The 71,536-nt window shown below is 46.7% G+C and overlaps 4 protein-coding genes across 4 annotated transcripts; 3 read left to right on the top strand and 1 right to left on the bottom strand.

The window, feature by feature from the left end:
- Nucleotides 1–24,581: 24,581 nt before the first annotated feature.
- On the bottom strand, nucleotides 24,582–58,215 carry LOC309443851 (olfactory receptor 12D1-like; the record flags this gene model as incomplete). The annotated part of the gene is made up of 2 exons (XM_082061123.1): nucleotides 24,582–25,070; nucleotides 57,763–58,215. The coding sequence occupies 2 exons, from the start codon at nucleotides 58,213–58,215 to the stop codon at nucleotides 24,582–24,584; spliced, it is 942 nt and encodes a 313-aa protein (XP_081917249.1).
- Nucleotides 33,715–35,605, top strand: LOC309443813 (olfactory receptor 10A7-like; the record flags this gene model as incomplete). Its single annotated transcript, XM_082061086.1, has 2 exons — nucleotides 33,715–33,782; nucleotides 34,618–35,605. The coding sequence occupies 2 exons, from the start codon at nucleotides 33,715–33,717 to the stop codon at nucleotides 35,603–35,605; spliced, it is 1,056 nt and encodes a 351-aa protein (XP_081917212.1).
- A 4,209-nt stretch (nucleotides 58,216–62,424) lies between the features above and the next one.
- On the top strand, nucleotides 62,425–64,288 carry LOC309443850 (olfactory receptor 10A7-like; the record flags this gene model as incomplete). Its single annotated transcript, XM_082061122.1, has 2 exons — nucleotides 62,425–62,458; nucleotides 63,309–64,288. 2 exons carry the CDS (start codon nucleotides 62,425–62,427, stop codon nucleotides 64,286–64,288), a joined length of 1,014 nt encoding a protein of 337 aa, XP_081917248.1.
- Nucleotides 64,289–69,005: 4,717 nt separating this feature from the next.
- Nucleotides 69,006–69,872, top strand: LOC309443934 (olfactory receptor 12D1-like; the record flags this gene model as incomplete). The annotated part of the gene is made up of 1 exon (XM_082061298.1): nucleotides 69,006–69,872. One exon carries the CDS (start codon nucleotides 69,006–69,008, stop codon nucleotides 69,870–69,872), a length of 867 nt encoding a protein of 288 aa, XP_081917424.1.
- Between the last annotated feature and the right edge of the window lie 1,664 nt (nucleotides 69,873–71,536).

Genomic DNA, 71,536 nt, shown 5'->3' with positions numbered 1-71,536 from the left:
GCCCTAAGCTGAGATGCGATGTTTGTTGTACATGCCAGCAAGATCAAATTCAAGCCCTTTCTAGACATGGACCTCCAAAAGGAGATGGAGGGCCGTGAAGTGTATCTGCAGAGAGAAATGAGGATAAGAAAGACAGACTGAAGTTGGGGTTCTGTGTTGTCTCTATGCTCTGTGTTTCAGCTTTACCTCGTTCACCGAGAGATGTCTTGCTTCAGACCCTGTATCCCACCACCTTGTGGTTCCTCTGGCCCAACCCCACTTGCAAGCAGCTGCAGTGAGCCCTGTGTCGCCCGCTGTGGTGACTCGACGGTGGCCATCGAGGTCTCCCCGGTGGTGGTGACCCTGCCGGGCCCCATCCTCACTTCTTTCCCTCAGAACACAGTTGTGGGATCCTCTCTGTCAGCTGCTGTTGGGAGCTCCCTCAGCACTGGGGGGGTTCCCATCTCTTCTGGGGGCTCCCTTGGTCTGGGGGGGTCAGGGCTGTGTCTGCCTCCCCCCCGCTGCCGTCTGAACTGCTGAACTTGGTGCATCATCCCTTCTGGAGCAGGAGGAATGATGGGGACTGCACAGCAGGAGTGTGGCCAGGCCTTGCAGACGGGCTGGGTGTCCTCATGCCAGCTGGCAGGAGGGACCTGTGCCCACGGCTCCTGGCTGCACGTCAGGCCTCGCTGTGCCTCCTCTGGCTCTGCTTTGCTCTGAGCTCCTTGAGAAAGGGCTCGTTCTCTTCTGCTTTGCTGAACCTCCTGGTGCTGGGGGAGGGTGCTGGAGTTAGGGACTGCTCTTGCTGGGCTGGGATTGCCAGCAGGTGGAGCAGAATGGGGAAAGGCAAGTGCTTTGTGTGGAGCTTGTTCCTGGCAAATGGGCTGTTCTCTGTGTCCCCCTGAACCCTGCAGACGTGTTTCTTGGTCTTTGTTCTGTGCCACTGCTTTTGCTCCTTTTCATTAAAGACTTTGTGCAGCATAGCTGGAGACTGACGGTGTTTATTCTCCTCCTCCCTCACGTAGCCATCTGCTCTGCAAGGAAGAGCGTTGACTTCTCTCCTGATCTTACCACTATTGTGGCAAGAGATCCCTGAACTGATACCAGAGACCCCAGAAAACACTCAGACATTGAGCATGAATCTATAACCTGGTGATCACGGCTCTGCGGGACCAGTTCCCAATTGTTTGTTGTGGATTCATAGTTACATACAGATTGACATTAACATACAGATATTTGACTTAACTTTCCATCCTCTCAATTGCTGTTTACAAACTTAGTATGAAAACCAATCATCTCAATTCTCCCTTTTATTTGTGTTTTGGAATAAACTCCAGGGGATGAGTTTAAAAGTGTAAAAGAGTGTAAAAGAGAAACGAAGGGTTTTTCAGATCTAGACGGAAGCAGTGTGACTGCAAGGTGGGGTTAGACTGGGCATTTCAATGGGGAACATAGCATGCGCAATCATGATACCCTCTTCATAAGTCCACCTTCTTGTAGCGTTGGAGATGCCAGAATTGGCATCGGTAAATACTGTGCTAACACAAGCCCACATACACTGACAGCACAGAAAAGGAAGTTGGGTTTTTTTCTTTAAGCAAGCCTGGAATCCAAACTCGACAAGCTTTGTCCTCCAACCACACTCTACAGTTTTATATCTGGGTTTATGAAGCACCGTCTGTCCATAGACCACCACCTAGATGTTGTCAATTTTCATCTGTCCCCCACCATCGCAGGATGCTTTCCTTGCCAGGTGCAACCAATCATAGCAGCAGGTGCAGGTCTGTGCCAGACCAAACATGCCTGTCTCCTGGCCCCTGTACCAGCCTGGCGTCTTCCCAGCATACTGAAAATACCAGTCCCAGTGTCAAGAGTTCAGGGAGGCGGTGGGATTAGTTTGAAGCAGAAGAGGCTGCCTGCAGAACACATAGGACACCCGTCCTGGAGCCAGGCTGAAGAGACATTTGTCAGCGTTGTTCAGGCTCAAAGCTGGGTCAGCTGCTTGAAAGGCAGCTCTGCTCACCATTACACCACCTGTGGGCTGTTCTGTCACCTGCTCCTCCAGATGAGAGAATCCTCAGCCTCCTGCTCATCCAGATCAGAGCTTCATCAGCTTCCTGCTCCTCCAGATCAGAGCCTGGCTCTGTCCTGCTCCTCCATTGAGCAGGCTGACCATCCTCCACCTGCCAGCCCCCACCAGACACTTTCTCAAGCCTCTCCTCTTGGTCACTCTCTCAACTGCAACCACCTCCCACATGTGTTCAGTGTGCAGACAGGCACTGCTATGTGGACCACTTCAGCACTGATTCCCAAATGCACGGCTAGAACTGAAGCGTGACCGTGAAGCTCCCAAGGAGCCTGGTGTCATTGCACGGGGCATGCGAGGAGCAGGTAGTTGTGGCCGAGTGGTGAAGGCGATGGACTAGAAATCCATTGGGGTTTCCCCGCGCAGGTTCGAATCCTGCCAACTACGGACTGCAGTTCCCTTTTGGGCTGCTGGCAACTGACCATTCTGCAGCTGTGGGACTCAGCTCCACACTGGACCTGCTGCCCAGGGAGACAGTCATACCCCCTTGCCTAAAGCACCTGTCCTCCTTCCCCACAGAACCTCATGCCAGCACTCACAAAGTGCTCCTTGCTTTAGGTGTCATGACCTCCGTGGTGTGACAGGTCGTACCTGGCATCCTGGGGGAATTCTGCCTGACACATCCCAGCCTTTGCACACATAGGCAGCTTTCCTAGGAGCTTTCCATATTGGTCCAAAAATAGATGGGGGCGGGGGTGGGTTTCTCCTGTCTCCTCCTCTTCTGGGAAACACACAGAAGTGCAAAAGAGGATGCGGTGTGGCTGTGGCATCAGGATACCCTCACTTTCCATTACAGACCCTGATGTGTGGATAGAAAAGAGCTGGAGAATTCCCAGATGGCTTCTTTCAGATGCATGCAAGTTGCTCCCAACAGAGCAGCAGTAGAGGAGGGGCTTCAGGTGGCCTGCCTGGGTGGGTTTTTGAAAGGAAAGTGAAACCCTGAGGGGCCCGTGCAGAGAGGGCCCAGAGAAAGAGAGAAAATCCCATTGCTGGTGCGTGGTCTGTTCCGCACAGCCATGACAGTGAGGGTGGTGGAAGCAGCACAGGCCAAATGGAAGCTCAGGGAGGTTGGCAGCATTGATGAAGAAGGAAAGGGGCAGTAGAAGAGCAATCTGGAGCTGAGCCAGGGACCTCTTGGTCTGCAGTCAACTGCTCTCCCCTGAGCAAGAGCTCCTGCAGCAGGCAGGCTGCAGCTGCTCTCTCCATGCTCCCATCCACACACACATCCTAACCCTTTCCATCCTGCTTTTACATTTGTCTGCTCTACCTGGTTGCTGGGTGCTCTTGTCTATGGATGGAAGAGGCAATGAGCAAAATCCTGCCCAAAAGTTGCAGGTCTCAGTACTGCCACCCTGTCCCTTGCAGTGTACTTCAAAGTGGTGAAGTGCAGCAGCAGTAGGCACAATTGCAACCAGCTGCGTTGGTGGTATAGTGGTGAGCATAGCTGCCTTCCAAGCAGTTGACCCGGGTTCGATTCCCGGCCAACGCAAGCAGGTTTTTCTTTCGCTGGGAGCCAGAGCGTTTGGCAGCCGCTCAGATGCTCCTTGTCAAAGCCACAGAGCCCGGCTCCTCCTGCTGCCCACGGCAGCTCTGCCTCCACACCTCCATGTCGCCCAATCCAGGGGGCAAGGGAGAAATTCCCAGCCATGCTGCTGCATCCCAGCAGAACGGCCCCATGTCCTGTCTGCAGGCTGGGCTCAGGAGCAAGGAGACAGGGATTTTTGGTCTGACCCAGAGCTCGACCTGCTGCTCCTGGTTGCACCAGGAAATGGGCCATTCTCTGTGTCCCCCCCATACCCTGCAGACGTGTTTCTTGGTCTCTGTTCTGTGCCACTGCATTTGCTCCATCTCATTAAAGACTTTGTGCAGCATAGCTGGAGACTCATGGTGGTCGGGCTCCTCCTCTGTCTGTTGTTCAGCTCCCCTGCAAGAAAGAGGGAGAACCTACTCTTTCCCATGTCAATGCCTTTGACCCCATTCAAGAACGGTGTCAGGGTGGATGGAATTCACTGATATGACACCAGAACAGCAAAAATAAGCAAGCATGCAAGAGAATGGAAGAAAAGTGTCAGAGAAATTCATTTCACAAGAAGCAGCTTGCAGTTCCTTCAGGAATATCCAGCTACTCCAGCATGGGTGCTCCGGATTCCAAGAGTATTGCAGATGGGTCAGTGCTGTGGTGGCACCTGAAAACAGCTGTGTGCAGCAAACAGAGACAGAGAAAGCCACATGTGCTGGAGGCAATTGCATTGGTGTTTCCCAGACTAGGGGAAAGCAGGCTTGTCCTCCTCCCCAGCTGCAAAGCCCTGAAGGTCCCCTCTTGTGTCTGGGAGACTGGGGACTGAGCTGCCTGGTGGGAAGGGAGAAACAGCAGTGTCCCCAGGACATCCCCTGCCTGCTGGGGTGAACTCTGAGCTGTGCTCTGCTGCTCCACAGTCCCCTCTGCTGAGGGTGTAGGACAGCCCTGGGAAGCCCTGGGTGTCCAGAGGGCAGGAGGGCAGCAGTGCAGGGAGCACCTGGTGAACGCTGCAAGGGAGAGGCAGTGTCTGGTGGGGCTGGAACGAGGCCAAAAGCAAGTAGCAGAGGATGGTTTCGATCCATCGACCTCTGGGTTATGGGCCCAGCACGCTCCCGCTGCGCCACTCTGCTCCCCCCAGCAGCTCTGCAGGGACCTCCCCAGCCCTGCCTGGTGCTGCCTGGACCTGCCAGCACCAGCACTGCTGCTTAGGCCTCCTGCCCTCCTCTTCCCTGCACCTATCTCTAGGCAGGAACAAGCTCTCCCTGGAAACATCTGTGCCTCCACACTAGGGCTGGCAAGGACAAGGGCCTTGTGTTGTACTTCTCCCCACATATCCTTCCTTTAACCCCTCTTCAGGAGCTGATTTTTGACTACCCGACCTGGCTCTACAGGTGCTGTATGGGATGTTCTCATCCACTGAGAGGAGTTTGCGTTTGGCTTTTCAGATCACATTGACCTTGAGGTCAAAGCTCTTACTCCTAGGCACTGTTGCCTCCTATAACCAAGTTGTATAGCAGTTGGGGCCATGTTTTTCATACTGGCTTGCAGGACCTTGCCCAGCCAATGCTGTGTTGCACTGTCGCGCAGCTCCCACCTTGTCCTCCCTCCTGGCACAGCCCTGCACTTGCTGCTCCCTGACACTGTGCAGGTAGCCAGGGAGTCAGAGGAACCTGTGCTCTCCATGCCTTCAGCTGCTCTTTCACAACACTGTTGGGTGTGGAGGTGGCTCCCAGTCACACCAGGGCAGGGCTGGCAAAGCTGGACTGGGTGGTAGCCAGTCTTAGATGCTGCAAGGTGTCCCAGGAATGCTCTGGACAGGGTGAATTGGTAGAACCTGTTGGGGAGGATGAGGGACAGAGTGGCAATGCTGACACCTGCAACTTTTGGGCATGTTTTTGATCATTACTTCTTCCATCCATTGACAAGAGCACCCAGCAACCAGGTAGAGCAGACAAATGTAAAAGCAGGATGGAGAGGGTTGGGGTGTGTCTGTGGATGGGAGCATGGAGAGAGCAGCTGCAGCCTGCCTGCTGCAGGAGCTCTTGCTCAGGGGAGAGCAGTTGACTGCAGACCAAGAGGTCCCTGGCTCAGCTCCAGATTGCTCTTCTACTGCCCCTTTCCTTCTTCATCAATGCTGCCAACCTCCCTGAGCTTCCATTTGGCCTGTGCTGCTTCCACCACCCTCACTGTCATGGCTGTGCGGAACAGACCACGCACCAGCAATGGGATTTTCTCTCTTTCTCTGGGCCCTCTCTGCACGGGCCCCTCAGGGTTTCACTTTCCTTTCAAAAACCCACCCAGGCAGGCCACCTGAAGCCCTTCCTCTACTGCTGCTCTGTTGGGAGCAACTTGCATGCATCTGAAAGAAGCCATCTGGGAATTCTCCAGCTCTTTTCTATCCACACATCAGAGTCTGTAATGGAAAGTGAGGGTATCCTGATGTGACAGCTACACCGCATCTTCTTTTGCACTTCTGTGTGTTTCCCAGAAGAGGAGGAGACAGGAGAAACCCACCCCCGCCCCCATCTATTTTTGGACCAATATGGAAAGCTCCTAGGAAAGCTGCCTATGTGTGCAAAGGCTGGGATGTGTCAGGCAGAATTCCCCCAGGATGCCAGGTACGACCTGTCACACCAGTGAGGTCGTGACACCTAAAGTAAGGAGCACTTTTTGAGTGCTGACGTGATCTCAGAACCATGAGGTGTCTTCTCTTCTTTAAAAGCAATGAGGGTCATGGTGTGCAGGTTCTCTTTGTAGATGAGCTGCTGTAGTTTCAGGTGTAGGGAAGACAGCCAGTGGGGCTGTGCTGCTGGGGATGTCAGGTGAGATGAGGCTGTAAGGTTCTGTTGAAGAACCCACAACAGTGGAGCCCTTTTCATGGCTCCTGCTCAGCACTGGCCCTTTCCCTTCCCCCAGCTTGTCTAGCTTAACAATGGGAGCAGGATTTCCTCTTCATCCCAGAGGTTCTGTGGGGAAGGAGGACAGGTGCTGTAGGCAAGGGGGTATGACTGTCTCCCTGGGCAGCAGGTCCAGTGTGGAGCTGAGTCCCACAGCTGCAGAATGGTCAGTTGCCGGCAGCCCAAAAGGGAACTGCAGCCCGTAGTTGGCAGGATTCGAACCTGCGCGGGGAAACCCCAATGGATTTCTAGTCCATCGCCTTCACCACTCGGCCACAACTACCTGCTCCAGCCCTCTCTGCCTCACTCCTCGTATGCCCTGTGCAATGACACCTGGCTCCCTGGGGGCTCCAGGGCCAGGTTTCACTCCAAGCCCTGCATTTGGGACCTCCACTGAGCAGGACAGGCGGCAGGCTTCCAGAGGCCTCGACAGCTGTCACCACAGGGGCTAGGGCTGCACATCCCAGTGCCTTCTGGCATATCCTGCCATTGATAAAAGGAGCAAAAGTCTTTTGGAAACCCAGCTTGGCATAATGGAACAACACTAGGCCTAATGTAACAAGTCCAGGTATAATGTAACAGGAACTTTAAAGAGAATTGAGTAGCTGTAGAGAGTGGACATGAGGTAAAGCCCTTCGTTTGCAAGGTGAGCAAGTGGAATGTTCCACTAGATGAAGAAGAGCTATGTGGTATTTTCTGTGTAGCAGAACAAAACGACAATCTGTGTGTGTGTGTGTGTGTGTGTGTGTGTGTGTGTGTGTGTGTGTGTGTGTGTGTGTGTGTGTTCAAGAAATTGGGTCAAAAAGTGGACATGTGTAATTTAAGGGGTACCAGGATGCGAAGACTATGGGGGGCCACTAGAGACCCCTGATGTCGACTCTTGGATACCAAAAAAGGACTTCCAACATATGGCTTGATTATGTAAATAATCTATGTTTAATATATTAGCTTAGCATTAGAAACAAATAAATATGCAATTAATATGTGCAATTAATACCAGGAGGAGTGAGTCCTGCACGCGAGCTCGATTAGAGGAACGATCCTTGGAGCATTGGGTGCACTGCAATAAAAATACCTGATTTTTAACACTTTAAAACAGTGTTAAGGAGTATTTTGCTGAGTTTTCTGTACCACCATGATCATGCTGATTTCACATCCCAGATGGCATCTTGGCTGCTTCCAGGGAAGAAGGGTAGGCAACTTTGTGGAGACAACCAGGGCTGGTGTTAGTTATAGGGTAGCATATTAGATCCCACAATCCTTCTCAAATTTAAATCCTCTCCTCGCCTCTTCACGTGTCTCTTTCTCCTCATGTCCTCTCCTCGGCCATTAATCTCTCACCCTCTACTCATAGCACAACTGCTCCAGGCCCCTGATAATCTTTTTGTTCTCCTCTGGAGCCACTCAAGTAGGTCCGTAACTCAAGGTGGGGTCTCACAAAAGCAAAGTAAAGTGGAGTAGAGGGCAACAATCACCTCCATTGACCTTCTGGTCACACTGCTGCTGACACAGCCCACGATACAACTGGCTTTCTGGACGTCAAGAACACAATGGCAGCTTCTGTCTGTTTTTTTCATCCACCACTGCCAAGTCCTTCTCTGCAGGACCGCCTCAAACCCATCATGGACCAGCCCGTGTCCATGTTTGGGATTGCGCTGACCCAGGGTCAGGACCTTGCACTTGGCCTTGTTGAACTTAATAATCCTTGCACACCCCACCACTCTAGCCTGTCAAGGTCCCTCTGCATGGCATCACTCAGATTGGTGTCACCTGCAATCTCACTTGAGGGTGCACTCATTCCCATTGTACATTTCCCCAACAAAGATGTTAAAATATACCGATTCAAATATGGACCTCTGAGGGACACCATTTGTCACTGGTCTCCACCCGGACGTCAAGACATTGACCACAACTCTGTGAGTGTGACCATCCTAAAAATTCCTTATACAACGAGTGGTCCACATCTCAAATCCATGTTTTTCAATTTCAGAGACAGGATGCTGTGTTGGGCAGTATTAAATGTTGTGCACAAAGTGAAGGAGCATATGCAGTAGCACAGAACAGAGACCAAGAAACACATCTGCAGGGTTCAGGGCAACACAGAGAACAGCCCATTTCCCAAGGACAAGCTCGAAACACAAAGTGCTTGCCTTTCCCCATTCTGCTCCACCTGCTGGCAATCCCAGCTCAGCAAGAGCAGTCCCTAACTCCAGCACCCTCCCCAGCACCAGGAGGTTCAGCAAAGCAGAAGAGAACGAGCCCTTTCTCAAGGAGCTCAGAGCAAAGCAGAGCCAGAGGAGGCACAGCGAGGCCTGACGTGCAGCCAGGAGCCGTGGGCACAGGTCCCTCCTGCCAGCTGGCATGAGGACACCCAGCCCGTCTGCAAGGCCTGGCCACACTCCTGCTGTGCAGTCCCCGTCATTATTCCTGCTCCAGAAGGAATGATGCACCAGGTTCAGCAGTTCAGACGGCAGCGGGGGGGAAGCAGACACAGCCCTGACCCCAGCAGACCAAGGGAGCCCCCAGAAGAGATGGGAACCCCCCCAGTGCTGAGGGAGCTCCCAACAGCAGCTGACAGAGAGGATCCCACAACTGTGTTCTGAGGGAAAGAAGTGAGGATGGGGCCCGGTAGGGTCACCACCACCGAGGCAGCTTCAATGGCCAACGTCGAGTCACCACAACGAGCAACACAGGGCTCACTGCAGCTGCTTGCAAGTGGGGTTGGGCCAGGGGAACCACAAGGTGGTGGGATACAGGGTCTGAAGCAAGACATCTCCAGGGAGGGACACAAAGCTGAAATACAGAGCACAGAGGCAACACGGAACCCCAACTTCAGTTTGTCTTTCTTGTCCTCATTTCTCTCTGCAGATACACTTTAATGCCCTCCATCTCCATTTGGAGTTCCATGACATGGAAGGGCCTGAAATTGATCTTGCTGACAGGTACAACAGGTGTGACATCTCCGCTTAGAGCTAGATTTGAATGCCTAGGACCAAAGAAGTGCCTAACTGATTGCTGATGTCACAAGGACCTCCTCATGCATTACCCAGTGCAAAAGCCCAGATGAAGGTTGATGCAACTAGTCCAGCACAAACAGGCTGCGTGGAACAAGTGGCTCAGAAATGAGCTCTTGAGAACACACAGTGTGCACAGAGCTGCCATGGCCCTCACTGTGCTCTCTGAGTTGCATGGTCCAGAAAGGCTGAACCACTTTTGAGACAGGACCCAGCTCAGTGGATTTAAAGCCCCTGTGGAGAGCCTGATCATACCCCATCTCCAGAACAACCAGTGCTGCATGGAAGGAGGCACTGGATGCACTTGGCCATTTGGTTAGAGACCATCTGTCTAAAGCAGAAATTCTGCTGAACAGACCTCCCTGCAGCTGAGCCCCATTCATCCTCTTGTGCTTGAAAGAATCCCCCTCTTTCCAGCTCTCCCCAGCCAGCCCCATCAAAAGGGAAAGAGGTGACAGCCCTTCAACAGTTCTATTGCAGGGTCAAGATGAGGCAGCTCAAGGATCCACTTGAGTAGCCACCATGACAGCAGTTCAGCCCATGGGGAGAGATGGAGTGCACAGAGGCTTACCTCGTTCCTGGAGTAAAGGGAGGCAAGAGAGGAGGATGCAGAGCCTGGAGCAGCGCAGGCTTTTATGCTGTGTCCTAGTGCTCTGTGGGTCCACAAACACTCCTTACTCATGAAGCATCTGGTCACCTAGTAGTTATTGCATTCCAAAGTTTTTGTGGTGATTATCCCCTTACCTCTTTACCTGAAATTTCCTACTCCTTAGGGCTGCTCCTAATCCCATCATGGATCAGCTTGTACCCATTTTTTTGAATTCCACTGACCCAGGTGCAGGACCTTACACTTGGCCTTCTTGAATTTTGTGTCAGTTACACAACCCTTCTCTCTATTCTTTCAACGTCCCTCTGGATCACATCCCTTCTCTCCAGTGTGCCAAGCACATCACTCAACTTGGTTTCATCATGAAACTCACTGTGGATCCCACTGTCCATGTCCCCGACAAATATGTTGAGTAATACAAGTACCAACACAAACCCCTGAGTGACATAACTCATCACGGGTCTCCAGCTGGACTTCTAGACATTGATGGCAACTCTTTGAGTGTGACCACCCAGACAATTCCTTATATAATGAGTGGTCCACCTGTGAAATCCATGCCTCTCCATTATAGAATCAAGGATGTTGTGTGGGACAGTAATAAATGTTCCAGACAAGTAGATGACCTCGAACACTCTTCTGTTATCCACTGATGCTGAAATGTGGGTTTGGTATGGTGGTTTTTTGTGTGTTTGGTTTGTTTCTTCAGTTTTTTTTGTTCTTATGTCGTTATTAAAAAATATTTATTTTTTCATTTCAACTATTATTATTATTGATATTTCATTCTTGCAGCCCATGTATTTGCATTCTTTGAACTATGTATCATGGCTAAAGCATGTGTGGTTAAGATGGAGTAAAAAAGTTGTTTAGTGCCTCCACTCTATGTCATCTCCATGTCAGCTATAGCCAGGTATCCCCTTTCACTCATCAGGGGAGTACAGTTTATTTCATCTTCCCTTGTTGTCCTATGTACCTGAAGAAACCCAATTTGTAATTTTTCATGTCCCTCATGAAGATAGTGTCCTTGGCTTCCTGATCCCCTCCTTGCAGTCCTTGGCTTTTTCCATATAATCTGCTCAGAATCTGTCAAGCAGTGCCTCTCCTCTGGATGAACTCTCCATCACTGGTAACAATAAGTTGTCCTCAATAGATTGAGTAGTTTCCTGGACTGCTTGCAGTTTGCTGTGCTGCTTTGGCACCAGATGTCTGGGTGGCTGAAGATCTCTATCAGGATGAGGGCCTTGTGAGTGTAATACTTTCTCCAGTGGGTCACCATAGACACACAGGAGAGAGCAGGAAGGTTCAAGTCTGCATAGACGCACTTCTCCAGAGATGTGGCAAAGCTCAGTGTCAGAGAAGGATCATTGTGGGCTGGAGGGAAGTCACTTGCAATAAGGACTGAGGAGCACAAGGTCCTCAAATATGCTTATCAGGCTCTGCCACAGCCAGTTTATTCTTCCCATGAGCCCAGGGAACAAAGGCAGATTCATAATGATGAAGGGCAGACCAAGGGGTGAGGCAGGTCTCTTTCAAGTAACCTCTCCATGGGATCTTCACAGCTATGTCCCTTGATGACTGGCCCAGGCCTTCATGTTTCTTCCAACCAGGGGTCCGGGTTCAGCTTCAGAAGTGGAGAACCTGCTGGAAACAAGCATATCAGCACATAAGAGGATGATCAAAGACATGCCCACGTTCATCCCTGAAAGAGATTCACGTCCAAATTGTCCTGTTTTGCTCAGTAATTTCATCCCGGAGGCTAGAGGCCTGCATGGCCTGATTTTAAGGAGAGATGAAGGGCAAGAAGCCAAAAACTCATGGCCTTCTTTCTTGGTCACAGATGGGGTGACCCATTCCATACATTTCAGACTACAAAGGAACATTGGATCAGTTTCACAGGGCACCTGCGAGTCATCATGACGTGGAAGAGTTGGGAAAAACCCTGAGCTCCTGGCAAATGTGAGTCACCATGCTGTGGACTCCAGTGGACAAAGTGCCCCAGCCTCAGGCATGTCAGAGAAACCAGCATCATAGCCTCATTCCTCTGAAAGTTCTGCTTTCCTCAAAGGCATTTCCACACCTTTTAGCATCATTCCTGAATCAGCTGGTACTTCTATGCAGCCTTGTGTTGCTGCTGTTTTCAAGGCATTTCCATTCGTTTGCTGTTCAAGGGCTCTTGAGACTCCATGCTCTTCCAAATAATGATAGTTAGAAGGGACCTGAGGTGGTCCTCTTGGGCAATCTCCTGCTCTGAGCAGACAAAGCTTCCCACTTACCTCAGGAAGCTCTGGGCCTTGTCCTGTTGACTTCTGAACTCTGCCACCATTGGAGAAGTCACTGTCTCTAGGACAGCACATCCAGGGCTGCACTGTGCCCCTTGCGGGCCACCAGGAGATGGCAGTGAGGGTGCCAGTGCTGTTTAGCAGTTACAGAGAAAGGTCTGGGGAGAGGAGATGAATAGATTTTTTCATGTCGTCAGTATAATGACACCTCAGGGATGGCCACTTCTCTTTCTCCTTCTCAGTCTGGTTGTTTCATCCCACTTCTGAAACCCACCGATATCTAGGTTTGATCTGAATGAACCAAGAGACATGAATGTGATCCATGAGGACCATGACTGCTGGATGTGTGAATGCCACCTTGTCCGCAATTCACTTTCATGTCATTGAACAGAAGCCCCTTCTGGGCAGAAGGTGTGACCGGAAGAAGAGGGAAAGTCTGTAGAAGCAGAACTTTCACTGTAAATCCTGGAAGGAGTCTTCACTCCTAATCCTTCTATTTACTTCCCATCCGCTGTCAGACCTCACCCCATAAACCTGGAATGTTCTGGAGAGAAGTACCGGCAAAAGACCAGGCAGAACGTGAAGGCTGGAGCACGTGGTGTATAGGGTAAGGCTCGGGCCACTGGGGTTGTGGAGTCTAGTGAAGATGAGCAAGGTGGGGAGCAGGAGATGAATGTAACTGCAAAATGGTAGGAGGTCAGAGGCTGTTATCAGGGAATTTGGTCTGCTCGGAGCAGTTCATTGGAGCAGAGGACCTCCAGACACCCATTCCAACTGTTGTAATTCTCAGGTATGCTGAATCAAAGAATCATTTTGGTTGGAAGAGAATCTCAGGATAATCAAGTCAGCTGTTAACACTGTCACATGAGTCCTTGAGCAGCCAGCAAAAGTTCATGCCTTGGAACACAGCAACAGGTCAAGATACGTAGAAGGACCAGTGGTTTCATGAGGCTATTAGCTGTGGTATCGCTGGTGCACCTGAGGCCAGGACAACATGTCCACTAAAATTCACAGCAGGGTGGCTCACCCTTTCCAGGAGTTCAAGGTTTTTCCCAGTGCTCTGGAAGGCTGATCAAATGTCGCTTTGTAGTCTGAAATGCATGCAATGGGCCATGCCATTCCTAACACACAAAAAATGACCATGAGCTTTTGGCTCCCTGCCCTGCACCTGTCCTCATAAGCAGGCCATGCAAGCCTTTGGGCTCTGGGGTTCCCTTGTGGGGCAGAACATGTCCATTTGAGTCTGGGTCTCTTTCAGAAAAGGACAACGGCACTTCTTTGATCAGAAAACCTGGATGTGGTAGAGCCTGGTGAATGTGAACAAGGTCCTCATGGCTGTCACTCCAGACCACAAGGGACTTCCCTCGAGCCCACAACAGGCTTTCATTGTTGTTCAGCTTTCCCACATCTCTTTAGAGGTGCATCTGTTATCCCGTATGAGATTGCACAGTCTTGATGTTCTGTTACAACTTACCTATAGTGTTCTTTGTGTCTACAATGACCTGTGGGGAGGAATGTCTCTAAGGGTTAAACAGTGTGTCTGCACGGACTACACTGGAGAGTTGACTTGAGGTGTCCTTTGAAGCTGAACTTCACCATGACTGGTGGTTGTGCTCACCATTAAGAAGGCAATGTGACAATCCGTATCACAAAAAAAAATCCTAAACGATCTACCTGAGTACTAGCCTTAGACCTCAGACGTAATTTGCCTTATGAAGCTGGGACACAGATTAATTACTTTGGTGTCCAGCAGTATGTAACAGGAACACAGTATTTGGGATAAAAAGAACAAGTAATTAACCACCAGTGAGGACTCATCAAGTGACAGCTACTATAAATTTAGATGCTTCATGAGTGAGGAATGTTTGTGGCCCCACAGAGCACTAGGACACAACATAAAAGCCTGCACTGCTCCAGGCTCTGCATCCTCCTCTCTTGCCTCCCTTTCCTCCAGGAACGAGGTAAGCCTCTGTGCACTCCATCTCTCCCTGTGGGCTGAACTGCTGTCATGGTGGCTACTCAGGTGGATCCTTGGGCTGCCTCAGCTTGACCCTGCAATAGAACTGCAGAAGGGCTGCCACCTCTTTCCCTTTTAAAGGGGCTGGTTGGGGAGAGCTGAGAAGAGGGAGGTTCTATCAAGCATAAGGGGATGAATGGGGCTCAGCTGCAGGGAGGTCTGCTCAGCAGAATTTCTGCTTTAGACTGATGGTCTCTAACCAAATGGTCAAGTGCATCCAGTGCCTCCTTCCATGCAGCACTGGTTGTTCTGGAGATGGGGTATGATCAGGCTCTCCACAGGGGCTTTAAATCCACTGAGCTGGGTCCTGTCTCAAAAGTGGTTCAGCCTTTCTGGACCATGCAACTCAGAGAGCACCATGACGGCCATGGCAACTCTATGCACGCTGTGTGTTCTCCAGAGCTCATTTCTGAGACACTTGTTCCACACAGCCTATTTGTGCTGTAATAGTTGCATCAACCTTCATCTCTGTTATGTCACTAGGTAATACATGAGGAGGTCCTTGTGACATCAGCAATCAGTTAGGCACTTCTTTGGTCCTAGGCATTCAAATCTAGCTCTAAGCTGAGATGTCACGTCTATTGTACATGCCAGCAAGATCAATTTCAGGCCCTTCTAGATACGGACCTCCAAATGGAGATGGAGGGGACTCAAGTGTATCTGCAGAGAGAAATGAGGACAAGAAAGACTGAAATTGGGGTTCTGTGTTGTCTCTGTGCTCTGTGTTTCAGCTTTACCTCCCTCACCGAGAGATGTCTTGCTTCAGACCCTGTATCCCACCACCTTGTGGTTCCTCTGGCCCAACCCCACTTGCAAGCAGCTGCAGTGAGCCCTGTGTCGCCCGCTGTGGTGACTCGACGGTGGCCATTGAGGCCTCTCCAGTGGTGTTGACCCTGCCAGGCCCCATCCTCACTTCTTTCCCTCAGAACACAGTTGTGGGATCCTCTCTGTCAGCTGCTGTTGGGAGCTCCCTCAGCACTGGGGGGGTTCCCATCTCTTCTGGGGGCTCCCTTGGTCTGGGGGGGTCAGGGCTGTGCCTGCCTCCCCCCCGCTGCCGTCTGAACTGCTGAACCTGGTGCATCGTCCCTTCTGGAGCAGGAAGAATGACGGGGACTGCACAGCAGGAGTGTGGCCAGGCCTTGCAGATGGGCTGGGTGTCCTCATGCCAGCTGGCAGGAGGGACCTGTGCCCATGGCTCCTGGTTGCACGTCAGGCCTCGCTGTGCCTCCTCTGGATCTGCTTTGCTCTGAGCTCCTTGAGAAAGGGCTCGTTCTCTTCTGCTTTGCTGAACCTCCTGGTGCTGGGGGAGGGTGCTGGAGTTAGGGACTGCTCTTGCTGGGCTGGGATTGCCAGCAGGTGGAGCAGAATGGGGAAAGGCAAGCACTTTGTGTTTCCAGCTTGTCCTTGGGAAATGGGTTGTCTCTGTCTCTCCCTGAACCCTGCAGATGTGTTTCTTGGTCTTTGTTCTGTGCCGCTGCATTTGCTCCTTCTCATTAAAGACTTTGTGCAGCACTGATGCAGTATCATTGTGGTTTGTTCTCTTTCTACCTTACACTTTCATCTGCTCTGCAAGGAAGAGCATTGGCTTCTCTCCTTAACACTAGTTGTGGATAACAGTCACTAGGCTGATACTAGAGTACCAAAAATAAGCAAACGGGTGAGAGAAAAATGAAAAAGCTTCAGGGAAATGAAGTGTGAGTCTTTAACCTCCTTATCAAGCCTTTTGATTACTCTCAGGGTAAGTCTTGACTGCGGCACTGAAAGCATTCAAGAGCTGATCTCATGTCTTCTGCCAGTGTACCCAGTGCATCTTGCTCACGTGCTCAGGAAGAAGCGACTTATCACTGACTGCCCTGAGTACCTCCTGGCACAGAACAGAAACCTGTTGATAAACAGTGCTGAGATGACAATGCTTCCTGCAGTGACAGGAAAAAACAGACATGTTCTCAGATGAGTTGTGCAGGGCATCTTCAGAATCAGGTGGGGAGAATTTGCCTTTCTGAGCCTGAATCTCAGCTTGAGTCCTGGCATTTGGAAGCCAGGTTTATTCCTTCTTTCCTTTTGCTGATTCACCTTGCTAGTCACTGGTGTTTTGGAGGAAAAAGGCACATAAGGTGCTCAGCAGCAAACCAAGGCCTCCTGCACACAAGCAGGTACCCAAGAACAAAGGAATATCCAGTGTGTCTGTTTAATCTTCCAGATGACCCATTTCTGTCCTCGGTGCTGCTTCAGGAAACCCACTCAGCAGTCATTGCTTCTCCAGGTGCATGAGTATTGTAGCAGGTGCACGTCTTCCCCTGACTGAATGCTATTGCTTCTGCTTTCTCTCTCTTGCTCCTACCTGCTCCCAGTAGCAAGTGGAAATGTTTCTGCAAGGTGTCCTTCCTCTGTAATAGGAGACCCTGATGTATGTATGCCAGGTGCCCTTACAGGGACTCCACTGGTGTCATCATGTGGCTGATTGCCATTTCTGCACAGCTAGAGGATCTATCAGCCCTGCCACAGGGACACTGAGGTGATTAAGGATTCTGCTCTTTTGCCATACAATGACAGGGTGGGAGAGCTGGGGTTGGGTAGCTGGGGGAACAGAAGGCTGAGGGGGCACCTTATGTATTTCTCCATACAGCTGGGGTGGGAGGATGGAGAGGCAGAGTAATAAGAAAGAGCTTTTATCAAACATGCCCAGTGAGAGGGCAAGAAGCAATGGACAGAGGTGGAAATAAAGGAAATGTCACACATACAAACTGTGTTTTTCTGTGAGGGTGGTCAAAGACCAGTGTTCATATTGACCACATGTGAATGTCAATACAGGTCTTGTGACAGGTCTTCTCCACTGTTTTTTGCAAACTTCATATGAAGAACAGCCATTGTGATTCTCTCCTTCATTGCTGTTGTGGGAATAAACTCCAGGGGACGGGAATGGACTGGAAAGGAGGAAAGTGTTGGCCATCATGATCCTGCTCTTTGTAACTGCATCTTCTTGTAGCACTGCTCATCACAGAATCATAGAATGTCCTGAATTGGAAGGGATGACAGAATGGGAGTCTGAAAACACTGTGCCAACCTAAAGCCTCCATACCTTTTCTTTTTTTTTTTTGCTTTGAGCAACCCTGTAAGCATAGACTTGAGAAGCTTCACATTCTTGAGGTGAAGAGTCTAGTTGTGAGAGACTCCTTGTGTTTCCCTTGGCTCACGGGCTATAAGTTGCAAGAGAAATGAGGTGTCTCAGTTTTTAATTAACAAGAACATTGTTACAGCCAATTCTAGTAAACTTCAGGAGGTCTCTGGACAAGGTAGGTCAGTGGCTCTGCACAGGTGCTGGGGACATAGGGTCTCCAAGATACACAGTCTTGATGGTTAAACAGAGTATTTCAAACCAAGTTACAGTGCATACCAGGATCTGTTGTCAGGAAAAGTGCTGTAGATGAAATAACATCATGCTCTGAACACAGGCCTTGTACATAGCAGCATACCCTCTGAAAGGAATGCAATCCCACAGCTGACCAGACAGCTGAAGACATCTCTGAAGAGATGGAAAAGATGGAGGACAAATTCACTCCAGCGTGACTATGAGACATTGTATAAAGAACAGTCATCCTCCCACTGTGCTCTCAAATGGCAAACCTGATTTCATGAAATACAGCACATGCCTTGACCCCACCGTGGCATTCCTGATCCTCATCTTTACCCTGACATAGCATCATGCTTTTCTTGCCAGGTGCAACCAGCAGCAGCAGGTTGAGCTCTGGGTCAGTCCAAAAATCCCTGTCTCCTTTCTCCTGAGCCCAGCCTAGAGCCATCTCAGCAGGAAGAATACACTGGTCTCAGTGGGTGTTGTCCAAGTCATACAGACCCTGATGCTGTACCAGCATTTCTCACTAATCCTCATCTGGGACCCCTCGGAAAGAAAGTGGGGAGCACCAGGGATGGAGAGTCTGCCCAGGAAAAGCAGCTGTGTCATGGCAGGGAACAAAGGACCAGAGTAGAGGCTATTACCTGTGACCCTGCATTACAGAGACAGGACAGCACCTGCCTCTGTGCTACTGTGATCACCCCCTGGCTGCACAGCGGAGCTTCCCGGACATGGGGCTGTTCTGCTGGGATGAAGCAACAGGGCTGAGACTTTCCCCTTGCCCCCTGGATTGGGCGACAGAGCTGCCGTGGGCAGCAGGAGGAGCCGGGCTCTGTGGCTTTGACAAGGAGCATCTGAGCGGCTGCCAAACGCTCTGGCTCCCAGCGAAAGAAAAACCTGCTTGCGTTGGCCGGGAATCGAACCCGGGTCAACTGCTTGGAAGGCAGCTATGCTCACCACTATACCACCAACGCAGCTGGTTGCAATTGTGCCTACTGCTGCTCCACTTCACCACTGTCCTCCTCTCACTCCTAACAATCTGCACAGTCAGAGGGGAAGAATCTTGCCACACACATGGAAGACCAGTAACAGATACGGGATGAGAAAGCTTCCAGGTGAAGGTAAATGCAGGGACATGGCTCAGCAAAAACTGCTGTGGGAAAAACAGACTCGACTTGGGGGAAAACAACAAAAACACAAACATAAACCAGCACCTTTCCTCCCCTCTATGCAGGCTCAACTTAACTACTTCACTCCAGACTCCTCTACTCACCCAAAGGGCACAGGGGGTGTGCATTTTCCCTCTGCTCTTTCTGACACTTTTTTTTCTTCCTCCTCTCTCTGTGTAACATTTTCTACCTTTTCTGGATTATGTTTTCATAGGGGCCACAAACATTGCCGATGACTCAACAATGTCCTATTAGGTTAGCTGTGGAAATGGAACCAGCTGTGTGCAGCACAGGGCAGCATCTTATGTCTTCTCACAGAGGTCACCCCACAGCAGCCCCTCTCCCTTCCACCACCAACCCCCAACCACACAGAGCCAATACAGTGCCCATTGGGAAGAGCTGCTCAGCCCTGCTCCTGGATGGACCTACAGGTGGGCACAAAGCAAAAAGACTATGACAGAGAAAGCTGCGGGTGCTGAAGGCAATTGCATAGTTGTGCCCCAGACTAGGGGAAAGCAGGCTTGTCCTCCTCCCCAGATGCAGAGCCCTGGAGGTCCCCTTTTGTGTCTGGGAAGGTGGGGACTGAGCTGCCTGGTGGGAAGGGAGAAACAGCAGTGTCCCCAGGACATCCCCTGCCTGCTGGGGAGCACTCCGTGCTGTGTTCTGCCTGCTGGTCCACAGCCTCCTCTGCCTTGCTGATGGGCACTTTGAAGTGGTGCCTGCAGAGAAAGCAAAGGAGAAGGTGTCAGTGGCAGAGAGAGGGGGCTCAGGCTGTGGGACAGCCCTGGGTGTCCAGAGGGCAGGAGGGCAGCAGTGCAGGGAGCACCTGGTGAACGCTGCAAGGGAGAGGCAGTGTCTGGTGGGGCTGGAACGAGGCCAAAAGCAAGTAGCAGAGGATGGTTTCGATCCATCGACCTCTGGGTTATGGGCCCAGCACGCTTCCGCTGCGCCACTCTGCTCCCCCCCAGCAGCTCTGCAGGGACCTCCCCAGCCCTGCCTGATGCTGCCTGGGCCTGCCAGCACCTGTGCTCCACAGGCTGGGGGGAGAACACCCCAAAAGGGGCAGCTCCCCGCTGACACCCCTGTTCACCCCCCAAAACAACCAGAAAACACCCCAAAAGGGGCCGCCCACCCCCCAGCGCTGCCTTGAGTACCTCAAGGACTTCGGCTCCAGAATCCACAGGCTGGGGGGAGAACACCCCGAAAGGGGCCGCTCCCCCGCTCACCCCCTCGTTCCCCCCTAAAAAACACCCCAAAACACCTGCCCTTCCTCCTGTCTCTTCTCTGCATGCACTTTTCCAACATGTTGAGTTCTGCATTAATGTTCTACAAGATTTTGGACCTTTGCCAGGGACATCTGGTTCACTCTAAACTCCCTGATGTGGGTCACATTTGAAGTGAGACTGCCACATTATTTGGTCCTGCTCTGGGTACAATTCAGTTCTGGGGTCAATGTGGTTTGTCCTCACACCTCTGAGATGGCTGAATCCCCTTCTAAGACTGTTTTGTCCTACCCTCTGGGATAGTTTGGCCCTCCTGTGGGATTGGTTTAATGCTCTTGGTACCGTATAAGTGATCTTTTGAAAGCATTTATGCTGTTTTATTATTGATAATTTTGCTTCACTAGCAATAACTTTGTAATAATATATATATTATTGTACAATATTATCTATTTGTTCCTGCTATTATTTTTGCTGTTATCAGTTGTTGCTGTTATTGTTGCATTATTAATGATTGCAGCTATACTATTGTTTGCTGATAGTAATTTGTACTAGATTGTATTTTGTATTTGCCTTATTAATCATCGGTATACTTGCTAGTGGTCATTTTTGTAGTGTTTGTGTTAATCTATAATAAAGCAGAGAAATTCTGAGGATAAAGCCCCCATGTCCTTTTGTATTATGGAAGCCTACAAGCACAGTCACATTCTGTACTCAGCCACAGGCCAGATAACCCTTTAGGTCATGACAACATGAACAGCTCAATGACACCTGCAGCTAAAGCGCATGCAGAACCACTTTCACCATATTAGTTCCTGATTCTACAGGCTGTGAATTCAGACACCCAAGTCTCCTTCTGTTGGATCTGGCTTGCTCCTGTCTTTGTTCTCCCTCCTTATTTCCTTTATTAGATACAAGAAAAGAAGCAATAGCAATTATTGGACCTTCTACTGGGCTGGATTCACAGCACCCATCCTGCTCCTGCCCCATGCACAAAATCTGTACAGGTCTTGTAAGAGAGATTATTAATATTATTGTTGGTTGAATACCATCATTCTGACCTATACTGCCTGCCTCAAAATGGCATGACAAGCACACAGGAAGCCTTTGTTATCTATCTGCAACTCTGATAATATGATTGCATTTGTTTTGTTTTCTAGTGCTGAAACTACCAGGCCACAGAACTCTTAGAATTATGTAAAAACATGAGAGAAGTGTTTAACATGGCAAGGGAGGGGAAAAAAAAAAAAAAAAAAAAAAAGCAATGCGGTCCTGGAATCATCTATCCAGAGAACAGATATTTCAGGGAACAGTCTGAAGTCTTGCTGGCAAGGTCTGTTTGTAGAATTATGCTCCTCTGTACAATAAGCAGTCACAGTCTGCTCTAAACAATCAGACATTCACTGAAGTCTGTGGAACATAAAAGTGCTTAAAGATACTTAAAGACATTTCTGATTTCTCCTCCACATACGGCTTCAAGGATAACAAGAAAAAACAAAAATCTGGAGGTGTCTCATAAGATGAGACAAATAAGTAACTGATTGTCTTATTTTCATGTGACAAAGCTCAAATTTTGGTGTCCTTCAGCCTTGCTTGTGAACTCCCTCAGGTCTCAGTCTTGTAAGTTCTTGCACACAATGTCCATGATTTTATTTTGGAGAGATACATTGCACATATTCATACCAGACATAAACGAGGAGACAGGTTGGATTGGTGATTATTTTTACAGATGCTAAATCCTCATTCCTTTTTTTTGTGTGTGTGTGTGTGTATATTTAAATTACATTTTGATAAATAAGCTTATACTGCATTTGTATTTGAGCAAAACAGTGAACTTCAAAGAGCAAACATTTACTGTTAATGTTAATGTGGTGGTGAAACGAGCTTCATAATTCAACAGTAAAAATTTTTATTGAGATTTAAGTGTCAAATACATTTCTCTAGAAGTTTTGGACTTTGCAGGGTCCTGATGCTCCACTAATCACTCCTTTCTCCCTTGTTAGCTTTTCTCTTAATTTTTACCCATAAGGACTAAACTCGTTCATTATCCCCCCCCTAGACAGAGTTCAATACATTGGAGTTGCTCTCTCACATAAAGTGCAACTCCTCCACCTCACCTTGCTAGCCCATCTTTCCAAAAAGTACAGAGCCTTCTGTGACAATATTCCAGTCATATGAGCTGTCCCACCATGCCTCCATAATAGCAATGAGATAACTGCCCTGCAATGGCACATAGATCTCTAATTCTTCCTATTTTTTCCCCATGCTATGCATGTTGGTGCACAGGCACTTCAGACAAGTACCCGAGCATGTTTTCCCATGAGGGATGCAGAAGGATCCACAATAGCCATACATACCCTTGAGGTGGTTGGCCTTCTGGTTCTCATCTTGGGAGGCAGCTAAGGAATATTTGTCGCGGCTGTGCTTGGCCTGGCTTATTCCCCAGTTGGATGTGATGGCGTGAGCATCACCACTTTGGACCCCGCCCCACAAGTCCTTCAGTGTAAAGCCTGCTTCACCAAGTTGGCCAGCCTACTGCCAAAGATTCCCTTCCCTCTTCTAGACAGCTGGATTCCATCCCTCCCTAGCAGATTCTAGTCATAAAAGAAGGTCCCATTGACATAACAGCCAAAACCCTCACGACGGCACCAGACTCGAAGCCAGAATTTAATGTGCATTATGGGTCTATTTCTGGATTCCCTCTTTCATTCAACTGGTAGAATGGAGGAAAAGATGACTTGGGCACCAATATTTTTCCCTTTCACCTCCAGGGCTAATAAGGAAGCAGTAGAAGCTCTTGTTGCCATCAATGTCCTTTGTTGCTCTGAACTCTACCTGAGCTTTGGCTTTCCTAACTCAATGACTAAATTCCTGGAAAGTGCTTCTAAATCCCTGCTATGTAATTTCTAAATCCCTGATTTGTTTCCATCTCCTGTGTGCTGCCTCTCAAGTGGCAACAAGCTCTTACACTGAGGTATTTGTACCCTGATGGAAATTAGATGCTTAGCTAGGTATAACCGTGGGTTTCTTCAGAGCCTGTTGCCAGCATTCAAGAGTCTGTTCACATCTTACATTGCTACCTTGCATGTTCCACAGGATTGCAACATATGAAACAGGATTCCTGTGTCTTTCTAGAACATCGAGTGGAGAACACAGAAATCTCTCATATGATGCCTAGAGACACCTTTTCATAGGAAGCCAAGTCACATTTGTGCTCTTACAGCTACTATTGTTTTAAATGCCTCACTATCCCATGCTTAATGCTATTGTGTGGACCTGAATTGTCAAGCTGGAAAGGATAAAATCTTCCTACAGTCTCTAGAGTGCCAATGCATGGTACTACCTGCAGAAATTGCACCTGTAGCCAGGAGTTTCACTCCGTTCTCTACATCTAGGCCATTATGCGGACAGGTCAGAGTACACCTTTATTCTGTTCTCATTAATCCAAAAGGAAGACACAGCAGTTCTTTGCATAACTCCATATGGAACTGCAGTCCAGGCTAAGACTGAAGGTGCTGCATATCTGTGTAAAGACACACAGCACCTCAAAATTAAACACTTATAAACTGCTGCACCCCACATTAATGTTGGGATCTGGTGCCCAAGTATAAGTAGATATCTAGTGCTCTTAGAACCGTCCTTAATGCAAAAGCATGAAGTGTGACAAAGGACCTGCAAAAAATGTGTTCAGTTCTGGATTCACTGGCAAAGTCAGGGTACAATACTCGAGGACATTTAACATGTCTGTAGTAGTCCATGTAAATACCAGTTGTTTAATCATTCACTGTACTTCAGATCTGGAAAAGTAGCCAGGCACATAAAAATGTTTAAGTATGTAAATGTAGGCAAGATAAGCCATGCTACTAAAGCTCATGGAGGTGAAGCTCCCATCCATTTTTATGTTTAAATTTTACATCCAGGTTCATGAGTAAGGTTCCCCTTCTACTTAATGGAAAGAAACACATCCCTCCAGTGGGCTGACTCAAGTCAAATGTTGACAATATCATGCTCAAGTTATGCCCACCAAAATGTACCACATGCTAACTCTCTTCAGCTATACAGGAGCTCTGAACGACCAGAGGGTCATTCAGCTGCCTAAACAGAGCCATCAAGTAATCATGCCTTATCTTAGATCATCCAGGACACCTGCAGGGGGCTGTCAGCTCTGCCTCAAGTCCTGCAAGAGACACAAATGCTTCCGTACTGGAAGCCGGAGATGACATACGCTACCATATATATGGCAACTAAATATGATGGAAGAAGCACCAAGCCCTTGAATATCTCCCCTGATTTAGACCTACACAATCGACTTGTAATTGTGTTAAATTATGTATGAGAGAATCAGTCCTTTTGAAGTCTCTTGCAATACAGTGTCCTTCTGAGCTTTCTCCTTAGAAACAGGAGAGGTGGACTAAACTACATTCTCAGCCTTGTCCTTGTTTTAGTCACATTCCTCCAATAAAGAGTTTTTTCCCTAGCATTCTTTTCAGGGCAGATCTCATCTCGTGGTTCCTATAAGTGTAGATCAAGGGGTTCAGAGCTGGGGTGACAGCACTGTACAGGAGAGACACTTGCACATCCCTTTGAAGGGAGCTTCCTGAGGAGGGTGGTGTATAATTGAAGAGCACTGGTATGTACAACAGTGCCACAACAGTGAGGTGGGAGGCACAGGTGGAGAAGGGCTTCCATCTTCCTTCCTGGGACCGGACTTTATGGAAGATGAAGCAGATGATGTAGAGGTAGGAGAGGACTATGAGGGCAAAGGGGCCTAGTGCAACAGATGTGGTAATGACATTGAGGAGGGTCATGTTGAGGCTGGTGTTACTGCAAGCCAAATTCAACAGTGGCTTGATGTCACAGAAGAAGTGATGAATGTGGTTGTGGCCACAGAAAGTCAGCTGAGAGGTCATGACTGAGTGTATCATGGCATGCAAAACACCAATGGACCAGCTGGCCATGGCCAGTAGCAGACAAGTCTGGGGGCTCATGACAAGGGTGTAGCACAAAGATGGCCACGTAACGGTCGTAGGCCATGGTGGCCAGTAGCACAACCTCAGTACTGCCCAGGAAGTGGCAGAAGTGGAGCTGGGCCAAGCACCCACCAAAAGAGATGGGCTGATGTCCAAAGAGAAGGCCAGTCAACATCTTGGGAACAGTTACTGTGGAGTAGATGATGTCAAGGCAGGACAAGATCCCCAGGAAGAAGTACATTGGTGTGTGAAGATGGGGCTCAGCTATCACCATGGTCACAATGGCACCATTTCCCAGAAGACTGGTCAAGTAGAGCAACAGGAAGAAAACAAATTAAAAATGCTGCAGCCCCTGGATATCAGTGAGACCCAAGAGAATGAACTCGCTGAGCTGTCTGGCTCAGCATTGCTAGAACAATAAGAAACAAAAGGAAAATGTCAAGGTTCCACAGTTGAGAGCAGTGATAGCATTAAAAAAATGATTTCTTTGCAATTTTTCGTGCAGATGTATGCAGAAAAGAGCAAAACAAAACACATGTAACCAAACACAAAAGGTGTGTACAAACTTCAGAAATTAACATGTACAAAATAAATTTCATGTAGTTTTTCTTTCTGTCTAGAACCAATAAAAGAGTAAAATATTACAGAGAAGAGAATATTAAAATAAAGCATTCCACCTATGCCTAACAGTAGAATATGTAAGATGTAAAACAGGACTGCTTCCTCACCTTCAGCCATATTCATATTTCAGTTGCGCTCATCTGTAACTTCCTGCTAAAACCTGTGAACTCGTCAATGAAGTTTCTAACTCGTCATGTAAATCACTCCTGATGCTTTCTTTCCACTATTGTTCCTACATTTCATTAAGCCAATTTCAACTTTCACATTTCTAATGGTTACCATCTCTTCTAGACAGTTCTGAGACCTGAAAAATTGCACACGTTCCAATTTTGTATCAACAGCCAGGAGAAGGTGTCCCAAGGTACCATACAGTCATCAGCATTTCTTATGGATGCTGATGAGAATAAAGAAAGAGCTTGTTATCACAAACCGTTTTTGCTATTGGACTGTATACTTTGCCTAAAGAATGTCTCTTGGTTGCTCAGCAGCAGATGAATGGGAAAAAAGCCAAGATCTCATCTCCCACAATACTGTGATGGAGCAAGACTGAACTTGCAGGAGATGAGTTACCTGGTGCAAGTTCCAGACAAATGGGCTCATCCCACTGAAAGTCGGTCATACTGCCCAATGAGACAACACGGTCAGTTCTGTCACCATCATTAGTCTTCTGAAATGCAAATGAGTACACACTTGCTTTCACTATTTTTTTCCTATAGAACAAAGAACAAAGTCGTGACGTTATTTTACTAGACCAGGCAGGCACAGCTATTTCTAGCTTACAACAGACACTGCAAATCTTACAAAATGAGTAGTTTTTTCTGTATGTTCAAGGCAGTGATGATTAAGATTGATGAATCCAGCTAATGAAAAACATAATTGCTTGAAAAATACGTCTTGAAAAGAGGTTAGAACACATATATAGATATTTTTCACAGTCTTATCCATTCTGTCGTACTATATACCTCTATTGAAAATAGGTGACTTTTGAAAGCCATTATGAGAGGTCTCCAGCCCAATCACTTTTTTTCTCATACTTCCTTAGCTTTGTTTTTCAGCATGAAAACAGGAACTAAACAGAGAACATCTAAACTGATTTCACAATATAAGAACACAAGCACATAACCTAAAGGTAGTTTATACACATATGCATGCACTGACCATATTCCTCTGAAAATACTTTTAGTCTGATCCTTGAACAAGCTCTATTGGAAACATTAGATTTGATAATATTACAGCCTTATCAACATTTTAGTCTGTCACCTGCACTGCAAGAGTTAGAGATGCCATTCTCTGTGCAATACCAATGCTTCAGTTTCTTCCATGTGATTTGCCACCTTTAGGCTCCAAAGCCCTCCTCATTGAAATGAATCTGCAGAAAGACAGCATTTCATTCAGGTGTGTTCCACTACCTCCTCTGGTTCTGCCTGTTTTTCTCAGTCAGCCACAGGTGATCTAATCCCTTTCCTCTGTTCCTTCTAAACATCTTTTTTTCTTCTCTCTCTAACACTTCCCTTCTGTTTCCCAGATGCTGATTAATATTTTCTCTGATTAACTGATGAGTGCATCAGTTCCAAAGAAAATAGTTCTCCCAGTCATTGTTTTTAAGACTGTTCCTTAAATACAAATGCAAATACAAGATTTTTTTCATGCTGAAGTTTTCCTTTTTTTTCCAGCTATATAAATTGCATAATATAAAATAATTAATTCTTCACAATCCTCACTTCACTATCAATCAGCACTTTTCTCATTGCAGTAGGGCCCTTTGATTGAGAGTCAGAAAGCAAAGCTGAGGACAAAACATTGTATTTTATGGAGTTAAGAGAATTTCTGTTGTCTTTATTTCTGTGGTATCTCCTTGGCATTCTTGTATCTGAGAGATTAATACTGCAGCTGTGATGACAATGACTACTATGAGTTCTCAGGGGCTTGTAGTTATTCAGGTAGGATGCATGGAGGAAGCTTTGCAAATGCTACCAGAAATCTCTGATGACCTAGTTAGAGGAGGAAAAAGTCTTTTTTTCATGTCCATAACATGCAAAATATCAACAACACCTTGTGGGAATAAAATTTCCTATTGCTTTCATCAGTCTCCTGAGAGGAGATTTGTGAATCAATGGTGAGTTGCAGAGCAACAAATTGTTGCATGAACATAATGAGTAGATGAGCACCTAGAAAACAGAAAAGAAAAAATGAAGCTGCCCACAGAGACTAGCTAATAACAAAAATGTTCCTAAAACCAACCAAACCATCCAACCCCCAGTCCTCCTTCCAAAAAAAGATGAATCCCTGCAGAAACCCAGGAGAGAATTCAAAGGGAAAGGAGAAACTTGGACTGAGATAAACACAGCTTAATAAAATAACAAAACATTAATACACTACTAGTAAATATATGTATTTAGAATAGAAACAGAATATAAAATAAAAGATACTCAGTGTAATTACTCACAAACTCCATCTGCACTGAGAAGCCAGTCCCAGGAAGCAGCACCCCAGTCCAGAAGAGGCAATCCCGGAGAGAGAAAAGAGAAAAAAAGCAGAAAGAGCCAGAAGCCTATGCAAAATGGCAGAATGGCATATGCCCCCTTACTAGTCACCTCACACCTGTGGGCAGAGCTCAGAACGTCCTTGACTCACAGACCAGAGCAATTAAAAACTGTAACTCTGTCCTGGAGCGATTTCTCTTGTTCTCAAACTAAATTCAAACAACGACTGTGCTAGCTATGAAAAAGAAAGGTTTCTAACTGCATGGAGAAAAATAGCTCATTTTCAGTCAAACCAGCACACAGAGCTTCAAAGAGACACTGTAGTACGCAAATACACTGACAATGCTGAGGGTTCTAGGAAGCAAGAGGTAAAGGCACAAGTGCCTCCTTCAAGCCTAGATGGATGTCTTCATGTCTCCCAGCATGGAATCATAGAATCACAGAGCAGTTTGGGTTGAAGGGACCTTACCAGCTCCCCCCGTGCCACCCCTGCCATGAGCAGGCACATCTTCACCAGCTCAGGTTGCTCAGAGCCCCGTCCAGCCTGGCCTGGGATGTCTCCAGGTACAGGGCATCCACCACCTCTCTGGCCAACCAGGCTCTCACCACCCTCACAGTAAAAAATGTCTTCCTCATGTCCAGCCTGAATCTCTTCTCCTCTAGTTTAAAACTGTCACCCCTTGTTGAATCTCAAAGGGTTCTGCTAAAAAGTCTATCCCCATCTTTCTTATTGGCCCCTTTAGGTGCTGAAAGGCCACAATAAGGTCTCACTGGAACTGTCTCCAGGCTGAACACCCTAAACTCTCCAAGCCTTTCCTCACAGGAGAGATGCTCCATCCCTCTCATCATTTCTGTGGCTCCTCTGGCCCCTCTCCAACAGGTCCACATCTTTTCTGTGCTGAGAGCTCCAGAGCTGGATGCAGCACTGCAGGGAGTTCTCACCAGAGTGCAGAATCACCTCCATTGACCTGCTGGCCATGCTGCTTTTGATGCAACGCAAGATATAATTGGTCCGGGCTGCAAGTGCACATTGGTGGCTTGTGTGTCACCTTTCATACCCCAGTACCCCCAAGGCCTTTTCCTCAGGGCTGCTCTCAATGTCTTCATCCCCAGCCTGTAATGATACTGTGGGTTTCTGCAACCCAGATGCAGGACCTTGCACTTGGCCTTGTCAAACCTCATGAGGTTCACATGGGCCCACTTCTTGAGCTTGTCCAGGTCCCTCTGGATGGAATTCCATCCCTCAGGCATGTCATGTGCACCTCTCAGCTTGGTGTCATCTGCAAATTTGCTGAGGGTGCACTCGATCCCCCTGTCTATGTCATTACATTGGCAACTGGAAGAACTGGGGTAATCCTGTTCCTATCAAGTAAGAGAAAATCGGGGTGGACAGGATGAAGGTTGGTGGGTTACATGCATGCGATAACTCCACAGGCCATTTGTGAACAGTGGGCCAGGTCTGTATGGTCCTTTTCCACTTAGAATCCCACTAGCAGTGGGAAACAGGATATACAGGTTGTAACCCTACTCTCTAACTGTTTACCAAAAAGTAGTGCTATGAATTCAGGGGTGAGGGGAAAGAACTCTCTGTATTACACCAGTATTTCAGAAGAGGGATATTCTAGTTAGAATATGTAATGGATCCCCAAACCATCGTGCCGATATATAATGGATCCCCAAACCAAGAGTATACACAAGGTAGAACACACGCATTGCCTACGACTTTGCAAAAGAAAAAAAGAAGAAGTGTAAAAATGATGGGAAATCTAAATGACAGGATTACGATAAATGGATAGAAGAGCTGAATTAAATTCTTCATACCATGCTAAACTAAACCATAGTGAAAAAGTCAGGAACATGGATGCCAAATGTCTCTTATAGGTGAAGCCTGATAGATGTAGATACCTTTTCGGCCAACAGATCAGTCCCAATTTATGACTTGTTACTATGTATAAATACTAAAGAGAAAAAAGAGGATTTCCAGTGTATCTTTCTGCTTAGTGAAAGCTCCACAGTCTGTACTCAGCCCCACACTGAGACCTCCAAACTTATCTGTCTTCAGCACAGGGACTGGATACTGTTGTGTAAACTTTGATCTGTAGTGCAATTCTTGACAAGATAAGGTATCCTAGGATGATGGATCTGACACAGAACTTAAGATGATCTCTTATACCTTTGTGATGTTATTTAGAGCCCAGCTGGGACACTCCATATGGTCTAAACCATATGGCTACACCTATAGTTGAACACCAGTCCTAGACTGCCTCTATAAAAGACAGAAAAACAGGGGCACTTCCCAGTGCCATCCCAGTTGTCTCAGAAAATACTTTGTACATGATGATTGGTGTCTGGAGGTGCTTGTAATTTATAATTTTCTTAGGGCATTGAAGGTGATGTTGGTTCTTTACAAGTTATGTCAGAGTCACATGACTTTCAGGAATTACTATGTTAGGCCAGCAGGTGTAAGTAACACACATGGTTGTGCTTTGAAGCTGTGCAGAAACAACACTTTGTCATGTACAGGCTGCCTTCCCTTCCAACAGCAACAAAAAGGGCGTCAGCATGGAGTCTTCCTCTGGCTAGAGGGTCCTTCCTTTCTATTCACTGATGAATCAGTTGAAGAACAACTCACAGAGGATTTCCATTTTCTTTTTATTTTAGACACATTATAATTAGTAGCAGTAAGAGTATATTAGTTTATTTTGTTATTTTATTAAGCTGTTTTTATGCCAATCCATGAGTTTCCCCTTTCCCTTTTGCATCTCTCCCCTGTTTGGAGAGGGAGGACAGGTGGACTGAGCAAGGAGCTGTCATGGTTTTGATTGCTCGCTGGGGTTAAGCCACAACAGCTTGGAAAAGGTTCACCTCATGAGTTGCTCCATCACCTTCCCAGGGACCAAGGTGAAGCTGAGCAGCCTGTAATTCTCCATGTCCTCCTTCTTGTCCTTTTCAAAGACAGGAGTGACATTTCCATTCCTTTGGTCCTCAGACATCTCCCCAGTCACAGTGAGCATACAAAGATTCTGCAGAGTGGCCTCATGATGACATCAGCCAGCTCCCTCAGCACTCATGGGAGCATCTCATCAGGGTTCGTGGACTTATTTATGTCCGCTATTCCCTGCCGTGATCTTCTTTCACCAAGGATATGCCATCCATGTTCCAGAGTCTCCCCCTGATCTCTAGGGTCTTGGATTCCTGAAGCCTGGTCTTGCTAGTAAACACCAAGGACAAGCAGGCATACGGTACATCCACCTTTTCCGTGTCCTGTGTCACCAGGTCCCCCAACTCATTCAGCAATGGGCCCACATTTTCCTTTGTCTGCCTTTTGTCACCTATGTACTTACAGAAGCTTTTCTTGCTGTCTTTGACATCCCTGGCCAGATTCAATTCCATTTCAGCTTTGGCTTTCATAACCGAGTCTATTGCATGCTCAGACAGAGCATGAACATTTGAAAAATAAGAATTCTTAATTATCTCATGCACTTTCACTATGCAAACTGGCAGATTGATGCTTCAGAGAACATACCTGTGTGGCTGATGAAAAATCCCTTCAGCCATGCAAAACACGCACACACAGCACACACTGCAGGAATGCTCTGAAGAGGCAGGCGGAGCCCAGGAGTGCCTGAGGCTCAGAGGAGGAGGATGGAGCAAGCATTCACATCTGTTGCAAAAGAAACCAAAATCATCTCAATATGAAAGGAAACTGGAGGGTTTATTTGTTTGGTTTATTTGTTTCTTTTTGGTTTTGGTTTTTTGTTTTTATTTTTTTTGACAAACGAGCAAAAACTGTAACAGGCAGTTGTACTTAAGGAAAAGCAAACAGAGCAGGGCAAAATTCATTTTAGGATTATGTTAAAGTAATGTATCTTGAGCATTTATTAGGGTCAGTCTGAATTGCCCATGATGGCAATTTGTAAGTGATCTCCCTGAGTTGGAAGCTTTTCATCTTGTTTTCTCCCCCATCCTGTCCTGTCCTGTTGAGGAGGAGGAGTGAGCGAGCGGCTGCGTGGGAGCCTGGCAGCCGCCCAAAGCCAGGTTACCACACACAGATAAAGACATTTCCATTCACATGGATGAGACAATGAGAGAATTCACAGAAATTAGAAGGCCACATCACTCATGACAGAGCAGCAGCAAGATGAGATCCTGCTGCATACAGTGCATGGTCAGGGAGTCGGGGCTCAACTCAACCCTCTTTGCAACAGGGGAATATTAATGGCTCCTCTGTGGTGTTTCCCAGCTGCACTGGTACAACTTCTTCCACTTGCTTGACTTGTCTTCCTAGATTTTTCAGGATGCAAACCCAGGCTTTACAGAGTTGATTAAGTGTTAAATACCTCGGTCTTGAATTCACATCACCTAATTTTTCATTTGTGTCTTACATGGAGTTACCACAACCTCATGGAGAGTGCTTCAGATGACCAGCATACATCTACCAAAATAAATATATGATTTCCAGAATAAAGTGGACAAACAGGGTAAAAAAAATGAGACACGAAAATATATCTACAATTGTTTGTTATTGTATTACTTACTGTATTTAGGGCCATGTAATACATAATCATATTACAATGCTCTATATTCATAACAAACATATTCATAGCCTATTATTTCTGTTAACCATTGTTTCACTTACTCATGCAATTCTGAACATGTGGAAGGAAACACTGCTAATACTGTAATTAGATTGCTAGTATGTCATAAGACATCGTGCACATTCATATAGCCCAAAGACATTAAAAAAAAAAGATCACTTAACACACAATCTCATCATACGAGGAAGTTGCTGTCTGGAGATCTGATCCTACTGGGAGCAAGTGAAAATTCAAATACTTCCACCCATTTGCTGTCAGAGCCTTTGGAATCAGAGACAAGACGCAGCCTCGTACAGATGAAATCAAAGTGATGTTCCTTTAACTTTTTCTCTCTAGTCATAGTTTCTCATCCTCTCTCCCTTCGGAATTATTGTCTCTACTGAAGAGAGAAAGAAAACTCCACCTCTTTTAGTAAGATAAGGTAATATTTCTGTTCCTCATTCTTACTTGATTCCTATGGCAAAACCAAGACATAAGTGTGTTTCCATGGTTTATTTTTTCTCATTGGAACCTGGAACTGCTATTATGACATACAAGGGGAATCCATCTCACCTACCTTTAGGCACCAGCAGTGCAGATTTTTAAATCTGAATTAGCCTCTCAAACAAGAGAAATAGGAACCTCCATGGCATCAGTGATTAATTTTATTTGAGATGCCTACGGGGGTAAACAGTAATTATACTGACAGTATGCCTGCTTATTTATATTGTCTATAGAAAACGTTGGCAACTGTTACTGTTTATTCTGCATATAAATATTTTGACCAAAGAAATCACAGCATCCATACTTTCTCACCCCCCCCTTTTCCCTTTCATCTTTGTCTTTCATAAATCAGCCAAGTATATTTTGGCTGAAACAGTCCAGGAAGTTTCCCAGAGAAATAATTCTGTGAGCAGATCTGCTGAGATGATAAATCCCAGAAAATGGCAGCAAGGTGTAGATGCTGGCAGCCACTTTCATGTGGGCAGCCACTGGTATGCTGGGCATCATGTTACTTCCCAGAGCTTACCTTAAATGAAAACTCAGAATATGAATTATATAATTTGATGAAACAAAAGTAAGTGAGTGAACACTTTTATGAATTTAAATTTGCTTAGATTTGGATTGTATTTTGCAGGGTTAACAGTGAAAATAATGCAGATGGATCACTTCTGCTTGAGTCAGACCAGGAGGTGGGAAGCCACAGGATCTCCATATCACCTGGCTTAGAGTTGCAGTTAATTCCAGCTATCAAAAAATTAGGCCGTTGTATACTCACTTCATTATTAATGATCCTCCAATCCTGGCATCCTTGGACATCCACCTTAGAAGGAAATGAATGGTGCTTCTGTCTCGTGCTGTATTTCCCACCATTAAATCTAAATTCCAAGATGACTGGCTCACATTTAGACGTCTACAGACATTGAAATGATGAAATTTACTGAAAAACATCCAGCTCATCCACAGTGAATTCTTCTGTCACATCATAGATGCCACTCTTATACTAAGGTGACCTGCCCTTTGGAAGGATTCATTTCTTTCTATATAAAATAAAGACAGAATGGTTATTGGAAATTTGAATGTCTATTTGTGTTTATCTAAATATGAGAAGATGCATCCCAGCCTGTGACTGTTAAAGATGATCTTGAACAGGTTGCCCAGATGAGATATTTTTCCACTGGGGTCACTGTCATATCCAATGCAAGTTTCATCTCATTCATATTTTAAGCTTCATTGTACTTGCAAGTGTAGGAATTCCTGAGACCACAAGTCTGTCCAAAGCTACTAACCCTTTTGTTGTGTGTTTTGTTTTGTTTTTTTCTCTTCTAGGACAGAACCTGTTGAGGAAATGAAGCCAGGAAACCAAACTATCGCTACTCACTTCTTCCTTTCGGGGTTTGCCTTCCATGGCAAGATGCAGCTCCTGTTTTTCATGCTGATTTCCATCATGTTCCTGGCCACGCTGATAGGGAACTCTCTAATTGTTGTGATCACAACCGTTGACTCTGTCCTACACACGCCCATGTACTACCTCCTAAAGAATCTTGCCTTGACAGAAATCTGCTACAGCCTCACCATTGTCCCCAAGATGCTTGCAATTCTGCTGGTGGAGAGGAAAGTTATTTCCTTCACAGCTTGCGCCTTGCAGCTCAACTGCGTTTTTGTTTTTGTCACCTGTGAGTGTTTCCTCTTAGGAGCAATGGCTTATGACCGGCAAGTGGCAATATGCCACCCATTGCATTATGCCACCCTGATGAACAGGGATCGCTGCTTCAAGATGGCCATTGGGTCTTGGCTGTGTGGTGTCCCTGTGGCTCTGGGCTTCACCACATGGTTATTTACCCTGCCCTTCTGTGGGAGAAACACAGTTGATCATTTCTTTTGTGATGTTTCTCCTTTGCTGAAGCTGGTGTGTGTAGACACAGCCTTCTTTGAACTACTGATTTTTATTGCTATTGTCCTAATAGTGATGATTCCCTTTTCTCTGATAGCCATCTCCTACCTTTGCATTATCCATGCTGTTCTTCAGATCCCCTTGGCTGTGGGCCAGAGGCGAGCCTTTTCCACCTGTGCAGCTCACCTGGTGGTTGTGACTCTTTTCTACAGCACAATTGGCATCATTCACCTGCGACCCAAGTCCAGCCTCTCATCCGACATGAAGAAAATGGTTTCCCTGTCTTACACAGTGGTCACTCCCATGCTCAACCCCATCATCTACAGCCTGAGGAACCAGGAAGTCAAGCAAAGCCTGAGGACATGCATTGACAAGTGGTTACTTAGGGAGCAGATGACTCTTTTTTCTCCATACAGATGCTAGAATCCTTGTAGCTGTAAGGTGTTTCCCTAATGAAAGAAAAAAAAAAATATAAAATGGCATTTATGAATGAAGTGAAATGCTTTTCAAAAGACCTGTGTTATTTGAGCAATTCTTTGCAGTTAAATCCTTGAAATATCTGGCCTTCTTTACTTGGAATATTGGAATAAATTATAGTTGTTGTACCTCGGGCCTTGCAAACAAAGAAGTAAACAAACAAAGACAAACTCTCTGGCTTGGGAAACAGATGTTTGGATGTTTGTTTTCCTCTCCATCAGTGCAGAAGTTATAGCCTGGAACATTTCCCCCTCAAGAAAGAACCATCAATAATGCACTGAGAATCAAGTTAGTAGCTCATGATTGGAGGGGAGGAGCCGTGTCTCCTGCAAGTGTCCTTGCTACTGGTGGGACAGACTGGGTTCTAGTCTAGACTTGATCTGATTTTTTCCACTCAGAACAGAGATCTCTTTCCCAAACTAGCCAGTAACTTGCTCAGTTCAGGACAGAAAGGGTAAGCTGAAACACCGCCAGCTCGCTGCAGTAGCTTTGTTTTAATTAGTTCCCTTCTCATGTAGACTGAGGGAAAGCTAAGGGAGAGGATGGATCCATAACTCATTGAACCTGGTACTTTCTGTCTGATTCTTTCTCTGGCTTGCCAGAGGGAGTGTTCATTAAAGTGAAATGTAACTTGTGCTTCTATTTTCTCTCAGCTTATTTTGATCTCATTTGAATCCCAGTTCTAGAATTGCTTATACCAAGCAGCTTTTTCTCTTCTATACCAAGACTGCTATACCAAGCAGTCATTAATACCTAGTGTACATCACTGTAGGAGATTGGGGAATGAAGGAGTGAAGTTTAGCCTGGGAAGAATAAGGAGAGGTGGGGGCAGGTGTTTTTGTTTTCTCTTTGTTTCTCACCATCCAATCTATTTTAATTGGCAAAAAAATAGATTAATTTTCCCCTGTTAGCCTGTTTTGCCTTTGATGGTAATCAGTCAATGATCTTCGCGTTCTTACCTCAAGAGATTTTTTGTCATATTTTCTTCTCCTGGCCCATTCTGTTGAGGAAGGAACATGAGAGAACAGCTGGGTGGGAGTCGAGCTGCAGCCCAAGGACAAACCACTACAGTAGTAAATGTAACAAGTGTTGCTAAGAGTGGATTTTGGAATACATAACAGATAAAATAGGAAATAAAAAGAAAAACATGGGCTAGAAGGATGAAATGTTTTAATGCATTGTGGGTTAGGCAAGTGGAATGGTTTCGGCTGGCTATAGAAATAACACAATGTGTGAATGGGATGGTCAGAGGATACTTCGATGTTTCAGAGAACGTTGGACCTGAGCATGATGCAGATGGCATGGAATGAGGGGAGGAGATTGTACCGTGTTGGGCTGGCATGGAGTCAGCCTTCTTCCTAGCAGCTTGTGTGGTGTGTGCCTTGCTTTTGTGGCTTAAAGAGTGTTGAAGAAACACCAATATTTTGGCTATTGCTGAGCAGTGCTCGTACAGAGTCAAGTCTTTCTCTCCACAAAGACCCATAGTCTTGGGATAGGATGGAGACCGGGAGGGAACACAGCCAGGACAGCTGGCCCAAGCTGCCCAAGGGGATATTCCATACCGTATTATGTTTTGCACAGCAAGAAAATCTCAAGGAATGGAGGAGGAAGAGACCATGTTCACAGTTAAGGTGTTTGTTTTCTCAAGCCACACTTAGGCATGCTGAGTCCCTGCTTCCTAAGAAGTGGCTGGACATCTGCCTGATGATGCAAAGTGTTGAATTAAGTCTGGTTTGGCTTATGTACACAGCTTTTTCTCTCCTTATTAAACTGTCATTACCTTGATCCACAACTCTTTTCACTTCCCTTTAATTTTCTCCCCACAAGAGAGGGGAGTGTGAGAGGTACGATGCTTATGCAGTTGCAGAAAATTGCAGAATAAACTGAGTCCCTTGACATGGTAATAAGGGGCAAATGATAAGGGAGACATTGAGAAGAACCAAACTTTGTCAATCAATGACTCCATAAGGACAAACAGGGAGAAACAAAGGGAGAGTAAACAGGAAAGGATATAAAATGGGCACTCATCTGTGCACTCATTTGGTGAGCCCTACACCTCATCTCTGCAGTCTGTCCTGTCATCTTATAGCTTCTTATTTTCAATCTCTGCTGCTGGTGGGACCTGGTTGTGGACTCCTTGCAACCCGAGGTGTCAGAGACTGGAACGAGTGGTATTACAAACCAAGAATATCCAAAACTGTCTTACTATTAGAGTGGTATGTAGGGCTGCCAGACCTTGGTATGGATCCCACAATTACTATGGGTGGCTGTTTTGCTTCAGTAAGGAAACCAGGAGCCCTTGGGGTGACTCCTGACTCCCCTGGATCAAGCAAGAAAGGAAGAACATGGAAGGTGGAAATGTCACATCCCTTTTCAAGAAAGGCAAGAAGAAGGAGCTAAGGAACTAGAATCTCACCTCAGTGCCTAGGAAGACAATGGAATAAATCCTTCTGGTAGGCATTGTGAGGTACATGAAAAACAGGAAGGTGGTTGGCAACAGCCAGCATGAATATGATGAGGGAAATCAGGCCTGATCAATGTGATTGACTTCTATGATGAGATAAATGTCTGGATAGATGTGGATGTTGTATACCTTAATTTGAGCAAGGCCTTCAGTACGGTCTCCTACAGGTTACTTTAATCTAAATTTGGAAGATATGCTCTGGGTACTAAAGTGGTAAGAATGACAATGGTCACAACTGCCAGGCTGTAATGACTACATGGTAAGAAGTCCTGCTAGCAGCAAATTACTAGTGGTATTTCTTAGGGATTATTATTGTGACTACTACAACTTAATTTATTTATTGACAACCTGAATGATGGAATAGAGCACTCTCTCCTCATATTTGCTGATGCTTCCAAACTGGAGGGAGTGGTGATGCTTTGGAGGGAAGAGCCTGTCTTCAGGGGACATTGACAGACAAGAAAAATGGTCTGACTGGAACATCCCAGAGTTCAACAAAAGGAAATGAAAACTTGTACATCTGGGAAGAAAGGAACAATCTCACATCACAGGGCAGGCCAGGGCATGATTGGGTAGAAAGCAGCTTTGCAGAAAAGAGCAACTTTTGGGAGTCAGGTGGACAAGAAGTCACATGTGTGCCAGCAGTGTGGCTTGGCTGTAAAGAAAGTCCAAAACGCATCTTGGGCTGCACTGGCAGGAGCACAGGCAGCCGGTGGATGGGAGCGATCGTTCCCCTCTCCTTGGCACTTCTGAGTTGACACCAGGAACCATATGCCCCATGTTGGACTGCCCAGTACTGGAAAGACATTGCCTAGTGGAGCGAGTTCAGTGGAGGAACACAGGGACACCAGGGTGATTAATAGTCTGACATGCCTCCTCCTTATCTGTGAAACCCCAACAAAAATGAAACATCAGAAATCCAAAGAGATCACAATGGAGGGAACAAATGCTAGGTTTCACAAATTCTATTTGAAAGAGATTTAGGAAATGTTGCCCAAACACCGCTTCAGTTCAGCTGAGGTTGTGTGACTCAGGAAGAATTCCAGTCATAAACTTTGTGCACTGAGATGGAGATCTTTGTGTTACATTTTTTTTTTTTTTTGGGGGGGGGAGGGGAAGGAGGGGTAGTATGGTTGTTTGGTTTTTGTGGACTGTTTCACTTTATCTTTTCTGTTTTATGGGTGCTCATCTACACACTATGTTCAGGCAACACTGTGTTGCTGTGCAATTCCCCATTGATTAAGAAATCTCATCTCAGGAGACTGATCAAGACAATAGGAAATTTAATTCCCACATGAGGTTGTTGATATTTTCCACGTTCTGGACATGAAGGAAAATCTTTATTCCTCCTCTAACTAGGTCATCAGAGATTTCTAGTACCATTTGCAAAGCTTCCTCCATGCGTCCTACCTGAATAACTACAAGGCCTTGAGAACTCACAGTAGTCGTTTTCTTCACAGCTGCAGCATTGATCTCTCAGCTACAAGAATGCCAAGGAGATACCACAGAAAAAAGGAGAGCAGAAATTCTGTCTCTTAACTCCACAAAATATGTTGGTTTATCCTCAGCTTTGCTTTCTAACTCTCAATCAGAGAGCCCTACTACCATGAGAAAAGTGCTGATTGACAGTGAGGTGAGGTTTGAGCAGAATTAACTTTTCTTTTTTAATATACGATTTAAATATTTGGAAAAATAGGCAGGCTTCAGCATGAAAAATCTTGTCTTTGCATTTGTATTTAAAATTTTTAAAAATGAAAGAAAAAAAAAAGACTGGGAGAATTATTTTCCTTTCACTGGATATGTTCATCAGTTACTTCAAGAATATATTAGTCAACACCTGTGAAACAGAAGGGATGTAGTAGAAAAAGAAGAAAAAAAGATGTTTAGAAGGAACAGAGGAAAGGGATTAGATCACCTGTGGTTGGCTGAGAAAAACAGATAGAACCAGAGGAGGTAGTGGAACGCACCCAAATGAAATGCTGTCTTTCTGCAGATGCATTTCAATGAGGAGGGCTTTGGAGCCTAAAGGTGGCAAATCACATGGAAGAAACTGAAGCATTGGTATTGCACAGAGAATGGCATCTCTAACTCTTGCAGTGCAGGTTACAGACTAAAAGGTTGATAAAGTTGTAATATTATCAAATCTAATGTTTCCAATAGAGCTTGTTCAAAGATCAGACTAAAGGCATTTTCAGAGAAATATGGTCAGTGTTCCAGAGTGGACACATGTGTGCAACATGCTCATGTTCTTTTATGGTAAAATCAGTTTGGAAGTTCCCTGTTTGTTTCCTGTTTTCAGGCTGAAAAACTAAGCTAAGGAAGCATGAGAAAAGGGGTGATTGGGCTGGAGACCTCTCATAATGGCTTTCAAAAATCACATATTTTCAATAGAAGTACATAGTATGACAGAATGGACAAACAGACACTTGCCTTCAGTCCAACGATCCAGCTGGTCCAGATCACTCTGTATGGCCTTCCTACCCTCCAACCGATCAACACTTCCACCCAATTTGGTGTCATCTGCAGACTCACTGAGGGTGCACTCAATCCCCTCATTCAGATTATTGATAAAGAGATTAAACAAAACTGGCGCCATACTGAGCCCTGGGGACACCACTCATGATCAACCACTAACTGGATTTGGTTCCTTTCACCAAAACTCTGTGGGCCCGGCCATCCAACCAGTTCTTTATCCAGCTCAGATACACCCATTCAGGCCATGAGCTGCAGCTTCTCCAGGAGATGCTGTGGGATATGGTGCCAAAGGCCTTACTGAAGTCTAAGTGCTCCCTGTGCTGCTGCCCTCCTGCCCTCTGGACACCCAGGGCTGCCCAGGGCTGTCCCACATCCTGAGCCCCCTCTCTCTGCCACTGACACCTTCTCCTTTGCTTTCTCTGCAGGCACCACTTCCAAAGTGCCCATCAGCAAGGCAGAGATGATTAAGGGTGTTGGACATCTCCCTTATGAGGAAAGGCTGAGGGAGCTGGGTCTCTTTAGTTTGGAGGAGAATGAGGGGTGACCTTATTAATGTTTACAATTATATGAAGAGTTAGTGTCAGGAGGATGGAGCCAGGCTCTTCACAGTAACAACCAATGGTAAGACAAAGGGTAATGGGTTCAAACTGGAACACAGGAGGTTCCACTTAAATTTGCGAAGGAACTTCTTCCCGATGAGGGTGCCAGAGCCTGGAATAGGCTGCCCAGGGAGGTTGTGGACTCCCCTTCTCTGCAGATATTCAAACCCGCCTGGACAACTTCCTGTGTAACCTCATTTGCGTGTTACTGCTCCGTCAGGGGGATTGGATTGGATGATCTTTTCAGGTCCCTTCCAACCCCTGACATACTGTGATTCTGTGGAGCAGCAGCCAGAGCACAGCACAGAGTTCCCCCCAACAGGCAGGGGATGTCCTGGGGACACTGCTGTTTCCCCCTTCCCACCAGGCAGCTCAGGCCCCACCTTCCCAGACACAAGAGGGGACCTCCAGGGCTCTGCAGCTGGGGAGGAGGACAAGCCTGTTAGTGTGGGAACCACCTCTGTGTCAAGAGGGAAGACCAGTTTGGGATGTGGACAGTTCCAGCTCTTCATGCATCTGCTGCACGATACAGCTGAACCATCAGCAATGTGTGTGGCCCCTCTGTGAAGACATATTCGAGAAAGGGCAGAAAAAGCCAGGCTGAGAGAGGAGGAAGGAACGAAAAGAGTGGGAAAGAGCAGAGGGAAGATGCATCCTGCTCGTGCAGGTAAAGGAGCCTGGTGTGAAGGAGTCTGGAACAGCCTTAGGAGAAGAACGACATTCTCACTGAGGGAGAGCCTACTTTGGAAAAGAAGGGAACAGTGTGTCATGGAAGAAAGGACAAGGGTTTGAAGTCAGCCAAGACAATCCTAGAAGAGGAAAGAAGTCCGGATCATGCAAGGTCCCCAACATGGGGGTGCAGGGAAGCAGCAGCAGAGAGCACAAGTACAAGCATCAAACCACCCAACTCTGGACTATAAAGGCACTCTGTGAGGGGCAATGTTGAAGAGCTTAAGCTGGAAACTTCATAACCAGGTCTTATGAACAGAAAGTGAGATTCTCAGGGCTTAGCAGCCTGGATCTTGTAACAGAAGGCATGTGAGGCTTGTGCAAATAGCTCTGGCATTACCTTGAAAGGCCCTATGAGTAGCAGGTGCCTGGTGGCTCTGGAGGAAGGGAGTTTGTACTTGGTGATGGCCAGGGAGCTGGAGAGAGTGCCAGGCTCACCCAGGAACATATGACTGCACCGGGGTGGCCACAGGAGAAAGACAACAGATGTTCAGCAGGTCCCATGGTGTAATGGTGAGCACTCTGGACTCTGAATCCAGCGATCTGAGTTCAAATCTCAGTGGGACCTCAAGTTTTAGCGCTCTCAGAGCTTTCCTCAGCATGCACACATGTGAACAGCCTTGCTGTTGGGTCACTTCTTTAATGCATTCCCATCAGCCCTCCTCTCCTGTGCTCCCAGCCCTGGGACTGGCATCAGTGTCCCTTCTCCTGCCCTCTGCCCAACAAACCTCTGCAGGTTTCCCGAGCTCTGGCCCTGCCCCGTCTCAGCTCCCTTGTTCCTGGTGGCTGCTTCTGGATGGGGGATCCAGCAGCGGCTCAGCAAATCACACAAGAGCTGAGGTGCAGATCATGCAGGCCAAGCCTGGCTCAAAGCAGGATCAAGAAGAAGAGGCTGTTGAGGGCCTTGTCTAGTTGAATGTTGGACATTTTCTAAGATGGAGAATCTACAGCCTTGCTGGGAACCTTTTCCCCAATCTTGATCACCACTGTTTCTGGCATTAAGTTGATTTCCGCTCCTGTCCGTCGCTTCTTGTGAAATCCATTACTCTGATGTTTTCCTGCCTTTCTCTTGCCAACTTGCTTGTTTTCGGTGTTCTGGTGTCCTGCCAGGGAATTCTACCCACCCTGGCACTGTTTCTGCATGGGGACACAGTCATTGTCATGGGAAAGAGCAGGTTCTCCCTCTTTCTTGCAGAGCGGTTGAACAACTGACAGAGGAGAAGGACAAACCACCATGAGTCTCCAGCTATGCTGCACAAAGTCTTTAATGAGAAGGAGCAAATTCAGTGGCACAGAACAGAGACCAAGAAACACATCTGCAGGGTTCAGGGCAACACAGAGAACAGCCCATTTCCCAAGGACAAGCTCGAAACACAAAGTGCTTGCCTTTCCCCATCCTGCTCCACCTGCTGGCAATCCCAGCCCAGCAAGAGCAGCCCCTAACTCCAGCACCCTCCCCCAGCACCAGGAGGTTCAGTAAAGCAGAAGAGAACGAGCCCTTTCTCAAGGAGCTCAGAGCAAAGCAGAGCCAGAGGAGGCACAGCGAGGCCTGAAGTGCAGCCAGGAGCTGTGGGCACAGGTCCCTCCTGCCAGCTGGCATGAGGACACCCAGCCCATCTGCAAGGCCTGGCCACACTCCTGCTGTGCAGTCCCCATCATTCCTCCTGCTCCAGAAGGGATGATGCACCAGGTTCAGCAGTTCAGACGGCAGTGGGGGGGAGGCAGACACAGCCCTGACGCCCCCAGACCAAGGGAACCCCCAGAAGAGATGGGAACCCCCCCAGTGCTGAGGGAGCTCCCAACAGCAGCTGACAGAGAGGATCCCACAACTGTGTTCTGAGGGAAAGAAGTGAGGATGGGGCCCGGCAGGGTCAACACCACTGGAGAGGCCTCAATGGCCACCGTTGAGTCACCACAGCGAGCGACACAGGGCTCACTGCAGCTGCTTGCAAGTGGGGTTGGGCCAGAGGAACCACAAGGTGGTGGGATACAGGGTCTGAAGCAAGACATCTCTGGGTGAGGGAGGCAAAGCTGAAACACAGAGCACAGAGACAACACAATTTCAGTCTGTCTTTCTTGTCCTCACTTCTCTTTGCAGATGCACTTCACTGTCCTCCACCTGCCTTGTAACTATAAGTACAGAAATTGCCTCCAGCTCATCTTGCTGACAGGTACAACAGGTATGACACCTCAGCTGAAAGCTAGATTTGAATGCCTAGGACCAAAGAAGTGCCTAACTGATTGCTGATGTCACAAGGACCTCCTCATGCATTACCCAGTGCAAAAGCCCAGAAGAAGGTTGATGCAACTAGTCCACCACAAATAGGCTGCGTGGAACAGCTATACCAGTGTGCCGAAAGGCTAGCCGGCGGGGAAGACAACCGGCTTGGTTAAACAGGGAGATTCTGAATGAAATCAGAAATAAAAAGAGACTTTACCGACTGTGGAAAAAAGGGCTGGCTACTTATGAAGAATTTATGGAAATAGCTAGATCATGCAGAAAAAAAATCAGGGAAACAAAAGTGCAATTTGAAGTTAATTTGGCCAATTCTGTCAGGGATAATAAAAAGTCCTTCTTCAAATATTTTAACAACAAAAGGAGGGGCAAGGAAAACCTCCATTCTCTGTTGGACTCTGAGGGAAATATAGTTAACAAAGATGAGGAGAAAGCTGAGGTACTTAATACCTACTTTGCCTCAGTTTTTACCAGTAAGACAGGTGGCCCTCAGGACAACTCATGTCTGGAGGTGGTTGACAGAGATAGGAACCCAAATAGGGCCCTTGTATTCCAGGAGGAAATAGTTGGTGATTTACTGAGCCATCTGGATCCTCACAAGTCAATGGGACCAGATGGGATCCACCCTAGGGTGATGAGGGAGCTAGCAGAAGAACTTGCCAAGCCTCTCTCCATCATCTTCCAACAGTCCTGGCTCACTGGGGAGGTCCCATATGATTGGAAATTGGCCAATGTTACCCCAGTCCACAAAAAGGGCTGCAAAGCTGACCCTGGCAACTACAGGCCTGTCAGCCTGACCTCAGTGCCTGGCAGGGTTATGGAGCAGATCATCCTGAATGGAATCTCACAGCACCTTCAGGATGGACAAGGGATCAGACCCAGCCAGCATGGGTTTAGGAGAGGCAGGTCCTGTCTGACCAACCTGATCTCCTTTTATGATCAGGTAACTCACCTGGTGGATGAGGGGAAAGCCGTGGATGTGGTCTATCTGGACTTCAGCAAGGCCTTTGACACTGTCTCCCATAATATACTCCTGCAAAAGCTGGTAGCCCATGGCTTGGACAAGTGTACTCTACGCTGGGTTAAGAACTGGCTGGAGGGCCGGGCCCAGAGAGTGCTGGTGAATGGGGCTGCATCTAGCTGGCGGCCAGTCACTAGTGGTGTTCCCCAGGGGTCGGTGTTGGGTCCAGTCCTATTTAACATCTTTATTGACGATTTAGATGAAGGGATTGAGACCATCATCAGCAAATTTGCTGATGACACCAAGTTGGGAGGGAGTGTCGACCTGCTGGAAGGCAGGAGGGCTCTGCAGAGGGATCTGGACAGACTGGAAAAATGGGCTGATTCCAATGGGATGAAGTTCAATAAGGCCAAGTGCCGGGTCCTGCACTTTGGTCACAACAACCCCCTGCAGCGCTACAGGCTGGGCGCAGAGTGGCTGGAGAGCAGTCAGACAGAAAGGGACCTGGGGGTACTAATTGACAGGAAGCTCAACATGAGCCATCAGTGTGCCCAGGTGGCCAAAAAGGCCAATGGTATCCTGTCCTGTATCAAAAATAGCGTGGTCAGCAGGACAAGGGCAGTGATCCTTCCCCTGTACTCTGCATTGGTGAGGCCACACCTGGAGTATTGTGTTCAGTTCTGGGCCCCTCAGTTCAGGAAAGACATTGAAGTGCTGGAGCGGGTCCAGAGAAGAGCAACAAGACTGGTGAAGGGACTTGAGCATAAGACCTATGGGGAGAGGCTGAGGGAGCTGGGGTTGTTTAGTCTAGAGAAGGGGAGGCTTAGAGGTGACCTCATCACTCTCTATAACTACCTGAAGGGAAGTTATAGCCAGGCGGGGATTGGTCTCTTCTCCCAGGCATCAGCAATAGGACAAGGGGACATGGGCTTAAACTCTGCCAGGGGAAATTTAGGCTGGAGATTAGAAAGAAATTCTGTGCAGAGAGAGTGGTCAGGCATTGGAATGGCCTGCCCAGGGAGGTGGTGGACTCGCCGTCCCTGGAGGTTTTGAAACTGAGATTGGACATGGCACTTAGTGCCATGATCTAATAAACGGACTAGAGTTGGACCAAGGGTTGGACTCGATGATCTCTGAGGTCTTTTCCAACCCAGTCGATTCTGTGATTCTGTGAAATGTCTCAGAAATCAGCTCTTGAAAACACACAGTGTGCACAGACCTGCCATGGCCCTCACTGTGCTCTCTGAGTTGCATGGTCCAGAAAGGCTGAACCACTTTTGAGACAGGACCCAGCTCAGTGGATTTAAAGCCCCTGTGGAGAGTCTGATCATACCCCATCTCCAGAACAACCAGTGCTGCATGGAAGGAGGCACTGGATGCAATTGACCATTTGGTTAGAGACCATCTGTCTAAAGCAGAAATTCTGCTGAGCAGACCTCCCTGCAGCTGAGCCCCATTCATCCCCTCGTGCTTGAAAGAACCTCCCTCTTCCCAGCTCTCCCCAGACAGCCCCATCAGAAGGGATAGAGGTGACAGCCCTTCAACAGTTCTATTGCTGTGCACATTGAGGCAGCCCAAGGATCCACCTGAGTAGCCAGCATGACAGCAGTTCAGCCCATGGGGAGAGATGGAGTGCACAGAGGCTTACCTTGTTCCTGGAGGAAAGGGAGGCAAGAGAGGAGGATGCAGAGCCTGGAGCAGCGCAGGCTTTTATGCTGTGGCCTAGTGCTCTGTGGGGCCACAAACATTCCTTGCTCATGAAGCATCTAAACACATAGTAACTGTTGCTTGCTGAGGCTTTGTTGGTGCTTAATTACTTGGTCCTTTCATCCCAAACATTATGTTCCTTTTTCATACTGCTGGACACCAAAATTAATCTGTGTCCCAGCTTCATTAGGCAACTTACTTCTGAGGTCTAAGGCTAGTATTCAGTTCAATTTTTTTGTTTGTTTGTTTTTTGTTATATGGATTGTCACATTGCTTTCTTGATGGTGAGTACAACCACCAGTCATGGTGAAGTTCTGCTTTAAAGGATACAGCAAGTCAACTCTCCAATGTTTTCAGTGCAGACACCCAGGCTAAACCTGAGAGACGTTTCTCCCCACAGGTCATTGTAGACACGGAGGAGTCTGTAAGTTGTAAGAGAAGTTTGAGACTGTACAATCTCATAGAGGAGAAGAGTTGCACCTCTACAGGGATGTGGCAAAGCTGAACAACAAGGAAAAACCATTTGGGGGTGGAGGGAAGTCCCTTGTGGTTTGGAATGAGAGCCACAAGGACCTTGTTCATGTTCATCAGGCTGTACCACATCCAGGTTTTGTAATTAAAGAGATGCCCATGTCCGTTCTTGAAAGACACCCACACCAAAATGGACCTGTTCTGTTCTGCAAGGGAACCCCAGAGCCCAAAGGCTTGCATGGCCTGCTTATGAGGACAAGTTCAGGGCAAGGAACCAAATGCTCATGGCCATGTTTCTTGAGACAGGAGTGGCATGGCCCATTGCATGCATTTCAGACTACAAAGCGACATTGGATCAGTCTCCTAGAGTACCTGGGAAAAACCCTGAGCTGCCATCAAACATGAGTCACCCTGCTGTGAATTTCAGTGGACATGTTGTCCTGGCCTCAGGTGCACCAGCAATACCACAGCTGATAGTCTCATGAATCCATTGGTGCTTCTACGTGATCTTGAACTGTTGCTGTGTTCCAAGGCATGACCTTTTGCTGACTACTCAAGGACTCATGTGACAGTGTTAGGTCAATGGCTGGACTTGATTTTCTTGAGGGTCTCTTCCAACCAAAGTGACTCTTTGATTCAGCATACCTGAGAAGTACAACAGTTGGAATGGATGTCTGGAGGTCCTCTGCTCCAATGAACTGCTCCGAGCAGACCAAATTCCCCAATAACTCAACAGCTTCAGGCTGTTATGTGTACCCTTTTGCAGTCACATCCATCTCCTGCTCCCCACCTTGCTCATTTTCACTAGACTCCACAACACTAGTGGCCCTAGACTTACCCTATAGAGCACGTGCTCCAGCGCTCACGTTCTGTCTGTTCCTCTGCCACTACTTCTCTCCAGAAGATTCCAGGTTTATGGGATGAGGTCCGGAGGTGGATGGGATAAATAGAAGGATTAGGAGTGCAGGCTCCTTCCAGGATTTACAGTGAAAGTTCTGCTTCTACAGACTTTCCCTCTTCTTCCGGTCAGACCTGCTGCCCAGAAGGGGGTTCTACTCAATGGCATGAAAGTGAAATGCAGACAAGGTGGCATTCATACATCCAGCACTCATGGACTTCATGGAGCACAATCAGGTTTCTTAGCTAATTCAGATCAAACCTAGATATCGGTGGGTTTCAAAAGTGGGATGAAACAATCAGACTGAGAAGGAGAAAGAGAAGTGGCCATCCCTGAGGTGTCGTTATACCGACCACGTGAAAAAATATATTCATCTCATCTCCCCAGACTTTTCTGTGTAACTGCTAAACAATGCTGGCACCCTCACTGCCATCTCCTGGTGGCCCACAAGGGGCACAGTGCAGCCCTGGATATGCTGTCCTAGAGACAGTGACTTCTCCAATGGTGGCAGAGTTCAGAAGTCAACAGGACAAGGCCCAGAGCTTCCTGAGGTAAGTGGGAAGCTTTGTCTGCTCAGAGCAGGAGATTGCCCAAGAGGACCTCCTCAGGTCCCTTCTAACCATCATTATTTGGAAGAGCATGGAGTTTCAAGAGCCCTTGAGCAGCAAACAAACAGCAATGCCTTGAAAGTCGGCAGCAGCACAAGGCTGCATAGAAGCACCGTTTGATTCAGGAATGATGCTAAAAGGTGTGGAAATGCCTTTGAGGAAAGCAGAGCTTTCAGAGGAATGAGGCTATGACTCTGGTATCTCTGACATGCCTGAGGCTGGGGCACTTTGTCCACTGGAGTCCACAGCAGGATGACTCACGTTTGCCAGGAGCTCAGGGTTTTTCCCAACTTTTTCACATCCTGATGACTCCCAGGTGCTCTGTGAGACTGATCCAATGTCCCTTTGTAGTCTGAAATGTATGGAATGGGTCACCCCATCTGTGACCAAGAAAAAAGGCCATGAGCTTTTGGCTCTCTGCCCTGAACCTCTCTGCAAAATCAGGCCATGCAGGCCTCTGGGGTATGAGATGCTCTTCCTGAAGCAAATCAAGTCGATTTGTGTGTGGGTGTCTTTCAGAGATGGGCATGGGCTTCTCTGTGATCACCCTCCTATGTGTTGATTTGCTTCTTTTCAACAGGTTCTTCACTTCCCGATCTGAGCCTAGAACCCTGGTTGGAAGAAACATGAGGGCCTGGTTATCAAGGGATGTGGCTATGGAGATCCCATGGAGAGGTTACTTGAAAGAGACCAGCTTGACCCCCTGGTCTGCTCTTCATTATTATTAATCTGCCTTTTGTTCCCTGGGCTCACGTGCCGATTAAATAAGCTGTGGCAGAGCCTGATACGAGGATTTAAGGTCCTTGTGGCCCTCAGTCCTGCTTGCAAGGGGGTTCCCTCCAGCCCACAATGATTCTTCTTTGCTATTGAGCTTTGCAACATCCCTGCAGAACAACATCTATTCTCCTGGTCAAGATTGTGCAGCCTTGAACCTACTTGCTCTCTCCTGTGTGTCTACAATGACCCATTGTAGAAATGTTCCTTAGGTTTAGCTTGAATATCTGCACTAAAAGCACCCAACAGCTAACTCAAGGTGTCCATCATAGATGCATTTCACCGTGGCTTGTGTTTATGCTCACCATGAAGAGGGCAATGTGACAAAGGCAATTCATGAGACACAAACGCACTTAAAATCTGGCTGCACACAAGCTGAGGCCTCAGAGTTTATTTACCTTACAAATGTGGGACACAGAAGAATTGTTTTGACGTATCACAGTCACCAAGCGCTGATCCTGATAGGGGGCTTCAGCCACCCAGACATCTGCTGGCAAAGTGGTACGGCAAACTGCAAGCAGTCCAGGAAACGACTGGAATGTGCTGAGGACAACTTTTTATTACAGGTGATGGAAACTCCATCCAGAGGAGAGGCACTGCTGGACCTGTTGCAGAAGAATTTATCCAAAGGGTCAAGATTGGAGTAGTATGACTACAACTGACATGCAAGAGGTAGATATACTCAACAACTTTTTTGTCACAGTCTTCACTGGAAAGTGTCTTAGCCACAACACCAAATTCATGGAATCCAAAAGCAGGGCCTGGGAGAATGGAGTACCAGTCATCACAGGAGATCAGGTTCAAGCCCATATAACAAACATGAAAGTGCACAACTCCATTAGACTTGATGAGATGCGTCCAAGGATCCTGAAAAAATTGGCAGATGAAGTTGCAAAGCCAATAGCGATTAAATTTGAAGAGCTGTGGCAGGTTGGTGAAATTTCTGGAAAAGTGAAAACAGAACCCCCACTTTTAAAAAGTGTAGAAAGGAAGACTGAGGGAACTGCAGCCTGGTCAGTCTCACCTCTTTGCCCAGCAAGACCATAAGGCAGATCCTCCTGGAAACTAGTCTAAGGCACATGGAAACAAAGGTGATTGGTGACAGCCAACATGGTTGTCATGGCAAATTGCGACTGAGAAACTTGCCGGCCTTCTACACGTTGGCTGAGTGGTCACACTCAAAGAGTTGCAGTCAATGTCTTGAAGTCCGGGGGAAGACCTATGATCAGTGGTGTCCCTCAAGGGTCTGTACTGGGACCAGTATTATTAAAAATCTTTGCTGAGAACATAGACAGTGGGATTGAGTTCACCCTCAACAAGCTTGCGGATGGGACCAAGGTGAGTGACATGGTTGTTAGTCTAGAGGGAAGGGATGCCAGCCAGAGGGACCTTGACAGGCTAGAGAGGGGGTCCAGGTGAACCTCATGAAGTTCAACAAGGCCATATGCAAGGTCCTGCACCTGGGTCAGGGCAATTCCAAACATGGATATGGGCTGCGTCATGAGTGAATAGAGAGCAGCCCTGTGGTGGAGGATTTGGGCATATTGGTGGATGAAGTACTGAATATGAGCTGCCAAAGCATGCTTGCAGCCCAGAAAGCCCATTGTATCCTGGGCTGTAACAGAGGAAGAGTGGCCTGGAAGTCAGAGGAGATGATTCTGCCTATCTACTCTGCCCCAAGAGACTGCACCAGGACTACAGTGTTTAGATGTAGTGCCTCCAACATAGGAGAGACATGGACCTGCTCAGTTGGGTCCAGAGTAGTACACACAGGTGATCAGGGATCTGGGCACCTCTCCTAGGAGGAGGGAATGAGAGATTTGGGTTTTTATGCTAGAGAATAGAAGGCTCTTCAGAGACCTCAAGAAAGATGGGGAGGGACACTTTGTCAGGGAGTACAGTGACAAGAAGAGAGGCAAAGTTTTTAAAATGAAAAAGGTTAGATGTAGATTAGATATTTGAAAGAAACTCTTCCCTGTGATGGTGGTGAGACACTGGAACAGGTCGTCCAGAGAAGCTGTGATTGCCCCATCTTGGAAGTGTTCAAAGCTCGGTTGGAAGGGCCTTTGAGAAACCTTTTCTCGTGGAAGGTGTCCTTGTGCACGTGAGGGGGGGTAGGACAAAATTATACTTAAGGTCCTTTAGAATCAAAACCCATTCTGTGATTCACTACTCATTCCAGTTATTATGAAGTGGGAGCAAAATATTTCAGATGAAAGGGGTAGGCACCCAATCACCAGCAAGGCTTTGGCAAGCAAAAAATAATAGCAGCTTAGATGCTTCATGAGCAAGGAATGTTTGTGGCCCCACAGGGCAATAGGACACAGCATAAAAGCCTGCACTGCTCCAGGCTCCGCATCCTCTTCTCTTGCCTCCCTTTCCTCCAGGAACAAGGTAAGCCTCTGTGCACTCCATCTCTCCCCATGGGCTGAACTGCTGTCATGCTGGCTGCTCAGGTGGATCCTTGGGCTGCCTCAGCTTGCACAGCAATATAGCTATTGAAGGGCTGCTACCTCTTTCCCTTTTGATGGGGCTGGCTGGGGAGAGCTGGGGAGAGGGAGGTTCTATCAAGCACAAGGGGATGAATGGGGCTCAGCTGCAGGGAGGTCTGTTCAGCAGAATTTCTGCTTTACACAGATGGTCTCTAAACAAATGGTCAATTGCATCCAGTGCCTCCTTCCATGCAGCACTGGTTGTTCTGGAGATGGGGTATGATCAGGCTCTCCACAGGGGCTTTAAATCCACTGAGCTGGGTCCTGTCCCAACAGTGGTTCAGCCTTTCTGGACCATGAAACTCAGAGAGCACAGTGAGGGCCATGGCAGCTCTGTGCACACTGTGTGTTCTCAAGAGCTGATTTCATAGACATTTGTTCCACGCAGCCTATTTGTGGTGGACTAGTTGCATCAACTTTCTTCTAGGCTTTGGCACTGGGTAATGCATGAGGAGGTCCTTGTGACTTCAGCAATCACTTAGGCACTTCTTCGGTCCTAGGCATCCAAATCTAGCTCTAAGCCGAGGTGTCATACCTCTTTTACATGTTCAGCAAGATGAACTGGAGGCAATTTCTGTACTTATAGTTACAAGGCAGATGGAGGACAGTGAAGTGCATCTGCAGAGAGAAGTGAGGACAAGAAAGACAGACTGAAATTGTGTTGTCTCTGTGCTCTGTGTTTCAGCTTTGCCTCCCTCACCCAGAGATGTCTTGCTTCAGACCCTGTATCCCACCACCTTGTGGTTCCTCTGGCCCAACCCCACTTGCAAGCAGCTGCAGTGAGCCCTGTGTCGCTCGCTGTGGTGACTCGACGGTGGCCATTGAGGCCTCTCCAGTGGTGGTGACCCTGCCAGGCCCCATCCTCACTTCTTTCCCTCAGAACACAGTTGTGGGATCCTCTCTGTCAGCTGCTGTTGGGAGCTCCCTCAGCACTGGGGGGGTTCCCATCTCTTCTGGGGGTTCCCTTGGTCTGGGGGCGTCAGGGCTGTGTCTGCCTCCCCCCCGCTGCCGTCTGAACTGCTGAACCTGGTGCATCATCCCTTCTGGAGCAGGAAGAATGATGGGGACTGCACAGCAGGAGTGTGGCCAGGCCTTGCAGATGGGCTGGGTGTCCTCATGCCAGCTGGCAGGAGGGACCTGTGCCCACGGCTCCAGGCTGCACGTCAGGCCTCGCTGTGCCTCCTCTGGCTCTGCTTTGCTCTGAGCTCCTTGAGAAAGGGCTCGTTCTCTTCTGCTTTGCTGAACCTCCTGGTACTGGGGGAGGGTGCTGGAGTTAGGGACTGCTCTTGCTGGGCTGGGATTGCCAGCAGGTGGAGCAGGATGGGGAAAGGCAAGTGCTTTGTGTTTCGAGCTTGTCGTTTGGAAATGGGCTGTTCTCTGTGTTGCCCTGAACCCTGCAGATGTGTTTCTTAGTCTCTGTTCTGTGCCACTGAATTTGTTCCTTCTCATTAAAGACTTTGTGCAGCATAGCTGGAGACTCATGGTGGTTTGTCCTTCTCCTCTGTCAGTTGTTCAACTGCTCTGCAAGAAAGAGGGAGAACCTCCCTTTCCCATGACAATGACTGTGTCCCCATGCAGAAACAGTGCCAGGGTGGGTGAATTCCCTGGCAGGACACCAGAACACCAAAAACAAGCAAGTAGGCAAGAGAAAGGCAGGAAAACATCAGAGAAATGGACTTCACAAGAAGCGACGGACAGGAGCGGAAATCAACTTAATGCCAGAAACAGTGGTGGTCAAGATGGGGAAAAGGTTCCCAGCAAGGCTGTAGATTCTCCATCTTAGAAAATGTCCAACATTCAACTAGACAAGGCCCTCCACAGCCTCCTCTTCTTGACCCTGCTTTGAGCCAGGCTTGGCCTGCATGATCTGCACCTCAGCCCTTGTGTGATTTGCTGAGCCGCTGCTGGATCCCCCATCCAGAAGCACCCATCAGGAACAAGGGAGCTGAGACGGGGCAGGGCCAGAGCTCGGGAAACCTGCAGAGGTTTGTTGGGCAGAGGGCAGGAGAAGGGGCACTGATGCCAGTCCCAGGGCTGGGAGCACAGGAGAGGAGGGCTGATGGGAATGCATTAAAGAAGTGACCCAACAGCAAGGCTGTTCACATGTGTGCATGCTGAGGAAAGCTCTGAGAGAGCTAAAACTTGAGGTCCCACTGAGATTTGAACTCAGATCACTGGATTCAGAGTCCAGAGTGCTCACCATTACAACGTGGAACATGCTGAACATCTGTTGTCTTTCTCCTGTGGCCACCCTAGTGCAGCCATATGGTCCTGGATAAGCCTGGCACTCTCTCCAGCTCCCTGGCCATCACCAAGTGCAAACTCCCTTCCTCCGGGGCCACTAGGCACCTGCTACTCACAGGGCTTTTCAAGGGAATGCCAGAGCTATTTGCACAAGCCTCACATGCCTTCTGTTGCAAGACCCAGGCTGCTAAGCCCTGAGAATCTTGCTTCCTGTTCATAAGACCTGGTTATGAAGTTTCCAGCTTAAGCTCTTCAACATTGCCCCTCACAGAGTGCATTGATAGCCTGGAGATGGGTGGTTTGATGCTTGTACTTGTGCTCTCTGCTGCTGCTTCCCTGCACCCCCATGTTGGAGACCTTGCACTATCTGGACTACTTTCTTCCCTATGGTTTTCTTGGCTGACATCAAACTATGGTCCTTTCTTCTAGGACACACTGTTCCCTTCAGTCCCAATGTGGTGTCTCCCTCAGTGAGAATGGCGTTCATCTCCTAAGGCTGTTCCAGACTCCTTCACACCAGGCTCCTTTACCTGCACGAGCAGGATGCATCTTCCCTCTGCTCTTTCCCACTCTTTTCGTTCCTTCCTCCTCTCTCAGCCTGGCTTTTTCTGCCCTTTCTCGAATATGTCTTCACAGAGGGGCCACACACATTGCTGATGGTTCAGCTGTATCGTGCAGCAGATGCATGAAGAGCTGGAACTGTCCACATCCCAAACTGGTCTTCCCTCTTGACACAGAGGTGGTTCCCACACTAACAGGCTTGTCCTCCTCCCCAGCTGCAGAGCCCTGGAGTCCCCTCTTGTGTCTGGGAAGGTGGGGACTGAGCTTCCTGGTGGGAAGGGGGAAACAGCAGTGTCCCCAGGACATGCCCTGCCTCCTGGGGGGAACTCTGTGCTGTGCTCTGGATGCTGCTCCACAGAATTCCAGAACTTCAGGGGTTGGAATGGACCTGAAAAGATCATCCAGTGCAAACTCCCCACCGGAGCAGGAACACCCACATGAGGTTACACGGGAAGGTGTCCAAGCGTGTTTGAATGTCTGCAGAGAAGGAGACTCCACAACATCCCTGGGCAGCCTCTTCCAAGCTCTGGAAGCCTCACTGGGAAGAAGTTCCTTCTCAGATTTAAGTGGAACCTCTTGTGTCCCAGTTTGAACCCATTACCCTTTGTCTTACCATTGGTTGTCACCAAGAAGGGCGTGGCTCCATACTCCTGACGCTAACTCTTTATATAATGTAAACATTAATAAGGTCACCCCTCATTCTCCTCCAAACTAAAGAGACCCAGCTCCCTCAGCCTTTCCTCATAAGGGAGATGTTCAACTCCCTTAATGATCTCTGCCCTGCTGATGGGCACTTTGGCGTGGTGCCTGCAGAGAAAGCAAAGGAGAAGGTGTCAGTGGCAGAGAGAGGGGGCTCAGGCTGTGGGACAGCCCTGGGCAGCCCTGGGTGTCCAGAGGGCAGGAGGGCAGCAGTGCAGGGAGCACCTGGTGAACGCTGCAAGGGAGAGGCAGTGTCTGGTGGGGCTGGAATTGACCAAAATCAAGTAGCAGAGGATGGTTTCGATCCATCGACCTCTGGGTTATGGGCCCAGCACGCTCCCGCTGCGCCACTCTGCTCCCCCCAGCAGCTCTGCACGGACCTCCCCAGCCCTGCCTGATGCTGCCTGGACCTGCCAGCACCAGCGCTGCTGCTCAGGCCTCCTGCCCTCCTCTTCCCTGCACCCATCACCAGGCTGCATCGAGCTCTCCATGCAAACCTCAGTGCCCCTGCACTCGGGCTGGCAAGCGCAAGGGCCTTGCTTTGTCCTTCTCCCCTCTTCGGCAACCCTTGCCGTTCATACAGACTGGGGGACCAGATGCTGGAGAGCAGCTCCACAGAGAAGGATCTGGGGGTTCTGTTTGACAGTAAGTTGGACATGAGCCAACAGTGTGCCCTGGCAGCCAAGAGGTCCAACCGTACCCTGGGCTGCAGCCAGCACAGCATGGCCAGCCAGGTGAGGGAGGGGACTGTCCCGCTCTGCTCTGCACTGGAGCGGCCTCACCTGAGACACTGTGTGCAGGGCTGGGTGCCACGGGATAAAGAAGATATTAAGCTACTAGAGAGTGTGCAGAAGAGGGCTAAAAAGTTGGTGAAGGGGTTGGAGAGGAAGCCAAATGAAGAGCAGCTAAAGTCTCTGGGTTTGTTCAGCCTGGAGGACACTGATGAATAAAGTCCACTGGAGTCTCTATGCGATCTCTTAAATGACTTCGGAAGATACAGCCCTATATTTACCCTAATCCCCAACCACAGGTGATTCCTCCTCCTTTCCCCATTGACTGAGGTACTTGGAGCATACAAGCTTTGCGATCTGCCTTTCATATTCGGCCAGCAACATCCCCTATGTTAAGTGATTCCTGTTAATTGACTGGTTAAACCTGTAAGTTTTAGCTTGGAGAAGAGGAGACTGGGGGTGACCTCATTAATGGTTATCAATATGGAAAGGGGGAGTGTCAGGAGGATGGAGCCAGGCTCTTCTCGGTGACAACCAGTGACAAGACAAGGGGCAATGGGTTCAAACTGGAACACAGGAGGTTCCACTGAAATCTGAGAAGAAACTTCTTCATGGTGAGGGTGTCAGAGCCTGGCCCAGGCTGCCCAGGGGGGTTGTGGAGTCTCCTTCTGTGCAGACATTCCAACCCGCCTCGACACCTTCCTCTGTAACCTCATCTGGGTGTTCCAGCTCCATGATGGGATTACACTGGATGAGCTTTCCAGGTCCCTTCCAGTCACTAACATTCTGGGATTCTGTGATAAATCTGTTGCACTCCATTTTGTCAAGACCCGGGCCTGGTCATCACTGTAAAAGGCAAAAAGATAAATATATCAGCAACTTAAGGAGTGAAAACGGGAGTATCCATCCCTGATGGATACAGAGAGAAACATAGGGAAAGAAGATGAGGTACTAAATGCCATCTTTGCCTCAGTGTTTAGTAGTTCAGAACGGTTGTGCTCCAGGTACACAGCCCCCTGAGCCAGAAGACAGGCATGGGGAGCAGAATCAAAACCGAATAATCCAAGGATAAATGGTTAGCATCCTACTACACTGCTTGGATATCCATAAGCCTGTGGGGGCAGATGAGATACACCCAAGGGTGCTGAGGGAGCTGGCGGAGGTGATCGCTGTATGTACAACAGTGCCACAACAGTGAGGTGGCAGGCACAGGTGGAGAAGGGCTTCCATCTTCCTTCCTAGTACCAGACTTTATGGAATATGAAGCAGATGATGTAGAGGTAGGAGAGGACTATGAGGGAAATAGGCCTAGAACAACAGATGTGGTAATGACATTGAGGAGGGTCATGTTGAGGCTGGTACTACTGCAAGCCAAATTCAACAGTGGCTTGATGTCACAGAAGAAGTGATGAATGTGGTTGTGGCCACAGAAAGTCAGCTGAGAGGTCATGCACAAAACCAATGGACCAGCTGGCCGTGGCCAGCAGCAGACAAGTCTGGGGGCTCATGACAAGGGTGTAGTGCAAAGGATTGCAGATGGCCACATAGCGGTCGTAGGCCATGGTGGCCAGTAGCACAGCCTCAGTACTGCCCAGGAAGTGGAAGAAATGGAGCTGGGCTAAGCACCCACCAAAAGAGATGGGCTGATGTCCAGAGAGAAGGCCAGTCAACATCTTGGGAACAGTGACTGTGGAGAAGACAATGTCCAGGCAGGACAAGTTCCCCAGGAAGAAGTACATTGGTGTGTGAAGACGGGGCTCAGCTATCACCATGGTCACAATGGCACCATTTCCCAGAAGACTGGTCAAGTAGAGCAACAGGAAGAAGACAAAGAAAAAGTGCTGCAGCCCCTGGATATCAGTGAAGCCCAGAAGGATGAACATGCTGAGCTCAGTCTGGTTCAGCATTGCTAGAACAGTAAGAAACAAAAGCAAAATGTCAAGGTTCCACTGTTGTGAGCAGCAAGAGCATTACAAAACATCAGACATGTAATCAAACACAAAAGAAACTAACATGGACAAAAATTTAATGTAGTCTTCTCCTATTTCTGTCTAGAACCAAGAAAATCTTCAAATAAAGTTCCACCTATGCATAACAGCAGAATATGTAAGATGTTAAACAAGGCTGCTTCCTCACCTTCACCCACACTCATATTTCAGTTGTCCTCATCTGTAACTTCCTGCTGCAAACCATGATCTCATCATGTGAATCACTCCCGATGCTTTCTTTCCAATATTGTGCCTACATTTCATTAAGTCGATTTCAACTTTCACGTTTTTAATGGTTACCATCTCTTACAGACAATTCTTCTATCTCAAAACTTGCACATGTTCCAATATTCTATCAACAGCCAGCAGAAGGTGCTTCAAGGTACCATACAGTCATCAGCATTTCTGATGAGAATAAAGGAAGAGGCTGCCTGAGCTTGTGATCACAAACTGCTTTTGCTATTGGACTGTATACTTTGCCTAAAGAATGTCTCTTGGTTGCTCAGCAGCAGATGAATGGGACAAAAGCCAAGATCTCATCTCCCGCAATACTGTGATGGAGCAAGACTGAACTTGCAGGAGACGACTTACGTGGTGCAAGTTCCAGACAAACGGGCTCATCCCACTAAAAGTCGATCATACTGCCCAATGAGACAACACGGTCAGTTCTGTCACCATCATTAGTCTTCTGAAATGCAAATGAGTACACACTTGCTTTCACTATTTTTTTCCTATAGAACAAAGAACAAAGTCGTGACGTTATTTTACTAGAGCAGGCAGGCACAGCTATTTCTAGCTTACAACAGACACTGCAAATCTTACAAAATGAGTAGTTTTTTCTGTATGTTCAAGGCAGTGATGATTAAGATTGATGAATCCAGCTAATGAAAAACATAATTGCTTGAAAAATACGTCTTGAAAAGAGGTTAGAACACATATATAGATATTTTTCACAGTCTTATCCATTCTGTCATACTATATACCTCTATTGAAAATAGGTGACTTTTGAAAGCCATTATGAGAGACATTATGAGACAACACGGTCAGTTCTGTCACCATCGTTCGTCTCTGGGTAATTCCCAACCATACAGAATAAAGAACAAAATCCTGACATTATTTTAGTAGAGCAGGCAGGCACAGGTATTTCTGGCTTACAACAGAGACTGCAAATCTTACAAGATGAGTATTTTTCTCTGTACATTCAGCACAGTGACGACTAAAATTGATGAATCCAATTATTGAAAAAATAATTACTTTCAAAATACATCTTTTAAAGAGGTTAAAAGATGTATGGATACATTTCACAGTCTTTCTCATCCATTCTGTTGTACTATATACTTCTATTGAAAATAGGTGATTTTTGAAAGCCATTATGAGAGGTGTCCAGTCCAATCACTCCTTTTCTCATGCTTCCTTAGCTTAGTTTCTCAGCCTGAAAACAGGAAACAAACAGGGAACTTCCAAACTGATTTCACCATAAAAGAACATGAGCATGTTGCACACATGCGTCCACTCTGGAACACTGACCATATTTCTCTGAAAATGCCTTTAGTCTGATCTTTGAACAAGCTCCATTGGAAACATTAGATGTGATAATATTACAGCCTTATCAACATTTTAGTCTGTAACCTACACTGCAAGAGTTAGAGATGCCATTCTCTGTGCAATACCAATGCTTCAGTTTCTTCCATGTGATTTGCCACCTTTAGGCTCCAAAGCCCTCCTCATTGAAATGCATCTGCAGAAAGACAGCATTTCATTCAGGTGTGTTCCACTACCTCCTCTGGTTCTGCCTGTTTTTCTCAGCCAACCACAGGTGATCTAATCCCTTTCCTCTGTTCCTTCTAAACATCTCTTTTTCTTCTGTTTCTAACACTTCCCTTCTGTTTCCCAGATGCTGACTAATATTTTCTCTGATTAACTGATGTACACATCCAGTCAAAAGAGAATAGCTTTTCAAAACCTCTCTTTAAGTTTCAATTTTATTGTTATTATTTTTCAACTAACTTCAACACAAATGCAAAGACAATTTTTTCATTATGAAGTTTCATATTTTTCCCGCTATATAAATTGTATAATATTAAAAAAGATAATTTTGCTCAATCCTCATCTCACTGTCAAGCAGCACTTTTCTCATTGCAGTAGGGCCCTTTGATTGAGAGCCAGTAAGCAAAGCTGAGGACAAAACAATGTATTTTGTGGAGTTAAGAGAATTTCTGGTCTCCTTATTTCTGTGGTATCTCCTTGGCATTCTTGTAGCTGAGAGATCAATACTGCAGCTGTGATGACAATGACTACTATGAGTTCTCAGGGGCTTGTAGCTGTTTGGGTAGGATGCAAGGAGCAAACTTTGCAAATGCTACCAGAAATCTCTGATGACCGAATTAGAGGAGCAAAAAGTCTTTTCTTCTTTTCCAGAATGTGCAAAATATCAACAACAATTAAACTTCCTATTGCTTTGATCAGTCTCCTGAGATGAGTTTTCTGAATCAATGGGGAATTGCACAGCAACATAACGTGTAGATGAGCACCTGCAAAGTAGAAGAGTGAAAATAAAGCAGCCCACAGAGACTAGATAATAACAAAATCTTCCCAAAACTAACCAAACGAACCAACCCACCCTCAGCCCTCCTTCCAAAAAAACATCTCCCAGTTTTCTGTCATTGGTGAGCTTACTTAACATTCCATTAAGTCCTGCATTTAAGTTATGAAGATATCTGCACTGGTACAATTTCTTCCACTTCCTTGACTTGTCTTCCTAGATATTTCAGGATGCAAACCCAGGCTTTACAGAGTTGATTAAGTGTTAAATTCCTCAGTCTTGAATTCACATCACCTAATTTTTCCCCTGTATCTTACATTACACCCTCATGGAGAGTGCTTCAGATGACCAGCAAACATCTACCAAAAGAAATCTATGATTTCCAGAATAAACTGGACAAAATGTTATAAAAAAATAAGAAGCCTAAAAATAGCTGTTATTGTATGGCATGTTGTATTTAGGGCCATGTAATACATTGGTATCATATTACAATGCTCTATATTCATAACACCATTGTACTCAAGTATTCATTATGATCTTTTAGAAGAATTTTCAGCTACTGTGAAACATAGCTCAAATTCCATTTTTTCCCCCCAAATATTAGTCAACTAGAGAGGAAAAAGAAAAAAGAATACCCTGTTATTTCTGTTAACTATTTTTTTTGCTTACTCATACAATTCTGAACATGTGGAAGGAAACACTGCTAATACTATAATTAGATTGCTAGTATGTCATAAAACATACTGCACATTCATATAGGCCAAAGATATTTAAAAAAAAAAAAAGATCACTTAACACATGATCTCATCATACTAAGAAGTTGCTGTCTGGAGATCTGATCCTACTGGGTGCAAGTGAAAATTCAAATACTGCCACCCATTTGCTGTCAGAGCCTTTGGAATCAGAGACAAGATGCAGCCTCTTACAGATGAAATCAAAGTGATTTTTCTTTTCCTTTTTCTCTCTAGTCATAGTTTCTCATCCTCTCTGCCTTGGGAATTATTGCCTCTGTTGAAGAGAGAGAGAAAACTGTACCCCTTTCAGTAAGATAAGGTAATATTTCTGTTCCTCATTCTTACTTGATTCTTACTTGATTCCTATGGCAGAACCAAGACATAAGTGTGTTTCCATGGTTTGTTTTTTCTCATTGGAGCCTGGAGCTGCTATTATGACATACAAGGGGAATCCATCTCAGCTACCTTTAGGAACCAGCAGTGCAGATTTTTAAATCTGAATTAGCCACTCAAACAAGAGAAATAGGATCCTCCGTGGCATCAGTGATTAATTTTATTTGAGATGCCTGCGGGGGTGAAACAGTAATTATACTGAGAGTATGCCTGCTTATTTCTATTGTCTATAGAAAACCTTGGCAACAGTGGCTGTCTTTTTTGCTGACAAATATGTTGAACAAAGGAATCACAGCATCCATATTTTCTCACACCCCCCCCTTTTCCCTTTGATCTTTGTCTTTAAAAAATCAGCCAAGTATATTTTGGCTGAAACAGTCCAGGAAGTTTCCCAGAGAAATAATGCTATTATCTGATCTGCTGAGATGATAAATCCCAGAAAATGGCAGCAAGGTGTAGATGCTGGCAGCTACTTTCATGTGGGCAGATGTTGGTATGCTGAGCAACTTTTTACTTGCCAGGGCTTCTCTTAAACGAAAACTCACAATTTATGTGATTTGATGAAACAAAAGTAAGTGAGTGAACACTTCTATGAATTTAAATTTGCTTAGATTTGGATTGTATTTTGCAGGGTTAACAGTGAAAATAATGCAGGTGGATCACTTCTGCTTGAGTCAGACCAGGAGGTGGGAAGCCACAGTGTCTCCATATCACCTGGCTTAGAGCACCAATAATATTTCAGTTAATTCCAGCTATCAAAAAATTAGGCCATTGTATACTCAATTCATTATTAATGATCCTCCAATCCTGGCATCCTTGGACATCCATCTTAGAAGGAAAAAAAAGGTGCTTCTGTCTTGTGCTGTATTTCCCACCATTAAATACAAACCAGTTCCAAGATGACTGGTTCACATTTAGATGCCTGCAGACATTTAGATGATGAAATTTACTGAGAGACATCCAGCCCATCCACAGTGAATTCTTCTGTCACATCATAGATGCCACTCTTACACTAAGGTGACCTGCCCTTTCGAAGGATTCATTTCTTTCTATATAAAATAAAGACAGTATGGTTGTTGGAAATTTGTATGTCTACTTTCTGTTTACCTAAATTAGAGAAGATGCATCCCAGCCTGTGACTGTTAAAGATGATCTTGAAGAGGTTGCCCAGCTGAGATATTTTTTGACTGGGGTCACTGCCATATCCAATCCAAGCTTCATCTCATTCATATTTTAATTTCCATTGTACTTGCAAGTGTAGGAATTCCTGAGACCACAAGTCCGTCCAAAGCTACTAACCCTTTTGTTGTGTGTTTTGTTTTGCTTTTTCTCTTCTACGACAGAACCTGTTGAGGAAATGAAGCCAGGAAACCAAACCATCACTACTCACTTCTTCCTTTCGGGGTTTGCCTTCCATGGCAAGATGCAGCTCCTGTTTTTCATGCTGATTTCCATCATGTTCCTGGCCACGTTGATAGGGAACTCTCTAACTGTTGTGATCACAACCATTGACCCTGTCCTACACACGCCCATGTACTACCTCCTAAAGAATCTTGCCTTGACAGAAATCTGCTACAGCCTCACCATTGTCCCCAAGATGCTTGCAATTCTGCTGGTGGAGAGAAAAGTTATTTCCTTCACAGCTTGTGCCTTGCAGCTCAACTGCGTTATTCTTTTTGTCACCTGTGAGTGTTTCCTCTTAGGAGCAATGGCTTATGACCGGCAAGCGGCAATATGCCACCCATTGCATTATGCCACCCTGATGAACAGGGATCGCTGCTTCAAGATGGTCATTGGGTCTTGGCTGTGTGGTGTCCCTGTGGCTCTGGGCTTCACCACATGGTTATTTACCCTGCCCTTCTGTGGGAGAAACACAGTTGATCATTTCTTTTGTGATGTTTCTCCTTTACTGAAGCTGGTGTGTGTAGACACAGCCTTCTTTGAACTACTGATTTTTATTGCTATTGTCCTAATAGTGATGATTCCCTTTTCTCTGATAGCCATCTCCTACCTTTGCATTATCCATGCTGTTCTTCAGATCCCCTTGGCTGTGGGCCAGAGGCGAGCCTTTTCCACCTGTGCAACTCACCTTGTGGTTGTGACTCTTTTCTACAGCACAATTGGCATCATTCACCTGCGACCCAAGTCCAGCCTCTCATCCGAAATGAAGAAAATGGTTTCCCTGTCTTACACAGTGGTCACTCCCATGCTCAACCCCATCATCTACAGCCTGAGGAACCAGGAAGTCAAGCAAAGCCTGAGGACATGTATTGACAAGTGGTTACTTGGGAAGCAGATGACTGTTTTCTCGCTCTCCAGGTGATGGATTCCTTGTAGATGCAAAGATTATAGGTGTTTTCCTAATGGAAAAAAAAAAATGGTATTTATGAATGAAGTGAAATGCTTTTCGAAAGACCTGTGCTATTTAAGCAATTCTTTGCAGTTAAATCCTTGAAATATCTGCCCTTTTTTACTTGGCATATTGGAATAAATTACAGTTGTTGTACCTCGGGCACTGCAAACAAAGAAGTAAACCTTGCTCAAAGGAGAAATATTACTAAAGCAAATTGTAAAATTCTTATCCTCCCCCCCTCTCCCTCCATGTCCATTAAATAGACAAATTTTCTGCCTTGGGAAACAGATGTTTGTTTTCCTCTCCATCAATGCAAAAGTTATAGCCTGGATCATTTTCCCCTCAAGAAAGAACCCTCAATAATGCATTGAGAATCAAGTTAGTGGCTCATGATTGGAGGGGAGGAGCCGTGTCTCCTGCAAGTGTCCTTGCTACTGGTGGGAGAGATTGGATTCTAGTCTAGACTTGATCTGATTTTTTTCCACTCAGAACAGAGATCTCTTTCCCAAACTAGCTAGTAACTTGCTCAGTTCAGGACAGAAAGGATAAGCTGAAACACCGCCAGCTCGCTGCGGTAGCTTTGTTTTAATTAGTTCCCTTTTCATGTAGACTGAGGGAAAGCTAAGGGAGGGGATGGATCCATAACTCATTGAACCTGGTACTTTCTGTCTGATTCTTTTTCTGCCTTGCCAGAGGGAGTGTTCATCAAAGTGAAATGGAGCTCGTGCTTCTACTTTCTCTCAGCTTATTTCGATCTCATTTCAGTCCCATTTCTAGAATTGCTTATACCCAAGCAGTATTTTCTCTTCCAGTTTGTGTCTTTAATACCTAAATCACATCACTGTAGGAGATAGGGGAATGAAGGAGTGAAGTTTAGCCTGGGAAGAATAAGGAGAGGTGGGGGCAGGTGTTTTTGTTTTGTCATTGTTTCTCACCATCCAATCTATTTTAATTGGCAAAAAATAGATTAATTATCCCCAAGTTAGCCTGTTTTGCCTTCTATGGTAATCAGTCAATGATCTTCGCATTCTTATCTCAAGAGATTTTTCATCTTATTTTCTCCTCCTGTTCTGTTGAGGAGGGGACATGAGAGAACAGCTGGGTGGGAGTCCAGCAGCAGCCCAATCCACTACAGTAGTAAATGTAACAAGTGTTGCTAAGAGTGGATTTTGGGAATAAAAAACTGATAAAATAGGAAATGAAAATAAAGGCATGGGGTAGAAGGATGAAAGATTTTAATGCATTGTGGGTTAGGCAAGTGGAAAGGTTTCGGTCGGTTATAGAAATAACACAATGTGTGCATGGGATGGTCAGAGGATACTTCGATGTTTCAGAGAATGTTGGACCTGAGCATGATGCAGATGGCATGGAATGAGGGGAGGAGATTGTACTGTGTTGGGCTGGCATGGAGTCAGCCTTCTTCCTAGCAGCTAATGTGGTGTGTGCCTTGCTTTTGTGGCTTAAAGAGTGTTGAAGAAACACCAATATTTTGGCTATATCTGAGCAGTGCTTGTTCAGAGTCAAGTCTTTCTCTCCACAAAGACCCATAGTCTTGGGATAGGATGGAGACTGGGAGGGAAAACAGGCAGGACAGCTGGCCCAAACTGCCCAAGGGGATATTCCATACCATATGAGGTTTCGCACAGCAAGAAAAGCTCAGGAAATGGAGGAGAATGAGACAGTGTTCACGGTTAGGTGTTTGTTTTCTCAAGCCACACTTAGGCATGCTGAGTCCCTGCTTCCTAGGAAGTCGCTGGACATCTGCCTGATGATGTGAAGTTGTGAATTAAGTCCACTTTTGCTTCTGTACACAGGTTTTTCTCTCCTTATTAAACCGTCATTACCTTGATCCACAACTCTTCTCACTTCCCTTTAATTTTCTCCCCACAAGAGAGGGGAGTGTGAGAGGTACGATGCTTATGCAGTTGCAGAAAATTGCAGAATAAACTGAGTCCCTTGACATGGTAATAAGGGACAAACAATAAGGCAGACATTGAGAAGAACCAAACCTTGTCAACCAATGACTCGATGAAGGTAAACAGGGAGAAACAAAGGGAGGGTAAACAGGAAAGGGTATAAAATGGACTGGTCCCATGAAAACAGGGCCAGTCAATGCACTCACCTGGTGAGCCCTGCACCTCATCTCTGCAGTCTATCCTATCATCTTATAGCTTCTTATTTTCAATCTCTTCTCTGCTGCTGGTGGGACCTGGGTGTGGGATTATAAACCAAGAATAACCAAAACTGTCTTACTATTGGAGTGGTATGTAGGGCAGCCAGACCTTGGTATGGATCCCACAATTTCTATGGGTGGCTGCTTTGCTTCAGAAAGGAAACCAGGAGCCCTTGGGCTGACTCCTGACATTGAGATGCAAATTTGGCAAATATTTTGCTACAAAGACGCCAGAATCTCATCCTTATCTGTGAAACCACAACAAAAATAAAACATCAGAAATCCAAAGAGAGCACAATGGATGGAACAAATGTGAGGTTTCACAAATACTAATTCTAATTCTATTATTTGAAAGAGATTTAGGAAATGATGCCCAAACACTGCTTTAGGTCAGCTGGGGTTGCACAACTCAGGAGGAATTCCAGCCATAAATTCCGTGCACCGAGATGGAGATCCTTGTGTCAGATCTTTTAGGGGGGAGCAGGGTAGTTTGGTTGTTTGGTTTTTGTGGACGGTTTTACTTTATCTTTTCTGTTTTACGGGTGCTCATCTACGCACTTTCTTCAGGCAAGGCTACGTTGCTGTGCAATTCCCCATTGATTCAGAAATCTCATCTCAGGAGACTGATCAAAGCAATAGGAAATTTAATTCACACATGAGGTTGTTGATATTTTGTACGTGAAGGAAAATCTTTATTCCTCCTCTAACTAGGTCATCAGAGATTTCTAGTACGATTTGCAAAGCTTCCTCCATGCATCCTACCTGAATAACTACAAGCCCTTGAGAACTCATAGTAGTCATTGTCATCACAGCTGCAGTACTGATCTCTCATTTACAGGAATGCCAAGGAGATACCACAGAAAAAAAGGAGAGCAGAAATTCTCGGTCTCTTAATGCCACAAAATATTCTGATTTATCCTCAGCTTTGCTTTCTAACTCTCAATCAGAGAGCCCTAGTACAATGAGAAAAGTGCTGATTGACAGTGAGGTTTGTGCAGAATTCATGTCTTTTTTATGATTAATCAGATAAATAGTTGGAAAATAGGCAAGCTTCAGCATGAAAAATCTTGTCTTTGCATTTGTATTTAATGTAGAGTCTTAAAACAATAAAAAAAAATCAATAAAAGAAAAAAGCAGATTGGGAGAACTATTTGACTGGATGTGTTCATCAGTTAATCAGAGAAAATATTAGTCAGCACCTGTGAAACAGGAGGGAAGTAGTAGAAGGAGAAGAAAAAAAAGATGTTCAGAAGGAAGAGAGGAAAGGGATTAGATCACCTGTGGTTGGCTGAGAAAAACAGGCAGAACCAGAGGAGGTAGTGGAACACACCTGAATGAAATGCTGTCTTTCTGCAGATTCATTTCAATGAGGAGGGCTTTGAAGCCTAAAGGTGGCAAATCACATGGAAGAAACTGAAGCATTGGTCTTGCACAGAGAATGGCATCTCTAACTCTTGCAGTGCAGGTTACAGACTAAAATGTTGATAAGGCTGTAATATTATCAAACCTAATGTTTCCAATGGAGCTTGTTCAAAGATCAGACTGAAAGTATTTTCATATGTGCATAAATTACCTTCAGCCTACGTGCTCAAGGTCTTATATTGTTAAATCAGTTTGAAAGTTCTCTGCTTGTTTCCTGTTTTCACACTGAAATAATAAGCTAAGGAAGCATGAGAAAAGGAGTGATTGGGATGGAGACCTCTCATAATGGTTTTCAAAAGTCACCTGTTTTCAATAGAGGTATATACTACAACAGGATGGACAAGAAAGATTGTGAGATATATCTATATATGTTCTAACCTATTTAAAAGTCATATTTTGCTAGTAATTATATTTTTTTAGTTGGATTCGTCAATCTTAATCATCACTGCATTGAATGTACAGAGAAAACTACTCATCTTGTAAAATATGCAGTCTCTGTTGTAAGCCAGAAATAGCTGTGCCTGCCTGCTCTACTAAAATAATGTCAGGACTTTGTTCTTTGTTCTTTATGAAAAAAAACTGAAAGCAAGTGTGTACTCATCTGCATTTCAGAAGACGAATGATGGTGACAGAACTGACCGTGTTGTCTCATTGGGCAGTATGATCGACTTTCAGTGGGATGAGCCCGCTCGTGTGTAACTTGCACCAGGTAACTTGTCTCCTGCAAGTTCAGTCTTGCTCCATCACAGTATTGCGGGAGATGAGATCTTGGCTTTTGTCCCATTCGTCTGCTGCTGAGCAACCAAGAGACATTCTTTAGGCAAAGAATACAGCATCAAGAGTGATTCACATGATGAGTTATGAGCTTGATTGATGAGATCATGGTTTGCAGCAGGAAGTTACAGATGAGGACAACTGAAATATGAATGTGGGTGAATCTGAGAACTTAGTCCTGTTTTACATCATACATACATACATCATGCGCACATCATTTCTATTGTGTTTGATTACATGTCTGAAGTATTGTAATGCTCTTGCTGCTCACAACGGTGGAATGTTGACATTTTGCTTTTGTTTCTTCCTGTTCTAGCAATGCTGAACCAGACGGAGCTCAGTGAGTTCATCCTCTTGGGTCTCACTGATATCCAGGGGCTGCAGCACTTTTTCTTTGTCTTCTTCCTGTTGCTCTACTTGACCAGTCTTCTGGGAAATGGTGCCATTGTGACCATGGTTATAGCTGAGCCCCGTCTTCACACACCAATGTACTTCTTCCTGGGGAACCTGTCCTGCCTGGACATTGTCTTCTCCACAGTCACTGGTCCCAAGATGTTGACTGGCCTTCTCTTTGGACATCAGCCCATCTCTTTTGGTGGGTGCTTAGCCCAGATCCACTTCTTCCACTTCCTGGGCAGCACTGAGGCTGTGCTACTGGCCACCATGGCCTACGACCGCTATGTGGCCATCTGCAATCCTTTGCGCTACACCCTTGTCATGAGCCCCCAGACTTGTCTGCTGCTGGCCACGGCCAGCTGGTCCATTGGTTTTGTGCATGCCATGATACACTCAGTCATGACCTCTCAGCTGACTTTCTGTGGCCACAACCACATTCATCACTTCTTCTGTGACATCAAGCCACTGTTGAATTTGGCTTGCAGTAGTACCAGCCTCAGCATGACCTTCTTCAATGTCATTACCACATCTGTTGTTCTAGGCCCCTTTGCCCTCATAGTCCTCTCCTACCTCTACACCATCTGCTTTATCTTCCATAAAGTCCGGTCCCAGGAAGGAAGATGGAAGCCCTTCTCCACCTGTGCCTCCCACATCACCTTTGTGGCACTGTTTTACATACCAGTGCTCTTCAATTATACACCACCCTCCTCAGGAAGGTCCCTTCAAAGGGATGTGCAAGTGTCTCTCCTGTACAGTGCTGTCACCCCAGCTCTGAACCCCTTGATCTAAACTCTTAGGAACCACGAGATGAGATCTGCCCTGAAAAAAATGCTAGGGAAAAAATCACGTTCCTGGAGGAATGTGACTAAAACAAGGATAAGGCTCAGAATGTAGTTTACTGCACCTCTCCTGTTTCTAAGAGAGAGCTCAGGACACTGTGTTGCAAGAAATTGGAAAACGACGGATTATCTCATGTAGTTTAACACATTAAGAAGGTAATTGTGTAGATCTAAATCAAAGTTGAGATATTCACGGACTTGATGCTCCTTCCATCATATTTAGATGCATTGTGTATGGCAGCCCATGTGGTCTCGGGCTTCTAATACAGAAACATTTGTGCCTCTTGCAGGACTTGAGGCAGAGCTGAAAGTCCCATGCAGGTGTCCTAGATGTCTAAGATATGAAATCACTTAACAACTCTGCTAAGGCAGCTGAATGACCCTGTGGTCATTCAGAGCTCCTGTATAGCTGAAGAGAGTTAGCGTGTGTTATGCTCTGGGTGGACATAACTTGAGCATGATTTTGTCAACATTTGACTTGAGTCAGAACCCTGGAGGGATCTGGTGATTAATGAAACCATTGATCTGTATTTACAGGAACTACTACAGACATGTTAAATGTCCTCGAGTATCCTACCATGACTTTGCCTTTGGATCCAGAACTGGACACGTCTGTTGCAGGTTCTTTGTCACACTTCATGCCTCTGAATTAAGGACATTTCTAAGAGCACTAGATATCTATGTGTACTTGGGTACCAAATCTCAACCTTAGTGTGGGGTGCAGCAGTTTATAAGTGCTTCATTTTGAGATTCTGTGTGACTTTACACGGACATTCAGCACCTTCAGTCTTAGCCTGGGTTACAGTTCCATGTCATGGAATCGTATCATAGAATCATAGAATCATTTCAGTTGGAAGAGACTCTCAGCATCACCGAGTCCAACCATAACCCAACTGTAGCACTAAACCATTCCCCTAAGAACCTTCTCTAAACACCTTTTAAACCCCTCCAGGGATGGTGACTCCCCACTGCCCTGGGCAGCCTGTTCCAATACCTGAAACCCTTTCCAGGAAATATTTTTTTCTAATATCCAATCTAAACCTCCCCTGGTCAACTTGAGGCCATTTCCTCTTGTCCTATCACTTGCTACTTGGGAGAAGAGACCAACCCCCTCCATTCTCCAACCTCCTTTCAGGCAGTTGTAGATAACAATAAGGTCTTCGCTCAGCCTCCTTTGCTTGAGGCTAAAGAGACCTTGTTCCCTCAACTGCTCCTCATCACACTTGTGCTCCAGCCCCTCACCAGCTTCATCACCTCCTCTGCACTCTCTCCAGTACTTCAATATCCCTCTTATGATGAGGAGCCCAAAACTGAACACACTATTCAAGGTGAGACCTCCCCAGCAGCGAGTACAGTGGCACAACCACTCCTCTAGCCCTCCTGGACACCCTGCTGGCTCATGTTTAGTCAGCTGTCAATCAACACTCCCAGATCTCTTTCTGCCAGGCAGCTTTTCAGCCACTCTTCCCTGAGCCTGCAGCTTTCATGGGGATGTTGTGACCCAAGTGGAAGCCCCGGCACTTGGCCTTGGTGAACCTCAGAAAACTGGCCTCTGCCCAGTGATCCAGCTGGTCCACATGCCTGTGCATGGCCTTCCCACCTGACAGCAGATCA

The sequence above is a fragment of the Streptopelia decaocto genome (genome assembly GCF_964273445.1).
Source record: "Streptopelia decaocto genome assembly, chromosome: 9".
In the NCBI taxonomy this organism is placed as follows: Eukaryota; Metazoa; Chordata; class Aves; order Columbiformes; family Columbidae; genus Streptopelia; species Streptopelia decaocto.
This window is presented reverse-complemented; position numbering and strand designations above follow the sequence as displayed.